The sequence below is a fragment of the Epinephelus lanceolatus genome, chromosome 19 (assembly GCF_041903045.1).
Source record: "Epinephelus lanceolatus isolate andai-2023 chromosome 19, ASM4190304v1, whole genome shotgun sequence".
In the NCBI taxonomy this organism is placed as follows: Eukaryota; Metazoa; Chordata; class Actinopteri; order Perciformes; family Serranidae; genus Epinephelus; species Epinephelus lanceolatus.
Genome location: NC_135752.1, coordinates 6282787 through 6343734, shown reverse-complemented (window position 1 = coordinate 6343734; position 60948 = coordinate 6282787). Strand labels below are relative to the sequence as shown.

The 60948-nt window shown below is 40.1% G+C and overlaps 4 protein-coding genes across 6 annotated transcripts; all 4 read left to right on the top strand.

Annotated features, from left to right (window-relative positions):
• The first annotated feature begins 641 nt into the window (after nucleotides 1–641).
• LOC117269197 (uncharacterized) lies at nucleotides 642–5442 on the top strand. The gene is made up of 2 exons (XM_033646065.2): nucleotides 642–1039; nucleotides 1723–5442. The coding sequence occupies exons 1-2, from the start codon at nucleotides 915–917 to the stop codon at nucleotides 3968–3970; spliced, it is 2373 nt and encodes a 790-aa protein (XP_033501956.1). The 5' UTR covers nucleotides 642–914; the 3' UTR covers nucleotides 3971–5442.
• Nucleotides 5443–6559: 1117 nt separating this feature from the next.
• dtwd2 (DTW motif tRNA-uridine aminocarboxypropyltransferase 2) lies at nucleotides 6560–13789 on the top strand. 2 transcript variants are annotated; one of them, XR_013488117.1, is made up of 6 exons: nucleotides 6560–6950; nucleotides 7198–7288; nucleotides 9338–9432; nucleotides 9530–9728; nucleotides 10981–11264; nucleotides 11774–11913. XR_013488117.1 is itself a non-coding variant. In XM_033646243.2 (6 exons), exons 1-6 carry the CDS (start codon nucleotides 6787–6789, stop codon nucleotides 11951–11953), a joined length of 858 nt encoding a protein of 285 aa, XP_033502134.1. In that variant the 5' UTR covers nucleotides 6568–6786; the 3' UTR covers nucleotides 11954–13789. The 2 variants fall into 2 exon arrangements, 1 of the variants encoding a protein (XP_033502134.1); XM_033646243.2 differs by having other exon boundaries at nucleotides 6568–6950; nucleotides 10981–11109; nucleotides 11774–13789.
• A 399-nt stretch (nucleotides 13790–14188) lies between these two features.
• On the top strand, nucleotides 14189–32053 carry LOC117269566 (cytotoxic granule associated RNA binding protein TIA1-like). Of its 2 annotated transcripts, none has more exons than XM_033646669.2 (12): nucleotides 14189–14395; nucleotides 15800–15896; nucleotides 17659–17757; nucleotides 20378–20432; nucleotides 23628–23715; nucleotides 25306–25381; nucleotides 25540–25645; nucleotides 27148–27246; nucleotides 27340–27424; nucleotides 27538–27676; nucleotides 27818–27969; nucleotides 30050–32053. In XM_033646669.2, the coding sequence occupies exons 1-12, from the start codon at nucleotides 14370–14372 to the stop codon at nucleotides 30186–30188; spliced, it is 1161 nt and encodes a 386-aa protein (XP_033502560.1). In that variant the 5' UTR covers nucleotides 14189–14369; the 3' UTR covers nucleotides 30189–32053. The 2 variants fall into 2 exon arrangements, with proteins under 2 accessions (XP_033502560.1, XP_033502559.1); XM_033646668.2 differs by having other exon boundaries at nucleotides 27815–27969.
• Nucleotides 32054–34048: 1995 nt separating this feature from the next.
• Nucleotides 34049–45999, top strand: c19h2orf42 (chromosome 19 C2orf42 homolog). The gene is made up of 9 exons (XM_033646072.2): nucleotides 34049–34163; nucleotides 35336–36517; nucleotides 38937–39056; nucleotides 39208–39318; nucleotides 39685–39789; nucleotides 41729–41836; nucleotides 43582–43682; nucleotides 44448–44610; nucleotides 44683–45999. Exons 2-9 carry the CDS (start codon nucleotides 35386–35388, stop codon nucleotides 44913–44915), a joined length of 2073 nt encoding a protein of 690 aa, XP_033501963.1. The 5' UTR covers nucleotides 34049–34163; nucleotides 35336–35385; the 3' UTR covers nucleotides 44916–45999.
• The last annotated feature ends 14949 nt before the right edge of the window (nucleotides 46000–60948 follow it).

The window sequence follows — 60948 nt, the reverse complement described above, 5'->3', positions numbered from 1 at the left end:
TACTGAATGATAATGTTCAGCGTTAGTTTGTTAGATGAGCTGAATATGCAAAAACATTGGTAGCAGAAATTGCATGTTTAGCCCATTTATCAGATCTATTGGGCAAGTATATGATTCACAGAAGGTGTGCCAGACTAGTTTACACATGAGGACAGTGTTTGCCCAGAAACAACCTGTTGACTATAACTAAAACCCTCCCCAACTCCTCCAGTCTTTGATTTCCCATGTAGTATCCCTGTCATGCTGTGAGACAGACATAAACAGGTGTGGGGTCGACATTTTCATAGAGGTGTGGATCAAGAGTTGAGAAAAGAGGATTTTTAAATATGTTATGCTCATTTCTGTTTAACATTAAATTAGCACATAAGCCCATTGAAGTGTGTTGGGGAGCTATTGAAGTGTGTTATTTATTTTATTTATTTATGCATTTTGCTTTCCTAATCAGTTCACAGTCAACTGCTAAAGCTTAATATGGGATTTGTTTGAGCCCTTATTGGCTGTGCACAACTAAAAACCAAACTGAACACTTCCAACCTGCTTGACAGTCTTATAGACAGACTCATGACATCGGATATCCTCTAAATATTATATTTAGATCTGGCAGGAAAAGAAAAACCAAGGCACTTACTTTTTTACACTTCAAATTAGTCCCAGGCTACAACTAATTAACCCAGATAAACCTATTTATTGTATATGCCAAATGCAAGGGTTCAGCCAGTGTGAACAGATGACAGCTTAACCTCCCGACATGTTGCAAATGCTTCAGATGAAACACTGGAAGACCAGTTTTCTATTTCAAGATAACTGCTGAGCTTGAAGACTCGACTGGAGCACGCTTGGCTTAAAATGTGATCAACAGAGCAGCGCTGAGTTGTGGTGAGAGGCGCAAGCAAATTCATCAGGATATAACAACAATGGATACTCTGACAGAAGATGTGTCGAGGTCAGATGTGGACGCTGAGATGACTGCGCTGACAACTGAAGATATCACTGAACAAAACCCAGAGGCCAGTGATGAGGTGGAGGACCTCAGAAACAGGTATAGATCAGTAATTTTTAATATTGTGCTGATATCGTTGCAGCTAGGAGTCAAAGTTTTCTGTAAAGGTTTGCTTTATAGTTTCATTTTTGACAATCACAAGTTGCTCAGAGGGAAAAGTTTATTTCACAGAAAGAAATTGGATCCATTGCCGTATGAAATGGTATGAAATTCCAGTAGTGCCATAAACCTGTGTGTGTGATTGGCTGAGTGTTTGAGTGCATGTAAATCCACTCAGTTGCCAGTTTATTAGGTACACCTTGCTACGACTAATGCAGTCAAATAAAACAATAAGTTCCCCCTTCATGAAGGTTAAAAATGTGTTAGCAAGGTGTTGATTAAACTTTATTTTTATTTTAGAGGATGTAGTTTGTAGTTCTGCTGAACTGTATTACATTATATAGAGGGTAAAGAAAGGTGCTTGTTATTTAGCCTGTAGAGTATGACAAAAGTTATAGAAACATTTGCCAATACTTTGACATTCAATCAGTAAGTAAAAAGAAAAAATGAAAACCAGAGGGGAGAATTGGAACATGTTGTGTCCAGGGTGTGAAGGAAGTGTATGAGTAAGAATAAGTATATAAAACTGTTCTTGCATGAGGCCCAATGAAAAAGCCATGGGACAGACATCAACATAAACGCTGTTTGTTTATCTCACTGCCATATTGTCTCTCTGCCTTTAGTCTACGCGAGGCTGTCCACGATGACAATGTCCGGCCTAAGATGCAGTGCCTGATGATGGACTCCTCCTTCTCCATGGTAACTATGCAAGGCGAGGACAGCGGGATCGCATGGGAGACGACCCCTAGCCGCTGCACCACGCCATGGGCATCTGAAGTTGGAAACCCAGCTGTGGATCTCAGCTCTTTGGTTGCAGCGCGACCTGCAACACCTGGGTCTGTTCCAGCTGGAAAGATAATCTTTGTCATGGATGAGGAGCTGATTTCAAGACGGAAGAAACCTAAGGAGAGGGTAAATCAGAAGAGCAAGATGGACAAACAGCGAGAAGTCCTTACAGAAAATTATGAGAACATCTCAGGAAGGCCAGAGTTGGTAGAAGTGTCACAGCCAAATGTGAAAACTGAAGAAGGAAATGAAGATGAAGCAAGTGATCCTCCGGTAGATAAAAAACTGTTCAGTTTAGTGTGTGAGGGCTCTGAAATCCTTAACATTGTTGTTCCTCCGAAACTGGATACTGTGGATGAAGAGGAGAGCAAAGAAATGGTGGACAATCTTTCCTATCTGGAAGAGAGCCTTGTTCCTAAAGCCAGTGTAGACACTCATGATATCGAGATGGAGGTTGCAGCATCAGACGCAGCAAGAGGTGACCAGGTCGTGCCCTCGTCTTTTGTAGGTACAAATATAATGGATCCACCAGGGGCTCCAGTGGCCAGACCTCCAGGCAGAGGAGCTGCTGGCAATGTGGACTACTTTGAGGCATTCACCTTGATTGATGCTCAAGCTCCAGGAAGTCCTGCTGTGATCGCACAGGGACAGGTGGAGCAAGAGGCAGAGGTTGCAACTCAGATCCAAGACGCCAAGAAACCTGCGCAGTCAAAAGACAACACCACCACAACTGTGGACACTGACAAGTCAGACACAATCAGCCTAGAAGAAATCACCAGTGAGCTTCTAGATGAGGTCTTCTACGCTGGTACAGACAACTATGTCATTAAAAGTCTAGACAAAGAGGATGAACATGGTGTGCTCCCGAAGCACCCTTCAAAACCAAGCGGATCGACTTTGTTTGGAAGCCAAGAGGACATCCTGACTCCAATCTTTCTACCTGAAGGACCTCCCAAAATTATTGATCAAATTTTGCTGGAGGAGCCCAAAGCCATGGCTTTCCTTTACACAGACCTGTACGAGGAAGCGATCGGCAGTCGGAAAAAAGAAGAGGACACAGAAAGTATGACGTCTGAGAAGTCTTTTCACAGCAGGCATTCAGACCGAGAGGCCAGGGGATATCTAGAGAAATACGTCCTTATAGATGAGACTCCTGCGTTGGAAGTGGAGCCATCTGATAAAGGGAAATGCCCAGAGGAAGGTCCTCGGGTATTATCCCAAGGTTTGTATGATCTTGTCGAGTTGCTGACCAAGCATGAAAAAGGTGAGATGCCAAATTCAGAAGAGGAAATCACAGACTTCTTCAGGTCCAGTGGCAATTCTTCTCCATGTGATGTAGAACCTTTCCCTCGATCACTGGAAGAGGATGAAACCCAATCAACTACAAAGAGTAAAGACAAGACAAACAAAAATGTCACCATAAAGGTAGAAAAAGAGGCTAAAATCCCAGTCGATCCACTGAGCGTATCAAGCTTTGAGATTCTCTCAGGGGAACCAGACTGGGGAAGTATAGATGATCATCTTGAATCTCTGGACGAGAAAGATGTCAGTACAGATCAGAAACTGTGGAGACAAGATTCAGAAATCGAAAAGCCAGTAGCTCCCCCGCGGAGAAAGGCAACTTCTCCTCTTAAGGCATGTCTGGACCTAACACCACTGACTCCAGTTGAGGTCATTATGCAGGAAAAAGAAGAGGCTGGTGGAAAGGAGCAGAGGGAAGAGGAGAAAGAAACTGCATCACCGGCAGAGACTGCAGACGAGGGAGATGGAGAGGAAACGATGCAGCTTTCCAGTGTTGCACTATTGGAAAATGCCTTGGCTGAAGTGGAATCCCCACAAACTGAGAGTGTAGCGGATAATGAAATAGCTGTTGAAAACACAGAACCCACTGCAGCTGAGGAGAAAGACGTTAAAATGGTAGAAGAAGAGAAAACAAGTGAGACTGAAGCAGCTACAAAACAAACTGAACCAGAGGAAGTAGGTATTAAGTCATCAGAAATGGCCGAAACAGAGGTTCATCCAGAGAAGCAAGATGATAGTTCAACTGAACCAGCTAAAGGCAAAGGACAGTGTGTAATACTTTAACTGCGCTACAGTGTTTTCAATAAGTTTATTGTCAAATGGTTTGTTGATTTTTCTTCAATCAAGGTTTTTAAAATCACAGTAGAATTAGCCCACAATCAACTGGGGTACACTCTTGAAATGTTGTACTTTAAAAGTGCTAAATATAATGAACAAAAATCTGAATGTTTTGTTTTTGGACCCATTTTTTACAGGTTTGGGTCTAAGATCTAAGACTTTTTTCATGCACTCAATAGATAGATTTCATTATTCATTACATCATTACTACACAGGTGTGTGTGCCTCTCCAAAATGTGCAGCTTGATCCCACAACACAATGCCTGAACTGAATGTTAATTGCACTACCACAAGCTGCCTCCAATGCCATTTCTGTGAATTTGGCAGTACATCCACCTGGCCTCACAACGGCAGACCACATGTAACTGCATGAGCTCAGGACCTTTACATCCAGTGTCTTCACCTACAAGATTGTCTGAGACCAGCCACTCGAACAGCTGATGCAACAAGTGGTTCACAAAGTCAAGTATTCTGCACAAACTGTCAGCATCTGTTTCAGGGAAACTCATCTGCAGGCTCATTGTCTTCACCAGGGTCTTGACCTGATAGCAGTCATCATAACTGACTTGTTTAGTGAGGTTGGGTGAATGTACTGCCAAATTCACAGAAAAAACACCGGAGATGTCTTATAGTAGTGAAATGAACACTGACTTGCATGCCAATGGCACGCTCCCTCAAAACTTGGGACATTTGTGGCATTGTGTTGTGTGATCAAACGGCACATTGTAGAGTGGCCTTTAATTTTGACCTTCTCAAGGAACACCTGTGTAGTAATGATACTGTTTGATCAGCATCTTGATATGCCACACCTGTCAGGTATATAGACTATCTTGGAGAAAAGGAGAAGTGCTCACTAACATGGATTTTAATAGGTTTGCAACCAAATTTGACAGATGCAACTATTGAGTACATTAAAGAAGTCGTAGAGCTAATGTTGCAGTGTTGCATTTAATTTTTGTACAGTGTAGTTTGTAGTTTTTATCATTTGTGTCCATTTGTACCTGGCTGTACTATTACATGAAGTCATTTTTTTTGTTTGAAACAGTCACACATTGATGCAATATCCAGAGGAGGATATTTTACTTTTTTTTTCCAGAGTAATCGAATCTCTGCAGTGTGGACGGGTTGCGGTAATGCATGAATCATAGCGTGTTTGAAGAGAGAGGTTTGGGTCACGAGTGTGAATAAAAAGGGTGAGAGTGCATGTGTCGGTGTTGGTGTGACGTTAGTATGAATCTTTAGCTATAAATAAGCCTCTCTGGCTGTTAACCTGACACCTCGTCTCAGCTAGGAGTCCATGTACCCTCTTGTAAACAGTCGTGCAAAACGTGCCAATGTGTGCATATTCTTCGTTTGGTTCTTGGTGTTTTCCAAAACCACAATAACCACAATATATGCTAAATTAAAACATTTTAACTGTATGTATTTGCTCCTACACTATCCACACCAACACAAGGCAAAACACTAATTTGTGACTGTGTCTAGACGCCTTTTAGCCAGTCAAAATGAGCTGTTTTTGGACAGGGCAGCGCAGTATTTACCAGATACTGCTGCCTCTAGGCCTGAATCCAACGGGTCCCATCTGGAGCTCAGCAGTGATCCCTGTTGTGCCTGCTGACCTTGAAGAGGAAACTCCCAGTTATACAGTGCATACGTGCAAAAGCAAATGTGTATACCAGAAAACAACATCTAAAGAGAGGTAAGCTTAAGAGGACATCTGTTCTGAATCGCACCTGATCGCACCTTACTTTCACAGTTGGTGAGAATTTAGATGAAAACTAGGATTGAGATATTTTAAAACAACACACACCACACACAACACTGAAGAGAGGAATCACTCTACACTGGTTTAATCTCACTGTGCCAACATTTTAGTCAATATGGAAACAATAACACATAACTTGAGGCTCCAGAGGGGGAAAAAATCCTGAGAAGGTGGAGCCCTGCTATTTCAGTCATGATATAGCAGACTATTCTTTGACATTTGTGGACAGTGTATATCGTAATAATTGGACTATTTGTAGGTTAGTCTTGATTGCACTGTGCTAATTGTTAACAAAACAATAAACAATTACTTAAAAAAGATGTAAAAGTGCAGTTTCAGATTGCTATCGTTATTATTATTATTACTATTATTATTATGGTTGTTATTTTGACCACTTATTATCAGTTTAAACGGGCTTTGGCGACATCCAGTGTTATAAATCACCACTTTCATATCTTTTAAACTTTTTAAATTCCTTTATTTCCCTCCACGTCGACAGGTGGCAGCTGTGAGTCAGTAGCCTACCATTAAGGTTATAGAAGTACAGTAGATAGAGTGGATATGCCAATTTATGTAGCTAAGAAACGTATATATTTGGCCAATTTCCCCGACTAAATTAAGTAAACAATTATCAAAATTAAAACACTAACAAAATATGTTGGGGTGTTTGTTTTCTTGATATATATTTTAAAGCTGACTGACGTTTATAGCTAGTTACCTAATATATTCCTGTGGCTGTGAACGTAGCCTTGGATGCTACTACTATAATAATCGATTCGGGATGGTGAGAGCTAACGTCATATTATATAAAGAGAGTGCAATAAAATTAATTAAAAGAACTAAGTCGCGCCTCGAGAGGATATTAACTTTTTTTTAATTAAAACTATTAGCTAGCAAACCGGTTCTCCGTCTTACTAGTTGCTGTATTTCTATGCTAAGAGTTCCTCCTCGGCGCTGTGTTTGAGTACTTGGGATAAGTTAGCTTTCTGCTAACGCAATGGACAATGTCTCCAGTTTTTGCCCGTCAGTCTCTTCCGAAGAAAATGGACCAGACATCGGTGACAACTCATCGACGGAAGCCGGATTAATCGACGGTTTTGGCGACCTGGCTGCCCTCCCGGTCGAGGTTGGCGAGAGAAGACCGACGTGTTTACGGTGCCGGTGAGGTGAATTAAAGTGAAGCTAATGCTAGCTAGCTAACAAGTTAGAGTGGTTGGACCAGACAGGACAGATATCCTTCTCCTCTTCCCCTTCTCCTTCTCAAGTAACTTGCATGTTTTAATGAGGGAAAGGATTAATATCGTTACAACAAAAGCTCAAGACCAGCTGAAATAAAGAGATGGGGGCAATGGGCTGGGAAATAACTTGGCAATCACAGCCTCACATCTTCAACTTTCCTCCCATGTAGTCGCCCGCAGAAGGTGTGTCTCTGTCCCTTTCTCCCACCACAACCCCTGGAGGTCTCCACATGTCTGTATGTAGTGCAGCATCCTGCAGAGGTGAGTTATTACATGTCAAATATAACATGCATGTTCAATACTAGAGACTGCATCACGCTATTAATGTCTACCTTTGAGGGTTAGGTACATAGGTTCACATATGTCTCCAATGAAACAGTTTTTGTTGCTGCAGTCATAAACACATAGATATCCCTTAGCTGTACTTGACATATATACATACAGAGCTATGCCTCTTCTCATACATAGCTATAATCCTTACAGTAAAGCTGTTTGTGTTTGGCATTGTGTGCATATTTTAAAATTGCACCTTATTGATATCTGATATGATTTATTTTATATTTGCTGTGCAACAATTTCCATAAGGATAAATAACGTTCTGCTTTATATTATCTCTTATTTTATCATCCTTGTGTAATTTTAATGTCAGTAATGCAGTAATGCAGGACCAAATCCACAGATCTTGATACTTATGAATGTTTTCTCAAGTTTACTTGAAATCTGTATGAGGTTTCATCAGTCTGATTTAAACAATCAAGTGCATAATTTCCAAAGGTACATTCTTTTTAGGACTAAATTTTCTCCACTGCAACTCAGCATAGAAACACATGAGAGGGAGTTATATACCATAAAGTTTGAAAGATACACACCTCATTTTATTTAGATAGACCTCTAGAGCCCTACATAAGCTGTCCAAATGATTGACAGAAATCTGCAGACAGTGCCCAGGACTCTATTTTGGAGAATGAATATATAAATTATACAATTTGATTAAAAGGTGATGTACAGTATGTAATATTATCTGTCCAATATAAAGCTCCTATGTATATGTATAAGCTAAGACAGCAAAGGACAGTGTTCATGAGCCCAAAATGTATTTTTTGGTGACTATATTTCAGTCTTGGTGCACCCCAAAATAAATACACATATTTACCCACTTACCTGTAGTGCTAGTCTTCAGTGTAGATTGTTTTGGTGTGAGTTACTGAGTGGTAGAGATATCAGCCATAGAGATGTCTGCCTTCTTTCTCCAGTGTAATGGAACTAGATGGCACTCAGCTTGTGGTGCTCAAAGTGCCAGCAAAAATACATTTGTCAAACTCAACAGCAATGTCTCTCTCCAGAAATCATGACCTGGTTATGCAAGATTATCCACAGACCTTGTTGTGAGCAGTTTCACGTAGGAACTATTTTAATGATTTAACTTTCTGGACCACAAGCCTCTCGTCCATGAGTAGATGTACGCTTCCTTCTGCACAGTGACATGATTGCTGGGTGTATTTCAGTAGAAAGAAAATAGTTCCTACATGAAACTGCTCACAACAAGTTCTGTAGATTATCTTAAGAAACAGGTCATGATTTTTCAAATGTATTTTTTGGCACTTCTAGCACCACAGGCCAAGTGCCATCTTGTTCCATTATATTCCAGAGAGGGCAGACATTGCTACTTCTGATATCTCTAACACTCAGTAGCTCACACCAAAACAATCTAGACTGATGAATAAAACTGAAGGTAAAAGGAAAAATATGTATTTTTTGATTCAGGGGTGAACTGTCCTTTTAAAGGTATTGACATGCAATATTTATTTTATTTTTGTGGTTAGAGATTTAAATATAGTCTAATTTCAATTTCCATTCAATGTAATACATTCTAGTGTTCTTAGATAGGTACATATATACATGCTTTATTAATCCCAGTGGAAAATTTCACTATTAAAGCATCTTGGCAGTCGAGGATAATGGGCAAAAAAACCTATACAATATTTATCAGTACTTGTTGACAATAGCTTAAATGAATGAGATGATTTTTACTGCACACATACACAGTACATGTGTAATGCTGTGATGTGGACATAATGCAATCATCATTGTTTTGTCAGGCTTTTGGAAAGCATAAGGATCAAATTTGGTTATGAATGTATTTAATTCTGGTTGGAGAATGCAAGCGTTTGTGTGTCCTCAAACCAAATATTAAATGAGCTGCAATCCACTATGCACCTTTAAAAAAGAAAGAAACTCCAACATGCCAGTTAATGACAATTATTCAGCTCATGGTTATGATGAGCAATTCTAACGTGGAGTGTGTTTTAGGAGAGCAGAGTGCTTCGTACAGTGCCTCTACTTGCTGCATGTTTGCCACAAGGAAAATGCAACGTCATAGTGGGAAGGAGATTCAATGAGGAAAAGTAAGCAGTATTTCTTGTTAGCACACTGATTTCACATCAAAGCAACACCACTGGCACATAATTATCTAATATATTTGTCTCCCATCTTTTCTCTCAGGCACCCAGAGCTGGCTGCTGTGTGTCGGGACAGCAGGACACTGATCCTCTACCCAGGTCCCAAATCCCAGAACCTGGAGGAGTTGGTGCAATACCAGGAAGTGGGCACAGTGAAACACAATGTGATCATCATAGACGGCACCTGGAGCCAGGCGAAAAACATGTTCCTCAAAAACAGCCTGTTCCACCTGCCCAAACAGGTGTGTTTAATTGTGATGTCACATTAAAGAGGGTGAGGTTAGGTGTTGAGAGAAAAGGAAGTTCATTTTGACAGAGTTAACGAACCTTCCATGGTGTCATTAAGGCCAGTTACAGCTTTGCTGTGGAAGATTTTTATGTTAAAATGATCTTCGTATATCAGCTTAAATCTCAGAGTCTTGCTGGAATAGAGACGAGTGCCCTGTCCACTTGAGACGGTATAAATTCTCCCATTACACCCACTGGTGGGAAAGCTGCTGCACCCACATGAAATGACTAATTTGAACTCAAAGCTAAATAAAAAAAAGTCTCTTAAATGTGGGCAAGTGAACACTGTGGACTTTCTCAACATTTCTTCTCTTCCCCCTTGTTCTCTGAGTGTTTTGTGTTCTGGCTAAATGCAATGAGAGACAAACTGGATTGTTTAAAACAAAGCACTGTGTGCAGTTCACTACTGTTGATTTCTCTTCCTTTGCTTCAATGTTGCTTTCGTCGCTCTATTTTAAATGTACATATTATTATAATCTTTAAGATTTCAGACCTGGTTGGTTCTACGACATCTGATTACAGTGGGTAACAAAAAGTGTAAATTAATATTGAAGGTCCCAGAATTTCAACGCTTTTGAGACGATTTTTTTGTCAGAAATACAACAGGGGATCAACTTGTGTGTCTCTTTACAGTGCAGCCAAACAATGTCTGATTGTTTTAATCAAATCAGTTAAGTTTTCTGCACTACAGCAGGGCACAGTCAAAAAAGTTGGTTAACTTACTGAGAAGTCGGGGGTTTGCAGACTGTCACTTGTGGCTCGTAAACTGTGACTGCTACTCCTTTTTCTATTACCCCCTACAGTATTTAATGTTTCACAATAAAAGCCACTCTGTATTTTGCCAGTTTAATGCTTTTAATGTGAAGCAGAGTTGGAAATGTTTGGTCTGCATTAGCAGTACCCTAATACGACTCTGATATGGCTGAACAATGAGGCTAATGGCAATTAGATACAATTAAAAACAGTAAAGCTGGATTAATGAAGCCCTCAATCCTGTGTGTGTGTGGAGGATTTGAATGCAGCATAGTAATGGCTGCCACTTACAATGAAAACCACTTTATAGAGGGGTAATGCTGACCAAAAATCTTATAAAAACTGTGAAAAAAATTGTGAGGATTATAACCATATTCCATAAAATCCAGATGGCAGTTTTATGTCAACAGAGAGAGGATACCACCACTGATCGCCCTTGCTTTGGTTTACCAGGTGCAGCTCAAGAGGACTCTGTCCAGTCAGTATGTGATCCGCACACAACCCTCCAACATCTGTTTGTCCACGCTGGAATGTGCTGCTGTTGCCCTGTCCATCCTGGAGAGGAATGATGACATCCAAGAGGTGATGTGGAGACATAATTATGATTATTGTATGATTTGTGTCCATGCACTGTGCTCTCTGTTCCACAGACGTGAACGTTAAAGTTGCACCAACTGATTTTTTTGGCCGGTTTATGGATAGTGTATTATGACCTTTTCAGCTGATATGGCAAACATGTGAGTAAACGGTTGCTTATTTACACATCCAGCAGTAACAGAGCAACATTAGCATTCATTTGAAGTCATGTTTGTGTCCACCTGATGAATGTAGTTCCGGTATTCACTCTTATTTTAACTCTGTTTTTGGTCTCTACCAACCCCTGGTATGTTAAATAACTGTTTTTACTGACTGACATTAAGGTAAAGCAATTAAAATATTCTAAATATAGAGTACACTTAAACTGATCATGATTTTTTTAGATGGCTAAAATACGTTTTGTTGCTGACTCATCCACACCAGGAGTTTGCTGAGCTTTCATGTCGAAATTTGGTCTGCTTCTCCAAACAGGGGACATGCTGACAGACGTCTATTGTATGTGATAAACTGTCTATGGATAACTACCCCACGCAAAATGCATACAGTACATACAGTAGATGTCTACTGGACCACACACAGATTGCGATGTAAAAAAAAAAGAATCATGTATTTTTCATCACTCTGCCTTTTTTTTCATTTGTGTGTCCAGGTTCTGCTGAGGCCCCTGAAAGCCCTGTGCTCCTTCCAGCTGCAGCATGGCGCTCAGATTCATCACAGCAAGGAGCATCTACTGAAGAATGGCATGTATGACAAACCTATGCCCAAGAACAAACGCAAGATAAAGAGGATGGAGAAACTTGTCACAGACCACAACATCTGCCCAAGATGAGGGAGCGACTGAGCAGAGAAGCTTGACTCGTCTCTGTTTACACTGCTGTCTCATACGCTGCACAGGACTGTATCATCCGGGCAGCATGTAGCAGCATCAGGGTACAGACACACAAACCACTGGACTTTTTTGGGATTTTGTTTTTTAGATAATTTAGGGTAAATGTAATTTATGTATTTGTCATTAATTTAAAATAAATTAATGACAAATCAGAGTTGTAGTTTAAATGTCCTGGTGCGACAATAAATTCAGGTTCCATTGTTTTAAAGACAGTTGACATTTTTCTTCTCTGTGTTTTATAAACACTCTGTTGGTTCTATTCTGATTGATTTTACACATCTGGAAGGGCTAATGTTTTTAGCAAAATCTTCATTCAGATATGTTACAAAATAAAAATACCTCTAAAACGTGATATTCCATGAAACTACCAGACACACAAAAAAGCATGAAAAAGGATACACTTGAAAATTGTATTGTTCTGTGTGTGAGGTAAGCATTGTTGACAACATGAGCACTTTCCAATTCACAGTAAGGTAAAATTTAGCTGTAATTTTTTGATACTTGTCTGTATTTGAGTTAGAGGCTTATAGATTTTTTTTATTATCAGAAGAAATTTGAGTTATCCGACTGCTAATAAGATTATACAACAAAATATACATGGATAATAAATCTTTTTTCTGATCTCATTTCAGGTCTCTTGTAAGAGTACAATTTGCATTTTGCAAATGCTCAGTCCTGAATCAAACAAGTTATATCTATAAAAATGTGCAATAATGTTATAACTGAAACTTGTGAATTGAAAACCATGCAGGTAAAGTGTTTTTTATTTGCAGACATGATGAATGAATCAAGCAGTTTAGTGCCACTTTTCAACTTGCTCATGTCTTTAAGGATCAAATTACAGACTGAATCAATAAAATGTACACAGGTTACCTCTTATAAAGAATAATTAAAAGCTGTTTCAGCCTCTCAGCTATCAAGTTCCTCGAATGGAATTCTGGAACTCTGACGATACAAATGGGCCCATATTGAGTAGCAAAGATACATTTCAAACACGAGATGGTTCTTTCAAGTAATGTTTTTTTAATTGTTTTTCAGTGCATAAAAAACAACGTATGTACTACGAGGCAACAGTGAATCCTCAAAAGGAGTCAAATTGGCAATGTTTGTGCATATAATAAATACATAACACTTAGACGTATGGTACAGGCAGTGCTGGACCTAGCACCTTTGGGGGGCCAACGCAAGTTTCCTCTGGTGTCGCCCCCTCCCTCCCTATATATAGTAAGAAAGAGAGAGAAAATAGTAGGCCTATGTGTCTTCTCTTCACCATATGTTGATGTTTTGTTTTTTTTTTTGTTTTGTTTTTATTTGGTCAAAAAAAAAAAGTTGTGGCACCATAGGTAGTACCCTATATCACCTGTATTAAGATCCACCACTGAATACAGGTATGAGCTACCTATTACAGTAAAAGTGCTTGTGTATGCAGGTCTTGTATGGTTATCTGACAGCTGATGAAATGCATCATATGGGTAAAAGAATTTCAGTTCCTGGGCCTCATTGATTCGTATAAGATATTTATTAAATTTGGATTTCATCATTCACAATTTATGTATCATCCAGGCCTGTGTGTATAACTCGCGTGATAAACACAGAGGACACTGATGTTTTGTAATTTCTTTAGCTGAAACAGAATCAGTAGAAAACTGCACTTTAAAATGTAACTATCATTCTTTTTTTCATGGTGGCTTTTGTGTTCAGTTAAATGTTCAGTTTGCTTAATAAAATGTTGAAAATAATTTTCTAAATTTTTAATTCAATAAACAATTTGTTGTATTTTGGTGTACTGAAAGCAGCAGTAAGACAAACCTCAGTAACAGTTAATATCTGTTTATCGCAGGTAATATTGCTGTCGCGATATTCAACAACGTTCTCGCATATCCTGTATTTTCCTGATAAATAGGCTACTAGAGGGGATGTAGGGCCACGGTGCAGAGGAGACAAAGACTGCTGTGATAAAGTACATGAACAAGAAAATAACAGGAGGTAATAAGAGAAAAGACAATAAAATCAGCTCACTTATCTGTCTTTAGAGCTTTTTATGGGTGTACGGCTTAATGGCCTGTAAGTATTGCCAATATTCTTTATGGAAAACAGAAAAAGAGGCTGACATTATTTTATAACATGCCTTGATGTTGCCGTTGGCTGAACTGCTGCGCATGCGAGTTTAGCGTCGGCCCCGGTTGCTCCGCCATCTTTGTCGGCTGCCCATTGTTCACTCTGGAGCTAACAGCGACTGTTTATCAGTTCATACTGCGCAGTAAAATAACCTGACAGTGTCACAGGCAGCTGCCCGCGACAGTCGTGGATTTGCTCTCAGGGTTGCGACTTGTTCTCGGCCAGCAAGTTAAACAGAATGGACGATGACCAACCCAAAACCCTGTAAGTGTGTGCGTGTGTCTGCGTTACAGTTAGCTAACCGGTTGTATCCGTCACGTAGCTAAGTTAGCATTCAGAAACAGCGTATTATCCACAGCGCACTCCACTCTCAAAACGTTAAGATTTGGACCTCAAGCTTAATTAAAAAATCCAACACTTGTATGCGAGTTAAATTTAGTACGACCCAATGATATCTTAAGACTTCGTAATGATCTAACATGATAAATTCGCCGCGGCCGTCAACGCTAGCTAGCTAACTAACGTTAAACATTAATTCCAGAAAAGGCTCAAATTAACGCGTCGGTTCACACTGCTCACCAAGTAAAATTAAAGTGTTCCTTAAATAAATGCAGTTTGGTGTGTGTTGTGTTTGCCGAATAAAGTAGTGACTTGCACATACAAGCCTCGTGTATCTGAGGCTGCTCTACATTGCAAGTAAATCTGACGATGAGCTGGAGAACATTGAAATGCCTGCTTTTCATATGGAGTTTGGTGTGCCATCACTTCCACAACGTATTTTAGCGAGGGGATCATTACAACACAGGCCTAGGAGCATATTTATGTGGATAGTTTTGTTACCGGTGACCTTAATTAGCCAATACTGATGTTAATTTGGATTTGTAAAGCGGTTATTTTTATTTCCTGGGTAGGATCAAGTTAAATCTATTTGTGTAAACCCAGCAGTGTTGTAAGACAATGGCAGGAGCCGAGATTTCAATGGCTGTCCTTAGTTGCACTCCATGTTTGGATTATTAAATGCAGACTACAGAATTATTTGCCATCAACAGCCTTGAGATTTTATTGTCTTGAGGTATTTGACTTTACTTAAATCTTCAGGTCGAGCGAAAATCTAATTATTGCTGGTATCTGTGTGTGTGTGTGTGTGTGTGTGTGTGTGTGTGTGTGTGTGTGTGTGTGTGGTTCTGGCATTTACACATACACCACTGTCTTAAAAGGATTCTTACAATGCTTTTGTTGGTGAATGTTGGAACCAAAAAACACGATAGGAAATGGAAGCAGCTTAACACTACTGTAATCAGGCAGGCAAAGCCAGTAATTGTTTAGAGGCAAACTCAGGTAAACTGATACAAACACAACATTTTGACAAATGAGGTGAGCTATTCTTAACTTTTCAAACAAAACACAAGAGAAGCAAACACCTCTATATCTAGTCATCTAGGTATGTGTGTAAACAAAAACAATCTACCAGCGCTGCATAAGTCTACCTCAGGATCGAGTTAATGTGCTGTTTACCTCCCAGACTTGATTTTCATATAATTATCACCATGTAATAGCTGGAGGTAAAGCTTGCCCTTTCTCCAGCGCCCACACAAGTTGTCAAATCACCATCACAAATGACATCACAAAACAGTAAAAACTGCTGTCTGTGTCTTCTGTCCATTGTAGGTATGTGGGGAATCTGTCCCGGGACGTGACAGAGGCACTCATTTTGGAGTTGTTTGGCCAGATTGGACCCTGCAAGAGCTGTAAAATGATAGTAGATGTGAGTTAATTTGTAATATTTTTCCCTCTTTGTTGCTGTTTGCCCTCTTGCCTGGAAAGATACTGGGGCTGCAACAGGCCCCTTTTGGCAGTACACTCCAAGGACGACTGTTGTAGTGTATGAGAGTTCATACATCAACACTTGGCTTCCCGACCTTGTGATCTGGTTAATTCACTTGCTCATCTCCTCATCCTATTGATTCGCAACTATTTTCCAGTGGTTAGTAGTGTTGTGGCCTCCCATTTTAAGACTTGTATAATAGCCACAGTGACTTTTAAGTCCAGCTGAAATTAAATTGCATATTTGTTGTGTATGTTTTCCTTTGCTCTGCTTTTAAGAGACACACCAACATGCAGAAACAGTGTGCCCATTGCCCACACTCTGGTCTCACAGTTAGCCTACAGTTAGCCTTGGTGGCTCTGCACAGCTCACTACCCGGGTCTGTTGGGAGCGAGCTAGTGACACTGCTCATTCGCAATTACTGTTGGTAATGCCATCCTGCCACCAGGTTGGCATGTTGCAGAAACATGCTGGCCACCTTGCAGTCTCCTCCCAGGCTCCAGTGAGCAAGCAGCTTCATTTTGAGCTGCAAACCCCCTTGAGCATAATTGTAATGGTGTTTATCGCTGAATGAGTGTTCCGGCTAGCTAGCTCCCACCTGACCCAGGTGGTGCGCATTGCAGTTAACTGAGGAGAAGCAGAATTAACCTCCAGACCAATATGTGTAACCAGTCAGAAATATTCTCAGTAGTTAACCAGGTGACCTCCCTAGTTATCACATTTTTCCTTTTTGCTTTGTGGAAAAAAAAGAAAGAATGAATCTTCAGAGCAAGCTGTGTACAATTAACATTAAACTTGCCTGTCATAGAACGACGAGGTTGAGGATGAACCATTTACGCATTAAGCATAAAAAGCAAAATGGTGGAGACAGATAACTTCACCTCATTTGCTAGCAGTGTTAGCCTATGAGGTTGTGAAGCCACCAGGGCAGAGAACAGATAACGAGATGTGTTGGTGGTGTCTGCACAGTGCAGAAAGGTAACCCTAACCCCTTCCTGCATCTTTGCTTGGGTGTTTATTTCAAATCCTATTTTTATGTTAGACTTTATTTTACACACAGTACAGGAATATCCTAACTAGTTTAATTTGAATACTTGAATATAGAAATCACTTAAAAGCCCATATTTAATATTTTTTTTGTTTCATGATAGTGCCCCCTAGTTTTTTATTAATTTGTCTGCATAGATGGAGACCTTATTTCGATACAGCTAATCAAGTCTTGCATAAAACAGTGATGTCAACACTGAACAACAACCCACATTAGCTTTCCTGCTAAAGTCTCCATTTTATCTAACTTACAGACATGAAATGAACACCCGTCTTGTTCTGCCCCTCACTGAGCCTAACTTTACTTTGAAGGCCAGACAACTAATAAACTCGTCAGCTGCAGCACATTAAGCAGCACGTAAACATTCCTGCAAATGTCACTTCTGTCTGGTTAGATGCTGCTGTGGTCCCTACTTTTTAATACCTCAACAACACACTGTCTGCCCATCACATGTAGGCAACAGCGCAAGTTTGCTTACTTTGTCTGTTGTTCTCTGCGGTGTAACACAGACACCAACAGTCCCTCCAGCCAGCTGAGACAAAAAGGAGCATTTCTCATATTTCCCCCAAGACCTTTTTCTTTCTTTATTTAATAAAAAAAAAAAAAAAAGGTCAAATACATTTTATTAATATTTGTGTTTCTTGTCCACTCCAGACAGCAGGTCATGATCCTTACTGCTTTGTGGAGTTCTATGAGCATAGACATGCCACTGCCACAATCGCAGCCATGAATGGTCGGAAAATACTGGGTAAGGTAAGCTATCATATCTCCTGGGTGAGTCAACAGTGGCGAGGCTGGGTGGGTAGGGTTGAAATGAAGTGGCTGGGAAAACCTGTTTCTTTTCATCTCACTACCCTCTTCCTGCTCCACTTCAACTTAATTTGTTTTATTCCCCGGTGCACATTAATCTTCTGTGCACAGTCTGAAATGACCGGGGTGGGAACACTAGACACTGATCTCTGTCATGTTACTGCTGTGAACAGTCAGAATCCTAAAAACAAAGAGTAACAGTGAGAGCTTTCGGTTTTGTCTGTAATTGTTTCCTTGGTTTCTTGCTTTCTCATGGTTTCAAACACAAGTCTGAAGATACTTCATCAGTGATTGCTATGGATTCAAAACTTGAAATTAAGGATACAAAGTACTCAATCAGTAAATTACTAAATGTTATGGCGTATTCTGCCTCTTTGTGTTTTCCCGTCACAGTTGTCGGTTTAGAAGGCTACAGTTATTTCTTAAATTCAGTGAAGGTCTTTACAAAACATTCAGACTGATGCACTTTATTAAATATTTACACCATTTGTGATTTGATTTAGACCCATGTTTATGTTTTGCACAAGCACTGAAGTCATTAATATTTAGTAACATTTATTTTTGCGATATCTGATATGTGCAACAATATAATTGAAGTTAATGCATACACAAAAAAGCTCTCTGTTTTTGCAGTGTTTTGCATTTTTAAAAAATCAACTCAAGCCATTGTTCATTGGACTGCAATGCCTGATTGTGTTCATTATTAATTAATCTTTTGGCGTATAAAATAGGGAAAAATCCCAAGTTGCCATATTCAGGGGTCTTGTTTAGTATGACCAGCATGACCAGTAACATTTAGTCTACCATTATATTAAACTATGTTAGCCAGCAAATATCCACACCGGAGAAGCTGGATCCAGCATTTTTTTGGTATTCATACTTAAAGGAATACTTCAACCACTTCACCATACTTCCTGTTGTTTAATGTGGTCCCCAAGCAATCAGTTAATCAATATGTTTGCCCTTTTCCAAGGAGGAAATATTTGTGTTTTCTTCACAAATTCAAGGTAACACAGCATGACTAATTGATATACAGATAGTCATTCTGTAGGTGAAGTACTCCTTTAACATTACATTTGACCACTTAGGTTATGAAAACACTTAAACACGCTATAATTAATTGGCTTTCCACATGTTGCGTGTTGTTGGTGTTAGGGTCAGTTGTCACCACACTGTTAATGACAAATCCTGAACAATATTAGATTTTTTTTTACAGGTTATATCATTATGACTCATTTCCACTGCATGGTTTAGCTTGACTCAACTTACTTTTGGTACCATGTACTTTCTCTGTTTTGTTTTCCACTGCGGATAGTACCCCCTCACTGTAGGTGGGATTCTCACCTAATTGCTATGGTGATGCTCCGTAAAACTGCTGTGACCTCATCTTCAACTTGACACTAGCTGGATCCTTTCACTGGCAACCAAACAGAGGAACGTCTGCATTTAGTCAGTTGTATGACGTAGTATATGGTGCAATTTTCTTTCAGGCTGACATTGAAAATAATTGTGGCTGCTTTTGACGATAGCGTGACAATTTAAAATGGCTGGTTGTGCAGGATGTCCTGTGTTGAGCAAAGGATTTCTGACCAATCATTGGTCTGCAGTGTTTTAACTCCACCTTTAGTATCGTCCAGCTTGCATGGAACCTTGACGGAGGTAGTTCCAAAAAAAGAACCAGGAACTATCCACAACATTTGCGAAAGGAAATCCAGAGAGGGGCTAATCGAGTTGATTAGAGTTGTGTGATACCATGTAGTGGAAATGCGGCAATGGATTACATCACAGACACACCTATTCAACTGATAACATCCATTGTGTATTTACAAGGTGTAAACAAACTGCTGTTTTTATTGTCACCTTATGCACCATGCTCTCTCTGTTTTGATTAAGATTTTTTAAGTGAGTTTGCCATCTGTTGATTGATTGATTTAACATGGCCCCGCTGTGTAATCATGCTACATGTAACATTCTTTGATCTACTTTGATTGATGCTCTTCTGTCCCCCTACATCTTTACTGCTATGTGTTCTTTTGCAAAGTTATTTCCACATAGAATCCACATAAGATCAACTTCAAGAGAAATACATTCAGTTGAAAATATTTTATCCTCAACAGGTATTGAAGGACCATTTGAGGAGTATAACAAGTTCGTAAAAATCACTTGTTTGTAAGTCCCTTGTTATTTGGACCTTACTTCCTACAGTTTTACTCCAAATTTTTACTAGACTGAGACTGAAATGTTCCTGATTATGAAGGTGAAATCTTGATATCCCTTTATATTCTCCACTGTATTTCACTGTTTTATTAATTAATGCAAAGGTATGTAAAATTAGATAATAACAATGGATAAAGCAATTTGTAGTGGTGGTTTAAGAACCCACGTGTGGCATACAGAGACCACCTTCTTAAAACAAGTTCTCAATCGCAAAATATAAAAGTAAAACTGGTGTGTGACAAAACCTCTAATCAAAGAAAAAGCACCTTCCTCTATTCTGCACATGTGCTTCACTACTCACCTTTTCTCCTCTTCCCCTCGCTCTCGGCATCTGTCTCTCTTGCAGGAGGTCAAGGTCAACTGGGCCACGACACCAACCAGCCAAAAGAAAGACACAAGCAGTAAGTAGTTTGTCAAGATAACACATTTCCTTCCTGGGAAAAGGTTTCATCTGTCATCATTCAAGGGGATTTGATGTAGAAATGCCATCATTCTCTCATCATACCATATACAGAGGAAAGAAATTGCTTTCTTACTTTCTTTTCTCACAATACATAAAAAAGTACCACTATATTCTTTCAAATAACAATAACAATAAGACGTATCTTTCCTCTCTTGCAAGGAGCACCTGTAACATAAATAATTTCCCCTCGGGGATCAATAAAGTATTTCTGATTCTGATTTAAGTGACAAGTTTCGAATGCATTGTACACCGAGAAAGACTGCTACATACAGTACAGGCCAAAAGTTTGGACACACCTTCTCATTCAATGCGTTTTCTTTATTTTCATGACTATTTACATTGTAGATTCTCACTGAAGGCATCAAAACTATGAATGAACACATGTGGAGTTATGTACTTAACAAAAAAAGGTGAAATAACTGAAAACATGTTTTATATTCTAGTTTCTTCAAAATAGCCACCCTTTGCTCTGATTACTGCTTTGCAAACTCTTGGCATTCTCTCGATGAGCTTCAAGAGGTAGTCACCTGAAATGGTTTTCCAACAGTCTTGAAGGAGTTCCCAGAGGTGTTTAGCACTTGTTGGCCCCTTTGCCTTCACTCTGCGGTCCAGCTCACCCCAAACCAGGTCATCTGCCGCAGCACTCCATCACTCTCCTTCTTGGTCAAATAGCCCTTACACAGCCTGGAGGTGTGTTTGGGGTCATTGTCCTGTTGAAAAATAAATGATGGTCCAACTAAACGCAAACCGGATGGGATGGCATGTCGCTGCAGGATGCTGTGGTAGCCATGCTGGTTCAGTGTGCCTTCAATTTTGAATAAATCCCCAACAGTGTCACCAGCAAAACACCCCCACACCATCACACCTCCTCCTCCATGCTTCACAGTGGGAACCAGGCATGTGGAATCCATCCGTTCACCTTTTCTGCATCTCACAAAGACACGGCGGTTGGAACCAAAGATCTCAAATTTGGACTCATCAGACCAAAGCACAGATTTCCACTGGTCTAATGTCCATTCCTTGTGTTTCTTGGCCCAAACAAATCTCTTCTGCTTGTTGCCTCTCCTTAGCAGTGGTTTCCTAGCAGCTATTTGACCATGAAGGCCTGATTTGCGCAGTCTCCTCTTAACAGTTGTTCTAGAGATGGGTCTGCTGCTAGAACTCTGTGTGGCATTCATCTGGTCTCTGATCTGAGCTGCTGTTAACTTGCGATTTCTGAGGCTGGTGACTCGGATGAACTTATCCTCAGAAGCAGAGGTGACTCTTGGTCTTCCTTTCCTGGGTCGGTCCTCATGTGTGCCAGTTTCGTTGTAGCGCTTGATGGTTTTTGCGACTCCACTTGGGGACACATTTAAAGTTTCTGCAATTTTCCGGACTGACTGACCTTCATTTCTTAAAGTAATGATGGCCACTCGTTTTTCTTTAGTTAGCTGATTGGTTCTTGCCATAATATGAATTTTAACAGTTGTCCAATAGGGCTGTCGGCTGTGTATTAACCTGACTTCTGCACAACACAACTGATGGTCCCAACCCCATTGATAAAGCAAGAAATTCCACTAATTAACCCTGATAAGGCACACCTGTGAAGTGGAAACCATTTCAGGTGACTACCTCTTGAAGCTCATGGAGAGAATGCCAAGAGTGTGCAAAGCAGTAATCAGAGCAAAGGGTGGCTATTTTGAAGAAACTAGAATATAAAACATGTTTTCAGTTATTTCACCTTTTTTTGTTAAGTACATAACTCCACATGTGTTCATTCATAGTTTTGATGCCTTCAGTGAGAATCTACAATGTAAATAGTCATGAAAATAAAGAAAACGCATTGAATGAGAAGGTGTGTCCAATCTTTTGGCCTGTACTGTACCTACAGCTTTCTCCATGTAACTACCTAATCTAATACCTTATTTCCACTGCATGCTTTGAGTGGACCTGACTCAACTCACTTTTGGTAGTAGGTCAGTTTCTCTATTTTGTTTTCCACTGCGGATAGTACCCCCTAAGTGGAGACTGGATTCTCCATTGATTAGAGCCGCACATTACTGTGCAGTGGAAATGTGGCATAACTGTATCACATGTGAACAGCCAGCGCGATCTTTGTGCATCGCTCATATTTACTAAATCTGTTTTTATCTTACTAAATAAAGTGTTTTGTGGTTTTTGGTAATGTTCATTCAACATTTAGAACAGATACAATTTAAAGAAATAAAATTTAAAAGAACAGAAGTGTTAGTATAATCAGTCAGTCAATTTATTTGTCACATGAAATCAAAAGCCTACAAAACCGCTAACAGCTGAAGTGAGTAACATTGATCATCTCATTATAGTGCAGTGTTCTGCTGGAAAACCTTGGGTCCTGGCATTCATGTATGCCACTTGACACCCACCACACACCCAATCACCGCTACAGACCAAGTGCACCCCCTCATGGCATCAGCACTCCCTGATGGCAGTGGCCCCGCCAGCAGAACAATGTGCCATGCCACATCGCACCTGGCCCTCAAATTAGCCAGATCCAAATCTGCTTGAGCATCCGTGGGACGTGCCAATACAGCACCTCGCAACCCATAGGACTCAAAGGATCCGTTGCCAACGCCCTGGTGCCAGACACCACAGGACATCCCCAGAGGTCCTGTGTCCATATCTGGACAGGTCAGAGCCAAGTCTGATCCAAGGAGGCCTGACCCTGGATTGGGGTACCTCTGGGGTACTGGCACTGCCCACAAATGCTAGGTCAGATTGGGATCTGTGGAATTTGGACTAGGTTGATGCCTTGAGCTCTTTGTCATGTTCCTCGGGTCATTCCTGAACATTTTTTGTGGTTTAGCATGGTGCATTGCATGCTGGGGGGCACTGCCATCAGGGATGGGCACTGCCATCAGGGATTGCCGCTGCCATGACGGGGTGTGCTTGGTCTGCAGTGGCGTTTGAGTGGGTGGCACATATTAAGTGGCATCTACATTAGTAACACTACTGAAGGTTTCCAAGGAGAGCATTGCATTGTAACAAGATGATCATTGTTAGTTCCTTCACCTGTCGGTGGTTTTAATGTTTTGGCTGATTGGTGTATATCACACCAGCTTTATGGTTGCTGTGTTCAATTGTTTTTCTGTCATCCACGTTGTGTTTTTTTTAGGTCACTTCCATGTTTTTGTTGGAGATCTAAGTCCTGAAATCACCACAGATGACATAAAAGCAGCTTTTGCTCCATTTGGGAAAATATCGTAAGTATATTCTCATCATCATTATCAGTCTGAGTAATTCTATATTTAATTATATTATGTTTTATTTGATTCTGTATTGCCCATTGAGATCACACAGGCTGCATCATTAGTGTCTTTTTAATCCCTTTTTAAAACTTTATTTTGTAGTAAAGTGTATATGAATATTTAATATGTTGCTGGGTTTTATCACCCCGGTGTTTTATGATCCTTGTGTTGGTTTTATCTGCTGTTTTGCTGTAAAACAGTTTATAACCTTGTTAAATATAGTTCTATACAGATCACTTTTATTATTACATGCTGTTATTTTTTAAAATGTTAACAAATCCCAGGATTTGTGTCCCCAATATTGTCTTAAGCTGTCAGCCCTAAGCCCACTGGTTTCTGCTGAAGGCATAAACAGATCACAAGTATACAGCTTTAAACCTTGAAAGGCTCAGTAATTTAATTAAAACTGCTGGACGCTGTAGTTTTCAACTCCTGCTACTCTAATAATAGTAAATAGTACATTTATTGAGGACTATTTTCAGCAGTCCATTAATTGGACATTTGGAGCGCCAGTGTGAATTTTGGGAAGCAGGACAGTGTATGTGGGATTGAGTCAAAATAAACTACAGTGTGTATGTGTGTGTTCATGGTAATAAAGAACATGTCATGAAAACATACTAAAAGTTATCATAACAAATGCCACAATGCAGTATATGTGTACACCAAACCCAACTTAAAACTGATCTAGTTAGTCCCACAGCCTGGGGTGGCCTTTTGTTATTGATTTTAATTAGGGTGAAATGTTTTGCTACTTACTTTTGCATTGCTGAGCACCTTGCATTTTTATAGGGGTGCCCTGAATGCCCCGAGTTTTTTTTACTTTTATCCAATTGGGGTGAGTCTTCGGTGATGGTGATGTCAAGCGATAGCATATGGTTTGTGTTAAGCTAACGTTAGCTCATTTTCAGTGTCGCCCTAGGCAAGCTGCAAGACATATCTGAGCAAATTGTTGCCTCAGCTGCTTTTTTATGTTTTTATCAACCATAATTAGGCCCGACATTTAACAGCAGATTGTCAAACTGTCCCTGACTCATCCTAAAATAAGCCTTAAACTGAACATAATCCTGGCGAAGCTTCTGGATCAGCTGATGATACTCCATGGGCTTTCTCCTCTTCTGAGGGTCTCATATACTGGACCTCCGTTTTTCTGTGACCAGTGTACTATTTAGGAACAGCCTGTCAATCAGAGCCAGTGAAGGGTCCTCTGCCTGTCCATTGTTAATGCTGATTTAAGGTACAGATCGGTGAGTTTACATCACAGCAAAAAAGCAGATAAGATAAGGACAGGTAATTCAGTGGCTGCCTAGCAACAATAATAATAAAAAAAAAAATAAAAAGACACAGCAAGCTACAAAAAGCACACTCTGATTTAAGCAGGCTTCCAAAAAAAAAAGGCGGTGCGTCTCTGCAAAATACACTTTGTCTGATTGGGGCTTTAAACAGCAACTTAATGAAACCTTATTATTGAGTTATATTGTTAATTCTGTCATGAATTTAATAAAATCGTGAACTGAATTTGTTGACTGACTGTGTATTTGTCCACAGGGACTGTCGAGTGGTGAAAGACATGGCCACAGGTAAATCTAAAGGCTATGGCTTTGTCTCCTTCTTCAACAAATGGGTAAGTTTGCCAGTAATGCCTATGTGTTAGAGGACTGAGAAAACATTAGCAGGTTCTGATTGCTGACTCAGTTGAAGCTCAGGGTTTACATATAGTGGGATGTTTTGTGTTTGGTGTTGGTGACTCAGGAGTTTGCATGTTTCTGCCTGTATAATCAGGATGCAGAGAACGCCATACAGCAGATGGGAGGACAGTGGTTGGGAGGAAGGCAGATCAGGACCAACTGGGCCACAAGGAAGCCTGCTCCTAAAAATACAAATGAGAGTAAGTTCATAGAGATTAGAGGCCAATGCTACCTTGCTTTGCAAAGGCTTTCCATGACACCTACGATATTTCCTGGGGCACCTGATAACATAAAAGGACAGAAGTTTGTTACCTTCTACAATTGAGAATCTCACACGACCAAAAAACACTTAAAGGGCCCTATTTAGATGGTCTAAAGCGGACGGCAGAGGGCGCATAATCCATGTCGCAAGTGTCATTGCTATTTAGATGCAGGCGCAGTTGTCATTTTCACGCCCTGCACCCTCGTCGTCTAACTAGCAAATGAACTTGCGCTTCTCTGGGTGTGTTGGTCTAAAAATGAGGAGTGGTCAGGCGCAGTCATGGCACGTTGCTAGTTAGATGACGTAAAAAGCAAATGCACCAGTGACCAACAAAAACCTGGTCTAAAGTCAACACCGCAGTATTTCGCTGTTAAACAAGTTAGTAATATACGTCTCTAGGCGGGTGCACAACACATGTGCACTCTGCTCAGACACACACGGAGCAGCCACACATATGCAAAAGATAACAAATAAAAATATGATTACAATGTGAAAGGTTATTATTGTTCACATTAAAATATTTATCAGAAACCCATCTTAATGGTCAGTCATTAATCAGAATGATCTAATCGCAGTAATAATGATCATCATAATCTATAATAATGACAAATGAAATTGTGAAATTATCTGACCAATCAATCATTTTTTTGATTGAAAACCAAAGCCCACACATTGCATTGAGTGTAGAGAGGACACACATGCAAATAAGAGGCAGAACACAGCTCTAGGAAACATGTGAAAACAATTAACAAACGTGGGTGGGGGAGAAAATGCTGAACAGGTCCTAGCTGCAGGATCAGCACCTTGGGGAGCTCCACGGCAGTCCTGACCGCTGTGCTCTGTTATATGATGAAAACAGGTTTGGATAATATTCCACAGATATTTAGTTAGATCTTTCTTGTATTAGTGATCCCACGCCTGCTTTACCTCGGGGAGCTTGGGTGCCTGTCTGCTGTCCCCGTAGATCTGGTTCTGACGGGCCTTCACCTCCTGCACAAGGAGATCCGTCTCCTCAGCTGTAAAATGCTCACTCTTTGCAGTTGTTAGGTCCGCCATCTAACTAGCTCTCCGCCATGGGCTCCAATTGCGCCTCTTTTAAAGGGAATGAGAGGTGACACTCTGATTGGCTTATTGAATGATACGCCCAAAACACACCCATGACTAATTCACAGAGTAAGTCCAACCCTTTTAGACTCTCCGCCATGGCGCGCAGTCTAAAAACGCACTGTCTAACTTGCAAGTGACTGGGACACGCCCATGCGCCACACGCCTGGCGCTTCGCGTTTTAGACCATCTAAATAGGGCCCAATAAGTCAAACCTTAGATGCAAAAAGAATTAAACCTATGTATTTGTTTTTTAATTCAGCACACATGTATTATAAGAGAAACATTTTTGAGAGAAGACAACAAATTAAATAAACTGCCCTAACTTTTCTTTAGCAACCAGTACCAAGCAGCTGTCTTTTGATGAGGTGGTCAACCAGTCCAGCCCCAGCAACTGCACCGTCTATTGCGGAGGAGTCACCACAGGTCTCACAGGTGAGTCGCAGTTTGTCAGTAAGATTAAGTTGCAGGTTTAGAGGCACTACTTGCACATGGAATATCAACTCTTCATTTTATCTTTGTTTTTAGAGCAAATTATGAGACAGACCTTCTCACCTTTTGGCCAAATAATGGAAATTCGTGTTTTCCCGGACAAAGGCTACTCATTCGTGAGGTAAGCTCTCTTTCAGATTGACCTGTCAGACATTTATTGGATGCATTGAAGGTTTAACTCTTAAATGGTTTTAAGACTTGATACTCAACAGTCTACCTCTTTTCTGTGTGCAGATTCAACTCTCATGAAGCAGCAGCTCATGCCATTGTGTCTGTCAATGGTACATCCATAGAGGGCTATGTTGTTAAGTGTTACTGGGGCAAAGAAACGACAGACATGGTTAGCCCCATACAGCAGGTACAGATGCCTCAGGTAAGCACCAAGATTATCCCCAACACAACTTTATAATCATCACCCAGACATTAAATTAAGTCCCTGCTGGCCTGCTACAGTCTTTAACTGTGGTGCAACATGATACTCTGCCTCTTAAAATATTATTCTGTATGTCAGCAGAACACAGTGAGCTTCGCAGCGCAGCCCTACTCTCAGTGGGGTCAGTGGTACGGCAACACAGCTGCACAGCAGATTGGTCAGTATGTACCCAATGGATGGCAGGTGCCGAGCTATGGAGTCTATGGACAGACCTGGGATCAGCAGGGCTACAAGTGAGTACCAGAAATGACTCGGGGGTCAAGGGAGCAGCTTGAGAGTGAAGGTACTTTCCCCTCCCTGAACCTGTTTGCCTCAGTTCTGCCAGTTGCTGTTACCACGGCAATACTAAATGGGCCTTGTGGGGTTGTATCATGCTTTAATTATGTTCCCCATAGTTGCCATGTTTACGTTGTCTCACTGGCTTTGTGATATAAGCAATAGTGTTGAGTTTACTATCTGAACATGGGACTATTTTGTGCGCCCGACGTATTCATTTACAATATTTATTTACGATGGTGAGCAGAAGTTTACAGTGGAAATGGCTTTGCTAGGTTTGTGTTAGTGTAAAAGGTGACAATAACTGAACCTTTTTTCAGCAAGTTTCAAGTCCACTCTTGACAATCTACTACCGTCAGAAACTCACAGCTTTAAAGGCTGCAGACATAGCTGAAGTGTAATTCCAGCTTTTTTCAAATGTCCATTGATGGAGGAATTATTCAGATCTTTTACTTGGGTAATAGCAGCAATATTTCAGTGTAAAAATACTATTAAAAGTCCTGCATTTAAAATCTTAAGTAAATTATTAGCATAAAAATGGCCCATTTCAGAATCACATATTTTATCACTGGATTATTCTCATTGATAATACATTAATGTGTTCGTCAGTTTAATGTTGCAGCTGATAACAGTGGAGAAAAATTTAATCACTCTATATACTGCTGATGAGCTTGATCTATAATAACATATCATAATTAATCAGTTGATTTATACTTTGTATTCAGTTTGAATTTCAGGGTGTAGGTCCTTGAAACATCTTAAAATGTCTTAAATTCAATTTTACAATAATTAGGCCTCAATGTTGAATTGTCTTTTATTTCAGTTTATGAGGTCTTAACTGCCCCACACATCTAATTTTATTTCTCCAACTTTGAATTTCTTTTTGTCAAAACGAGTCAAGTTCTCCTCCTTTTACTTGATACTTTCACTCAACCTGTTGGCAAAATGTAGAGAAAACTGACACTTCAACCTCTAACCACATTCCTACATAAAACCTCCCTCTGCATTGGACCACATGACATTTATACTTACCTGCAATGTAAGTTTGTCCAAAAAGTTTAGAATTTGGTAAAGAGGGGGAAAAAAAATAAATAAATAAATAAAAAATAAAATATATATATATATATATCTTGAGAAGATCTTAAAAATCATTACATTTTGGGGAGACCTCCAGCTTGACTGGTCCCAGCTTGCGGTCCTTTGCTTTGTGTCATTTCCCTTTCTCTCCACTCCCTTTCTCATGCCTTCCTGTAATAAAGGCAAAAAGCCCGAAAATTGTAATAATAATTTAAAAAACAACAACATTGAATTTAAATGTCATACATGATACTTGTAGACACCCTGAATTTGAAAAGTAACTAAATACTGTATATCAAATAAATACTGTGGATAAAAAAATACAGTAATTGCCATCAAAGTATAAAGAAGCTTAACATGGAAATACTCAAGTAAAGTACAAGTATATCAAAACTGCACTTTAGTGCAGTACTTGAATAAATGTATTAAGTTGCTCTCCACCACTGCAAATGTCTCATATCAGGATAAAGTCCAAATGCAAGCTAATAACTTTCACTGATGCTTAGCCACATATTTGCGTCGATATTGGGCTGGTCAAATCTGTCCTAAATCTATCTTGGTATTTCTAGACTACATGCAGATCAGCCTCAGTTCAGTCCAGAGGGTGGCAGTAATTCACCTGAGGCTGTTTGATAATGGCCAGAAATGCCAGAAGAAGTGTCCAGTTTTACAGCTTAGGAAGTTAGCTTAAAAACTATTCACAAACATGGAAGAATTTTATTGATAAACTTTGATTGCAACAGGTTGAAACTGCCACACATATTAAATGCGCAATCATGGAAAACCTGGAGAAGTCTTGGAATTTTGTTGTGTAATGACATTGTTACAGTAATCTTCCGTGGATGATCTTCTGCGTAGTGTATGTAAAATCTGTGAATTTATTTTCTTTAGCTGATGAAGTAATGTACCTCTAATGTGTGTCAGCATTTGTGTGACTATTGTTTCTTTATGCTGTTACAGTCATTTACATGCTGGTGCCGGTTGGACAGGTGTGGGCGCTGTGAGCAACGGGGGCATGGTGGAGCCCGGGCAGGGAGTCAACGGGACGGTGCTAACCAACCAGGCTGGCATGAGCACTGCTGGCTACCACACCCACTGATCACTGATCACAGTAGCCCTCTCTAAAGCGTCTGAGGCCACAAGGATGATACTCTGCTGGGGAAAGGAGTGCATTAGATGTGCTCTCTCTGCCACCACACAAAGTAATTCTGTTAGAGAGGCTGGTACGCCATTTTATCAACCTTTACCAGCCCATAACTTCACCCACTGCCCAAATCTGCAAGTGTAAAGAAAACAATCCACTCCAGAACACTTAAACACTGTTAATACAGCTAGTTGCTAACGCACCTTAGCATTCCTGGGCCCATTTTATTGTTTGGCGTATTTTTGTAATGCCTGCAGATAACTGGCCAAAATGTAAATTATACAACCGTGTCAAGATATTTCTAGCACAGCCACATTTTAGTTTAAAAGAAAGATCAGCTTATTATAGTGAAACACAGTTTGTTTTCAGCCCATCAGAGCCAAAGAGCAAGGGCAGAATTTTATACCAATGTTTAACAATCATACAGGGAGAAGAGAACTTTGACACAGGAAGCACTCAGTAGTCCATAGTAATGCAGTGTTTTAAGTAGGGGGTGTGGTTTTTATTTCGTCCTCAGTTGGAACCTCCCACTCTCACTGCTGGTCTGTCCACCTGTTACTGAAGTGAAAAACAAGTCCAAGCAAGTTCTCAGGGTGTTGGCAAGTCATTCTGTGAAATGTAGGAAATCACTGAGTAGAACAAGTAGGCAGGTTGAGGGACAGTGGAAACCACAAAACAAGTCAAATTCAGCGCTCCTACACTTTCATCTCCCGAGACGGACTGAACAGACTGAAGAGAATCCAGTCTGCGGATGAGAAATGTTTGTGTGTGCTTGCGTGTGTGCATGAACTGATGCTTTTACACACAAGAACAATGTCCAGTTCATCTTCCCCTGAAACAGAAAGGACTACGCCATCTTTTTTTGTTGTTGTTGTTGTTGCAGAAAATAGTGTCATTTTCTTTCTTCTTTTCTGTTTTGTTTGGAGCAACTTTAAAATGCTGACATTGTATAAAGAGCTTATGCCTTTTTTGTGTTTCATTTCGGGACTGTCTTATAAAGAAATGTTGCAGTGACACCATCGAAATCATGAGACACATGAGACCGTTTGTTTGTTTGTAGAACATTAAGTGGCTGTCAACTGTCAACTTTATTTTTTAAATTAGATTTTCAATATCTCAAATAAACCAATTGCAGGGATTACTGCCACTCTTATCTTACTTATAGGCAGACAAATATTGCACAAATACTTAAGGTTATCTTTTCACAAAATTTGAAATACTAGGGTTTTTTTTTTTATGTTTTTGCATTCCACTTTCTTTTGTCTGTTTTTATGTAAATAACCAAACAGTCTGTTCAATTGTACTGAATCTGTATAAAGACATCATGTTGATCAAGGAAGCGAGCTTACTCCTGGTTCGGATAATGGACTCCAGAAACAGCTGTTTGACAGTAGCATCCCTGTCCAGTGCTGGTCTGTGTACAGTATAGACAGTGCAACATTTGATTCTTCCAGAGGCTCAGACAACAAGCTGCATTGCCATGCAATGCAAAAGCCTTTCGATTGACAAGTAATACATCATTTAAGTTATTCTGTCTTAAACCTAAATAACAATTGTTTTTATAGCTTCAGAAAGAACCTTATAAGGATCAGATTTTTGCACTGTGGCCACCATCATTTTTAATATAGTTGAAAAATCCATTGTGTTGCCTTATTATTATCAGTGAGTTACTTTTTAATTTAACCAAAAAATCATCCAAGAGTAGGCGGTGCCTAAGAATGTTTCAACCTATGTTTTGGCAAGGGAAGTTCTGTTAATGCTTCAGTAACATGGTTTGAGTTTTTGCTTTGTCCCATTAAAATGCTGATGCTTAAAACAGCTCCCAGTTACACTGTTTGCATCTTATCTTTAAACCCAGGTGGAAGGTGTCATGCAGAGAATGGAGGGCTGGACAAAAATGCATCTGTTGTGGTTGACTTTTACTTACAGCACATCACTGTAGAGGCAGAAGTGTCCCAGGCATGCAAAATATATTCACAATGTGTAGACTTTGTTTTTAATTTTGACTGCCATGTGTATTTTTAATTTTGAGGTGAACTGTCCCTTGAATAATAAACCTGGTATTTCATTTACAGTATTGAGTATAGGGCGGCAACTAGCCTGTATTTTCGTTGATTAATCTGCTAATTGTATAGATCAACCAATCAGTTCAGTCTGGATGTTTTTGTTTTGTCTGGCCAAAAGTCCAAAACTTAAAAATATTCAGTTGTATAAAATGCATGACAAAAAAAGGCAGCAAATCTTCACATTTGAGAAACTGAACCAAAGAGCTTTAACATTATTTTGCTTTTTAGTTTAACACTTGATGAACACTGTTTGCTGATTCCAGGATATTTATCCTCATTTTTAAATTTGAAAGAAGATTTAAAAGAAATTGAGGATTCAGTACTCCACCTGAATTTTCTGATCAACAGGAAGATTATTTGATAATAGATCAGTGGTTTTCATCACTCAAAGAATTGTGAGGATGTGCTGCTTTTCTCTTTTATGTCACTGTAAATGGAATATCTTGACTGTTGGCCAGACAAAGGAAGCTGCTCTGTGCTCAGGGAAACCATTAACAATATTTATTATATTATATAGGCTTATCAGTTCAAAAAAAAAAAAAAGAACTCGATATGGAAATAATTGTTGCAGCCTTAAATAGCAAGGCAGGTGTATATGCCAAAATGGGTAATGGCCTCTGACCCTCAAGTTACAATTAGGTAACAGTAATTACAATAACTGCAACTGTTAGTCGATGCTGAATGTACCACTGAAATACAGTGTATTTGACATTATATGGGCCTTTTTAGCCAATCTTGCAATCTTGAAGCCACATGATGAGAAGGGCCTTTTTTAGGTTTAACTAAATAAATCTGTGCTTAATCAGTTACATACATGCACAGACAGTGGGAGAAACTGGAGGGTCAGAAGGGGCCTAGTTAAGCCTTAGGGGCCCCTTGCTTTATGAGTTTATAAACAGTTGTTGATTTACATTTAAACTAAACAACTGAGTTGATATAAAGTCCATGAGTTGATTACCAAGAAATAATCACTACTCACCTACTTAGGTTATTCATTGTGTGTGGGGTTTTTTCACCAGTCATTTGTAACCTACTACCATTATCTGGTTCCATGTTCTCCAATTTGAGTATTTACTGCATTTTATGTGGTTTATATCACTGTAAACTGATTATTTGAGGGTTTTTGATTGTAGGCTCAGAAAAAACAAGACATTTGACCACATTCATAGGCTGTTTTTCTCAGTTTTCAGACAATTTTGTAGACTACAAAATTGATTAATCAAAAACATGTAATATGTAAAAGAACATAATCTCAGATTAATGTGTTTGCAGGTTAACATTCTCTGTACCCATTAATCAGAGTCACAAATACTTCATTGATCCCTGGGTGGGAATTGGGATACATTACAGTAACTCTAATATAAAGCACAGAGAATTATAATAAAGTATAAAAAGCAAGTATGTAAAACATAAAAAGAAAATTATGTGCAGTATGCTACAATGTTTAACACCAGTATGTAAAATATTAAAAAAATGTTTAGTATGTGTAATATGTAAAGGTTGTAAAAATATAAAAATACGAGCATAATGCAACACTAATGATACTTTAAATACAGTGGGAGTGGATACATTATAATGTGAGATTCACTGAGTGTTTCTAAAAGCTGAGGTCAACAAAAAAACACCTGAAAAGTAACATTAAGTCAAGCGTTCCCCGCCAATATAAATGGACTACACCTTCCATGATTCAGCGCTCCCAGAGAGGCCGCCCCCCCTTTTTTGCCCCACGTGACGGTCTCCGACCAATGGGGAGTGTCGTTACAGGCGCAATGCGGTTGTCGGGATGTAAGGAGGAATGGCGACGGTCGAGACGGTTTTGGAGGCCAGAGTGGAGCTGATCTGACCAAACAGAAGCCAAACACAGGTAGTTTAAACATTTGTTTCAAAAAACACACACGCAGTAAATCCGTGTGATACCTGGGGGTGTGTTACAGCGACCTAGAGCAGCATTTTAACATATTCGTAGTACATTTAAAGCATAAAGTAATTTAACTTATAGTGTAGTCAAATTGTCAGCAAAACTTAAGAAAGCAATATGATTTTTAAGTTAAGTATTGCAATTTTAAAATTTTATTAAAAAAGCGAGATTTTGTCTTAGTCACTTTACACACAATGTGTGATACAATTATGTCACTTTATACTACTGCCATAGTAATATTACACTGCACTGGCTTAACCTGGTTTTTGATTGTTTACAACCTGTTTACATGTCAGAATTTATATTTACATTTTTTGTATTTCCGTAGGCTATACACTGCCATTTAAAAGTTTGGAATCACCTGTTATACTGATGTTTTTTTCTTTCCTTTGATAATGTTTTTTTTTTTAGCAGGTATAAAAACAGCATAATTCAGATACCAAATGATTTATTTACATTTGGAGTAGTTTTGCCCCAAAAGAAGAATTAAATGGTTCAAACCTCCATTTAGTTGATGTCCTCAAACTGTTTTATGACAGTGGAGAATACTGTTGGAACTTGGATTTTGATTTTGTTTTCTAGTTTAGAAAAGTCCAAGTGTTCCTCGATCATTATTGATCCTCAGTGGTGCAACTGGGCTCTCAATATTGAGCTAAGATTTGTCAGACCGTGTTATGGTCCATAGTAAACAGGAACCAGTTTCTATTTAAGTTTGTTCACCTTTTGATGTTCAGCTTTCAGTTTCTTTCATGAGTGACTGCTGATTCCTTCTCTTCTTATTCAACTGTTGCTCAGAGGGCTCTTTGTCTCTCTCTGCCCTTTCATTTGACAGTCTGGCTGAACCACTGTACAATGTTTTTTTCTCCATGTACAAAACAAACCCTTCACATAAAATATCATCTCTTTGTAAAGAGGACCATCTACAACCTAAAAGCATGAAAGACCATCCAGAAATATATAATAGTCATTTCAGACATCAATCAAGCTTTTGTGGCAGGAGATAACAAACTTTTGATTGGTTATATAGTTCACGTTTTCTTGTAATCTCCACAGAAATGTATGTTGTGATGAATGTATGAAGCTAAATGTATGTGTTTCTTTTTCCCCTCTCTGTCCAGTTTGAATCTCTTCACGTCTGACTAAACTGTTAGTGATAAAGAGTCCCAAAATGGAAACTGAAGTAACAGTGTCCTCCTCATCGAGTGTGGTCTCAACCTCCGCTCCTCAGACGTCCACTGCTCAGGCCAACCTGGCTGCAAAGCAGAGAGACAACAGGAAGACGTCCACAACTCCCGCCTTCCTCTCCAATCTGGGGAGGGCCACATTGCGGGGCATTCGTAAGTGTCCACAGTGCGGGGTCTACAACGGCACCCGTGGGCTCAGCTGCAAGAACAAAGCATGTGGGATTTCCCTCCGAAATGCGTCTTCGGCAGCGGGCAGGAGCAGCAAGAAATGTGCGGTGGAGGTGGTAAAAGTGATAATAGACAGTGAGGAGAGAGCAGGGAAAGAGCGCGAGGGTGGAGGAGAAGTCCTGGGCAGCAGCTCAGGTGGAGGAGTGCAGGTGTTTTCAGTGTGTCATAGAGGAAGAGGAGCCACAGTGACACAGTTGGGCTTTGTTGAACTTGTTCCCACTGATACTGCTATAGCAACAGGTGACGGTGCCACCCTGCTGACACGCATCAATCTGGGCCGCTGCTTTTTGCCATCCTGCAGGCAGGGTCAAAGGTCAAATCAGGGGGAGACAGAACCAGCAGTGGTCAGTTCAAAACAGTCCTCAGACAGCCTCTGCATCCACATCAAGCAAGCAATAGAGTGTAGGAGCTGTGCAACGCCACTGACCTTAAAGAGCTCCATCCTTGAGGGTTTGCAGGCCTCCATTCAAGCCAGGGAAGAGCTGTGGAGGCTGGCCACAGAGTCTCCAGGCCCACTGGTGCAGCGTGTCGCAAAAGATACCCTGGTAGTGAAGTGCCACACAGATTCCCAGCATCCTCTGGGGCTGCTGCATCTCACTGTAGGTGCAGGCGGACTGTCTGAGGTTTCAAAGAGCGAGAGAAGGGGAGAAAAGCAGCAGCAGCAGCAGCAGAAAGATGCAGTCTTCCACTGTGCCTGTCAGGTTAGCAGTAGCAGGAGAAGTAAGCCTGGTGTTGATGGAGCAGGTGGATCCACCAACTCTCATCCTCCACCTCCCAGCTCGGTCACGTCACAGCCATGCCTTCACTTTTACGCCTGTGTGTGTGCCTTTGCAAGCGATGAGAAGCTGGCATCAGAGTTTGCTGCTTTTATCAGCTACACCCCCAGTGGTACAGTAACCGAGTCTGTTTTCTTCTGTCAGTTTAAAGGAATAGTTTGATATTTTGCTTTCTTGCCAAGAGGATAAGAACCTCCACTGGTTGCCTGACAACATTATGGTGATGACTGGACTTCAGCCATAAAATTATCCACAACCACATCTTGTAATTTTTACACTTCAGTTTTCAGTATATAGTTGTATTGAAAACAAAACGCAAAAACATTTTCAGACTTTTCTCTCTCATTTTTGCCCTCCTAAAGAAACTGCTTTCTCACCCAGACCACTTTCAGACAAAACATAAAACTGGCACATGCACTTAGTTGCCAATTTTTTAGGTACACCTAGCTAGACATAGATCAATCAATCAATCAATCAATCAATTTATAATTTGTCACCTGAAATCATATATATATATTTTCAGTGAAATGTAATCTTTCAGTTCCTTTGGTTTTTGTGTGACAGGGTTTTCATTCAGGATCCTTGTGGCCTTAGTGTAGAAGCTCTGAGCCTCTCAGTGCTGGCCTGGTGTAACCAGTACCTTCTTCCTGACCTCGGCAGGGGAAAAAGGCCAGTATCCAGTTGACTGAGACCTTTGATGATTCTGCTGGCCTTATTTTTGCAGTGCCTGGTGTAAACATCCTTTATGCACAGTAGAGCTGCACCTGTAATGTGTTCATCTGAACGAACCACTCTTTGCAGGGCATTACTGTCCTGTTCTGTGCTGTTTCCATACCAGGCAGTGAGGAAGCTCTCTATGGTGCAAGTAGAGTAGAAATTCCTCAGTATTTTAGGGGATTCCCGGTGTTTCCTCAGGCGTCTACTATAAAAGGTCTCTGCCTTGCCTTTTTCACCACTGGGTAAGTATGCAGTACCCAGGTCAGGTACTTGGTAATGTGGACACCAAAGTGCTTGAAGCTTTCAACCCTCTCCACTGAGGACCTGTTAATATAAAAGGGGGGTGTAGTGCCATTCCTACTTCTTCCAGAAGTCCACTACCATCTTAGTTTTGGTGACATTCAGGAGTAGGTTGCTGTCCGGACACCGGTCGGTCAGGTCCTCTTAGTCTAATATAACAGTCCTGGATAAATCCTACCTTTATTAAGGTTGTAATGTTCAGGTTTTTTGTGTAAACTGTTTAAGAGAGAGCACCACAAACTACATCCCACAAAAATGACCATACAGTTGATTCAGTGCCTCTCTTAAACTGTTTAAACAAAACCTGAACACTGTAACCCTTGTGAAGATAGGACTTATTGCAGCACTCCTGTATTGAACTGCATTAGTAATGACTAGGAACAGTGGTGTAGTGGAGGGTATACACAGGTATATGGAGTATACCCACCTCTTTTTCTGACCTACCTATAAGCCAAAAAGACATTGAAATATAAAGGAGAGTATACCCACTTCCCCCTCTGTAATCTACCCAGTAGTATACCTGCCTCATCAACTACCCCTACATTGCTTGCTAGGAAGGTGCACCGAATGAACTGGCAGCTGAATGTATTTACATTTAATCCACCTTCAAAGGATCCTCGCTCTGATCTCAAGGTCCCAAATCCGAATTACAGCAATCATAAAAAAGAAAAAAACAACAACCTGAGCAAAGATTTATAACATCAGTGACCTCTACCCTGAGATATCCCACAGGAAGACTCTAGTCGTAAAACTTTAAAAAAAAACTTTTGAACAGTTGATTAGCTATTTGATGAAAAAATCCATTGTGCACTATTCTTTTCATCTCTTAATCATTCCTGTGCTTATTTTACTTTCAAACCAAGCAGCAGCCTCTGGTACTGAAAATGAAGCCAATGACAAAGTGCCAAAAACTGCAGTTCCTCTAGTGGCCACTTGAGGGTGGCTCCAAAAGTGAGTCAGTGTCCATAGACCTCCATGTAAAAATGCTCAACTTTACAGAAAAAATAAACATGTTTACAGCCTGGTACAAAAACAGTTTTGGTCTCTGTAGCTTATTTCCCCTCATGGCAGCTGTACGGGGGTGAATTTTATATAACTCAGCCTTTTAATGATTATTAAAACTTAAAGTTGTGCATAATTAAGGGCAGGTCACTTTGAGTGACAGGCTATAAGCGCGGTGTCACCACAGCCTATAAGTCAGCTCCACCCTCTCATCTCAATATGGTTACTTCTTGCTTCAAAAGTCCAAGATAGTGATAGCCAAAATGGTACTCGAGGCACAAACCAATGGGTAACGTCACGGTAGCTGTGTCTATTATTTATACAGTCTATGCTTCAAGCAGAGCCAGTCTAACTGTTTTCTCTGTTTCCAGTCTTCATGCTAAGCTAAGCTTCTGGTTCTACTCTCACCAAAGAAGCAAGTTTTCTTCAGAATATCAAACTATTCCTTTAATGTATTCTTTGGTTTTGTTTGACCTGTTGCTAATACCATCTTTCCCCCTTTTTTTCTTTAGGTGTGCAGCAAAACGCCTGCTGTAGAGCAGTTAGTCCCAGTGAGAAGCCTCTGCAACAGGCCGAACCTGTCAACTCTCTTCATAAATCAAAGAAACTTCGCCTGGATGAATCTCTCTCTGGTGGTTTCATCTTAATACCTTCTGAAATATCACTTATCATTAATGCAGGATGATTCCCCAAAGTGTGTTTGTCTGAATCTTCCACTGTCCTCCCTTCTCTTTCTGTCTTTATCCTTCTCAACCTGTCCTTAAATTTCTTGCCTCCATGTAGCCCCCTCAGTGGTCTCTGTCTCTGGGGTGGGGAAGGAGGGAGTGTCAGCCTCCGGCCTGAGGAAAGCTGGTCAGAGGAAAGCCCCTGGTGCTGGTGGGCTGAAGGCTCCAGGTGCTGCCTGTCTGCCCTCCCCTCCCTGCCTTTTCATCTTTCTGCTGCCTAAATCTGTCTGTTAAAGAGCTTTACAACGTCTTAGACATCTGTCTCTATCTTTATCATCCCTCTGTCTAATCCTGCAGCACTAATCCTGATCCACTGTTGAAAAGAACAGGGTTGCACTGTAGTGGACATAGAGCATATTTTAACATTCAATTTGCAAACAGTTCTAGGCCTTTTTAATTAAACTTGACAGGCCAAAGATTTACAGATGTTTAACAACTAAATATCTGTTAGGAGGATGGTCCACCCTGATACTAAAAAGATAATGAATGAGTGTTTGTTGTGCTTGATCTTCTAATCTGAGTGTTCATGTCTCAGGGAGTACGCATGTTGTGGATGAGCGCATAGTGACGATGGGCTTCCAACAGTGGCTGGCCAGCGTCACAGAGAGGATCCACCAGACAATGCACTACCAGTTTGATGGTAAAGCTGAAGTTTGTTAAGCACACTGTGTGTTGATTAATTATTTCACTGCATATACAGTATGCACTTGGGGTTCCACATGTTGCTTTTATGTGTTGTTGTCAAAAATTAGGTGAGAGAATTGATCCCACTCTCATATCAGTACATTAAATATGAAGTTGCAGCCAGCAGCTGGTTAGCTTAGCATAAAGACTGGGGACAGGGGAAACAGCTAGCCTGGCTCTGTCTAAACAAAATCCACCTACCAACACTTCTAAAGCTCACTTAATGCAACATATCTTGTTTGTTTAACATGTACAAAAACCAAAGTGTAAAATAACAGGTCGTAGTTTTCAGAGTAAATGTGAGCCAAATTATTTCTTGGCCAGGTGAAGTCACCACCCCACGGAGGTGAGCTTAGCTAAGCTAAATGTCTCTGTGTTACCAGTAGGGATGTACCCAAATATCCAAATATGGGGAAGCACAAATAATGTGATAGTTACAGATAGTTCTGTTATCACTATATTCTGCCCCCACTGAGTGAGTGCACAGTGGGCAGCAGGCTGACAGCTGACTATTCCTGGCTATCACTCTCGCATCAAGGCCGAGGAGGTGTCATGTTAGTGAATAGTGAAACAAAAGCCTGGTGTGGCAGCTGGATGTCTTTCAAACCCCTGTAAATTATACATCAAAATGAAGCTTACAACCTGTAGTTTTTAGCTGCATATGTTAAATGTCCCCCATTTAAAAAAAACCCAGTCCGAAAATTGAAACACCCCCTCGATGTTTTACCTCATACTTTAGAAAAAATTAATCCATTCAAGATGAAACATTGCGTAGGTATCAGCCATAAGTTTCATGGAATTTTGACTTAGTGTCCACTATCACCAAGCACCGAGTACCAAGTATTTCATGTTTTTTTGAAACAGATGGATATAAAAAGAGCTGGAAAATAATTGTGGCATTAAGAAATAGAAGTCCCCTGAAATAAATAAAAGTAGTCCATTGAAAAACATCCTCAAAAAACAAACAAACAAACAAACAGACAAATATATTTTACACCATTATTAAATCATTTTGATGCTTTGAAGGCACAACAATTTCATAGCTAGTGAATATTAGGTTAGAAAATACATTTGCCGGATTCAGTGTGACCTCTGGTATGAACCCCACTCACTCCCAGTGTTCTTTCAGAATACAGATACAGATAATGAAGTCTTTGGATACCTTTAGTTTCCAGATGGAAACACTGGCCAAACCTATAAAAATATAGTCATCAAAACGGACATGATCCTTTGACTGAAATAAAATCTGAGAATATGGCATACTATGTAATGGCATATTGGCTTTATTCCTAGTTAATCACCTTATTAGGACTTTATGAATTGATAGTAATCCATTAGTAACAACAGTTGTGGGCTTCTCGGTAGTAAAAAGAAAATATTTGGCAGGTTTATATGTAATGTCAAGTTATTAACCAAATTTGATGGATGACTGTAGAAGGAAAGCCCTTCATTAATGATTTCATAACATTTATAAATGTCATTAATGAAAGGTTCTTCCACTACAGTAGTTTTTCAGATATTGAGGAATAATGTTTTATAGATTCATATTGGGTTTTCATAAGTTTGTGTTCTGGCCATATGACGCTACAGCCAAGCCAAAGCTAATCTAGCCAGTTTCTGGCTGTAGCCTTATATTAACCACACAGACTAGATGGGTATCAATCTTCTCATCTAACTGTGTGGAAAAAAAAGAGAATTCACATATTTCCCAAAATGACTATTTTTATAATGCATAATAAGGAATAAAAAGGATTTTTCACAGTCTGGCAACCCGTAAGTCTTAATCACTCCACACTGAACTATAAACTCCCTCAAACATGTTAATCTGATGACCAGCTTTGGTTGTTTGTTGCATGCAGTAAAAGAAGTTGTTGGTGTTGATGTTTTTCTATCAGGGAAACCACAACCTCTGGTCTACCACATCCCACAGGAGTTCTTCAACGCTCTGCAGCATCGTCTGTCGCTGGGCTCTAAGAAGAGGAGACTGCCAAACTTCACAACAGGTGGATCATTTACTTAATTATATTAATTATTTATTAGACATCATTAATTGGTGATTCTCTTCACACTTGTGTTCCTGGAAATCTGGAGCTACCAGTGTTTGTACTGCAATACACCCAGATATCTCAGGTAAACACTGCCACATTTGGTGGAAAGTCCATTTATTCAAATACAGTTTTGTGGTACTTGTACTTGACTCAAGTATTTCCAAGTTATGCTACTTCACACTTCCTACTCCAATACAGTTCACAGGGAAATGTTTTACTTTTTACTCTTCTATATTAATATGACAACTGTAGTTATTTTGCAGATTAAAATTGTACATAAAAAACAAATGATAATCTTACGAAGTAGAGTGCAATGTTAATGATTAAACCATTGGCTCCCAACCTCTATTGACTTGGGACCTTTTACAACTAAGCAGTATGTGTAGTTTTGGCCTCTTGTTACATTTCAGAAATTGTTAGAAGTTTCACATTGTTTCATTTAAATAAATATTTGAGGCCCCAAGAGGAAAAAATGTCCAATATTTCACAAAACAGCAAAGATTAGAGAACATTACAAAAAATGAATAGACATTTGCGTAGCAGAACTCTCCAACCCTCATTAATCATCTCAGATTTATCTCATGACCCTTTGGAGGTATTAAAACACTGCACTAAACCACCTAACTATATGTAAAGTAGTTAAACAGTAGCTCCACCTCAACCAGCTACAGTAGTAATGCATCAGTGTTAACACCTAAAAATGTCAGATATAATATTATCAGCCACAGGGGCTGATCTTTAGCAGAACAAATCATTTTACTTTGAGATTTTAAGTACATGTGTTGACAATACTAGGGCCATATTCACAAACATTCTGAGAACACTCAGAGAGCTCCTAACTCAGTCTAAAATTGTTTTGTAAGGAGTCCTAGCTTAGGAGTGATTTAGGAGAGCTCTCAGAGCAACTCTGATCAAAGAAGGGACAAAAACTTTTACCTAAGTGAGGAGGTGTGGGTGATCCTGTTGCGAGGTATGATGTATTCTTTTAACAAATGTGATTGGTTGTCACAGACACGCCCAGTGCGAAAACCCAGTGGAAATGAAATGAACTACTGACTGTGAAAGCTTTGTCACTGTTTGTGTGGTCACTCTGCCGATGGAAGGTTGAGATAGACATAAGTCATCACTGCTGCACTGTTGCATTTTTCAAAATATGTTGGTATTGTTCACTCTAGTGTTATGTTAGTGTTAGGTGGGAAATGTGTGTGTATCCCTAATGAGATCAACCACACATATCATTCCTGCACAATCTTATTTGTTGCATTTCATTTACTCACTGTCATCCAGTGTTTGGAAAATGTTTTTCCGACCTCTTAAGCCTCTTAAAAATCCTCCCACCCACTCCTAACAGTTTTTCACCTTAGGGGTTCTTTTAAGGTCTAAGATGCTCTGTGAATAACTTATATCTTAACACGGTCCTAGTCTTAACTTTAAGGAGAAATTCAAAGAAAACGGCACAGTTCTAAGAATTTTCTTAGAAGTTTGTCATTAGGAGCAACTCTTAGTACTAGGGAGCTTTGTGAATACGGCCCCTAGAGTTTTGAATCGAGGTCCTTTATATGTAATGGAGTACTTTTACATTGTTATGTTAGATTTTTAAGGATCTGATTGAATTGTTCTGCCTCTAAACAAACCACAAACATGAACAAGACTGAAATGAACATGAACAGACTCTCTCTCTTTGTTTGTGTGGACGCCAGCATTTGTGAGAAATGATGGACTTCCTCTCGGCTCTTTCTCCAAGTACACCTGGCACATCACTAACCTCATGCAGGTCAAACGCATCTTCGACACCTCAGAGGTAAAAACACTCTGTTCTTCCCTATTTTTGTCTGCCTTGCTTTCATTGTTTCAGGATGTTTTTTTCAGTAAATCTCTCTGAACATTGTCCTCTCGGGGGCCGTGTCCACCAAAGGGTTTCATTCTGAGGCCAGTGTATTTTTTTAATGCTTTGCAATGGGAGTGCCGTGGATTTACACTGTGCTACAAACAGCAGCAATGCTTATTGGGTGTTTTATTTTTTCAGAGTGCTGAGAGTTGAAAAATATTTAACTTTGGGTAAAAACACTGTGTTCATCATTGTCACTTCAGCCGTTCATTCACAGTGAAGAAGGGTCAAACACCGTGAGGACAAACATTTTCCATGTATGAGTGTTGGACAACAACAATGAAGGAGAAATTTATTTTACTGTATATATATTAATATGTTTCCTCTAATGAACCCACACAGACTGGCAGGGCCATCCTGTCTCTCTGCATGCTTCAGCCATTCCGTCATGCAGAGCAAGTACTCTACCTTGTGCCAACATGTTTACTTACGCGGATATTCCGTATCATAGCAACCAGACGCAACCAAAGTGTCTCAGCTGAAAAAATGCTGCACATACAAAGCGCTCTCAAATGTTCCCAGTTGGGTATTTCTTGAGGAGGGCCTTGCGTTTTCAGCTTGGAAAAAATGCCTTTGTGGACACGGGGCCCTACAGTTCAGTTGCCAAAAAGCAAAAAGATATGGATTGATTCACTAAACTCCTCTTTATCTGTCTCCACCTCACTGTTTGTCCACCAGTTGCCTCTGGAGGTCTCTCAGAGTTTTGTAAAGAACATAGATGGCTCTTACTCACGTTTTCGCTGCCCTGATCCTCCGCCTGAACCAGACCTACACGAGGGATACAGGACAGATCGGCCACAGGCTATAAAACCGATGGAGCTCCGCACTTTCCTTAAAGTTGGTGAGTGACTTATTTGCAGCTGCAATAGCACCAAGAAGTCAGCTGTATATTTACTCCGCGGTATCTTTGCAGGGCCAGCAGATCAGAAGGAGGCCAGTCCGTTTGTGATCGAGTGGATCCCAGACGTTCTTCCTCGCTGTCAGATGGGAGAGCTCAGGATCAGCTTTGAATTTGGCCACCAGCAGAGCGGCCAGCCCGAGAATTGTGACAAAATGAGTGCAGTGGATAAAGGAGGCCGTAACAAGTCAGACTCAACTCAATCCAAACAAACGAAGGCTGTTGAAATCCTTCAGGTGGTTGTCTGATAGCTCTCTGGTCTCCTTATTATACACTGACAATAATAAATTGGAACTTCCTCTCTGGGGCAGTTTATCGTACATACAGTATTTGACTTACCAATATATCAATGTTATATTAGGCAATTTATAAATACTCAATTGCCATGTGAATTACACAGTGTGATACTGATCAACAGTAGTTTTAGACAATCTTGTTTGTAGTGAAGCACTTATCATAATGCCTTTTCCTCAAAATATTCATAACATCAAACTTACAAAAAACAAAAGAGAAGTATATTTTTGGAAAAATATTTAATGTTTTTAGACATAGCACCTAAACATTTTTACTCAAGACAGATCATACAACCAGTAAAACAGAAAAAACAGTCGGCTAGTGACACAAAATAAGAACTTTAAATCATTTTTTAAAAGCATTTTTAAAGTGGAAACAGATGACTTTCCAATTTTACCCTCCCCTATCATTTGCAAGTGGCGTTATTGTCGGCACCACTGTTGCGAAGAAAACTGGATGGCTTTCTATTTTCCACACAGCCTCGCAACTACCAGCAACACATGACGCACCGCATTTTGTTTTCAGCAGTTATTGTGGTTGTTCCACTGTCCGCTACTTCCACCACTGGGGATAGTTATTGCATAAAACTTACATGATAGTCTTTGGTAACTGATAGCTACCAATAGCTTCTGGAGAAAATAAAAATGCCTTTTTCCTCCCGTCTCGGTTGCACAATGGTTGACGCACTTCCTTTGTGCCGTAAATCGGGTCTTCACTTTCCTAAGAGATTGTACCTGGTGACAGACAGAATTGCGAAGTGACAACAAGGCTCACAGGGAACCAATCTAAACTTAGATGGTGTCATTATTGAATACCCTTACACTGTGCAATAACAACATTTCCTTTACAATGATAAGATAATGTCTATTTCCACTTTAAAAACGGGTAAATGTGCTGGTTCCTATGGGAAATGACACATTCTGTAGATCCTATTTCCTGAAGGTGTGAAAACATCTATGTGTGTTAAAAAGAAGGATTTTTGTCCTGATTGTTTTTCTATATTAACATAAAGAAAATAAAACACATTTAATTGACAAAGTTTCTCTTTATTGGCAAAAATAAATAACCCTCTCGTGAATGGATTAATCGATTTCCTTCTGAGGATGACATTTTTGTTTTGTAGCAAAATTTCTCTTAGGAAAAGTTAGTAAAACTATTGAATGGATCGCCATGACATTTGGTACAGACATTCCCATCCCCCATCAGGATGAATTGTAATAATAGTAGTAGTAGTAGTAGTGATAGTGCAAAATTAACTATTAATCTAGGACCATCATCAGTTCAAAATTTCAGTTTGTCCAATACTTTGGTTTATGGTCATTTAACTTCCAAATTAATTACATTCTCATCGAAATCACCCATACTTTAAACTCCTAATTAGCACATGCTAGCATGCTGAACAAAAATGGTGAACATGGTCAACAGTAGAAATTAATATAATTCTTGATTGCTTGAATGCATGACTTAAAATGTGTTACTTTATGTTTAATTATTTCACAATTTCAGGCCAGTAGCTGGATATAAAGCTTGAAATTCTGTTTTAACTGTGCTTGGCTTAGTGCTGTGGTTGTGATACACTCAAGTGCCCAGAGTGTGGGACAAGGAGGACACGAATACTAAAAACTGATTGGCTGTTGTCCCACTACAAACTGATCAACTGGTAGTTGTCAGCCATTAGTATTTCTTTTTAAGTGGAAAATAACCCTGCATTCATGTGGTGTTGGAATAATCGGAAAAACGGGTCCCCCACTGGGAAATTTCATGTGAACGCTCCCTCAGGTTGGAGCAACAACAGGAAAATCGCAAAAATTTTGGTACAGGAGTTGCTGAGTTGACTGTTTAGAAATCTGTTTATTGACATTAATCTGGTGAAGCAATATTTTAGAATTTTTGGGAGATGTACTGGTGCAGCAACACGTCTGGGACAAAATTGTTTGGTAATATAAAGCTTCAAACTGTTAACAAAGTGTTGTTTAAATGCTCTGAGCAGTAAAATACAACACATCTTCTTTATAGTGTCTGTGTTGTTTCCACGTTAGCATTTAAAGCTCACAAATGCACCAAAGTCGGAATAGCGACTTCACAATTTTTGAAATGGCACCCTTCAAGAACCACGTGAATGCAGCAACAGTAAACTGCAGTCACCATGAACCATGTGGATTATCTTGTACAGCATGACTGTAAAAGTCTGTCTTCTGAAGAAAAGCCTGAGATTAAAGGCCTCTGTACTCACCAGCCGTCGAGCATTGTTATAAACCAAACCTGTTACATAAATAAATAAAAATCAGATTAAAGGTGGAGTGGTTTTCCGAGGAAAAATGCTCAGCGGTAGCCTGTCAGAGAAGTTTTATTGGGAGGATGGACAAAAACAGACTTTCAGGATTTCAAGCATCTTTCTGAGAGGATTACCAAATATGAAAATAGCAGAACAGCGTGGTAAAATCAGAATTGACAAGTGGAGCAGGAGAACACGTATGTGCCCAGTCAATTGTCAAATAAGACATTATGTTAAACTGTAAAATGGTTTAAACTTCTGGTTTTGCATCTGTTATTTCTAATTGAAAATGCCACTGTAACATTTGCTACTGAAAATTAGTGTTAGCATTTATCTCAAAGCATTGCCACTGAGCTGCTGTAGACTCTGCAACCAAAGTCACATTGGTGTGCAGTGGCCTTTAGTCTTGTTTACAGTTAGAAACAATAGATGTACAAAATGCTGAATAATTAGTTTAAGATATTACAGTGCATGTATTTCAGATTCAGCTTTCTTTTTAGTTGCACACAATGTACTTGCAGAATATTTTACAGAGAGGCAAAAATAGACAAACAGTTAAAAACAAGGACAACAAAGTCAAACAAAGCAAGGTAAAGCTAAAAAAGGGGCTAATATGTTCATGTCAAAAATAAGTGTAGGCTATATACAGTTGCATGCAAAAGTTTGGGCACCCTTGGTCAAAATTTGGTTTACTGTGTATGGATAAGTAAGTAGAAGATGAACTGATTTCCGAAAGGCATGAAGTTAAAGATGACCTATTTCTTAAATATTTTAAACAAGATTGCTTCTTAATTACAACCTTTCACAGTTTCAAAATAACAAAAAAAGGAAAAGGGCCTGAAGCAAAAGTCAGTATTTAGTAGCACCACCTTTGGCAACTATCACAGCTTCTAAACACTTTTTGTATCCAGCAAAGAGGCTTTCAGTTCTTGTTTTGGGGATTTTCAGCCATTCTTCATTGTAAAAGGTTTTTTAGCTCTGTGAGATTCTTGCATGCACTGCTCTTTTGAGGTCTTTCAACAGATGTTAAATGATTAGGTCGGGGGACTGTGAGGGCCATGGTAAAACCTTCAGCTTGTGCCTCTTGAGGTAGTCCATTGTGGATTTCGAGGTGTCTTTAGGATCATTGTCCTGTTGTAGAAGCCATCCTCTCTTCATCTTCAGCTTTTTTACAGATGGTGTGATGTTTGCTTACAGAATTTGCTGGAATTTAATTGAATCCATTCTTCCCTCTACCTGTGAAATGTTCCCCGTGCCACTGGCTGCAACACAAGCCCAAAGCATGATAGATCCACCTCTGTGTTTAACAATTGGACAGGTGTTCTTTTCATGAAATTCTGCACCATTTTTTTTCTCCAAATATACCTTTGCTGATTGCATCCAAAAAGTTTTGTGTTAACTTCATCAGTCCACAGGACTTGTTTCCAAAAAGCATTAGGCTTGTTTAGATGTTCCTTTGCAAACTTCTGATGCAAAATTTTGTGGTGAGGACACAGGAAAGGTTTTCCTCTGATGACTCTTCCATAAAGGTCATATTTGTGCAGATGTCGCTGCACAGTAGAACAGTGCACCACCACTCCAGAGTCTGCTAAATCTTTCTGCAGGTCTTTTGGAGTCAAACAGGGGTTTTAATTTGCCTTTCTGGAAATCCTATGAGCAGCTCCCTCGGAGAGTTTCCTTGATCCTCCAGACCTCAACATGATCCTCTACAGTTTCTCTTAACTGCCATTTCTTAATTACATTACGAAATGAGGAAACACCTACCTGAAAACTCTTTGTTTTCTTCCTATAGCTTCCTCCTGGTTTGTGGGCATCAATTATTTTAGTTTTCAGAGTGCTAGGCAGCTGTTTAGAGGAGCCCATGGCTGCTGATTGTTGAAAGTTTTCAGTTGTCAGAATATTTATCAAGCTTTGAAATTTGCATCACCTGGCCTTTCCTTATAATGACTGTGAACATGCCAGAGCCTTAACAAGCTAATTAAGGCCTGAGACCCTGGTGAGAGTTGTTTGAGAGGTCAAATCTCTTGGGTTGCCCAGACTTTTGCATGATGCTTCTTTTCTTTTTCTCCATAAAAATTGTATACTGCGCAGTATCTTAGCTGTTCCTAGGACTGCACTCTGCTGGACAGAGACCTCAGATGTTGTACTGGGAATCTGCTGGAGCCATTCTCACAGTTTGTGGGCCACAGCCCAGAGTGCTCCAGTTACCACTGGCATCACTGTTGCCTTTATTCCCCACATCTTTTCTAGCTCCTCTTTCAGCCCTTGGTATTTTTCAAGCCTCTTGTGTTCCTTCTTTCTGATGTTACTGTCACTCGGGATTGCTACATCTATCGCCACTGTCTTCTTCTGTTGTTTGACGATCAATACGGTGTCTGGTTGGTTAGCCATCACCAGTTTGTCAGTCTGGAGCTGGAAGTCCCACAGGATCTTGGCTCGGTCATTCTCAAACACCTTAGGAGGTGTCTTTCATTCTGACCTTGGGACTTCCAGCCCATACTCAGTGCAGATGTTCCTGTACACTATGCCAGCCACTTGGATATGGAGCTCCATGTACGGTGTTCCTGACTGCATTTGCTATGCATGTGCTGGACTGTCTCAGGAGCCTCTTTGCACAGCCTGCACCCAGGGTCCACTCTGGTTTGGTAGGCCCAGCTTCTATTGATCTCGAACTAGATTGTGCTTCTGTGCTGTCTTTCAGTTCAGCCTTTTCCAGCCATGATAGGATTTCTTGATGTCAGCCACTTCTTCAATCTGTTGGTGGTACATGCCGTGCAGGGGCTTGTCCTTCCATGATGGTTCATCCTCCTCTTCTGCATTCTCGGGTTTCTGGTGCCTGAGGTATTCACTTAGCAGCTCATCTTTGGGGGCCATCTCCCTGAAATATTCCTGGATCTTGGTTGTTTTGTCCTGGACAGTGGCGAACCGGCATCCATACCCACTCTTTGTCATGAGTTGGCTGTAGGGGTTCAGACCAATGCAGAACAGTATCAAGGACAGTGCATCACCTTGGTAAATGCAGCACTTGATGATAACTTGTGCAATTGGCTTTGAATTGGCCTCCAGAGTTGTTTTCCACACCCCCAGTGGGATCTTGATGAAGGCTCTTAGTGTCCTGTTGATGTTGTACATTTCCAAGCATTCCAGTATCCACGTGTGTGGCATTAGGTCGTAGGCTTTTTTGTAGTCGATCCAGGCTGTGCACAGGTTGGTCTGCCTGGTCTTGCAGTCTTGGGTGACTGCTCTATTGACCAGTAGCTGGTGCTTGGCTCCCCTGGTATTACTGCTGATTCCTTTCTTGGCCTTGCTCATGTATTTGGCCATGTGCCTATTCAGCTTACCTGCTATGATGCCTGACAGGAGCTTCCATGTTGTACAGAGGCAGGTTATTGGCCGATAGTTGGATGGGACTGTGCCCTTCTGGGGATCCTTGATGATCAGAATTGTCTGTCCTTGGTACAGCCACTGTGGATGGATCCCATCCATCAGCAGCTGGTTCATTTGTGCTGCCAAGGCCTGGTGCTGGCCTGGTGCTGTCCAGCTCTCCAGACACTCTTTCTTGGATGTCTGCTGTTGTAATGGTAACTGGATCCACTAGCCACTGAGAATCGGTGTTATGTCATGCTTCCTTCTCCCATATACTCTTTCAGTACTGTTCAGTTTCAGCCCTGGGTGGATCTATTCTCGTGTTGTTATCTTGCCAGTGAGAGTACACTTTGGATGGTTCCGTGGAGAACATCCTATTTATTCTCCTGGCTTCTGTTTCTGCTATGTATTTCTTCAGGCGGATAGCCAGAGCTGTGAGCCTTTGCTTGGCAGTCTCCAGTGCCTCAGGTATACAGACAGTTTGTTGTACTTCATGGGGATCCCTTTCTTCCCCACACCATTCTGTAGCTCTGAGAGTTGATTAACTCCTCTCTGTGTTGCCTTGATCTTGGCCTCCAGCCTCCTTCTCTATGGGGATAATGCTCTTTGTGGCTCATGGTGTTCTACTTGTAGCCAAGAATCTCTAGGACCACTGTTGTTGTGGTGTATATCAGCTGATTGGTCTCAGTAATGGTCCTAGTGGGGGTAGTTGGTAGTGTTACATTCACATCATCTAGCAGACTTTCAGAAGGTACTTTGTCGCTTAGCCTTGGTAATCGGCTTCGGGGGTGCTGGGTTTCCAGCTTGTCCATGATTTTCAATCTCAGGTCATTCCCCCTTGCTGATGACACCCCCACTTTGATCTGTTGTCTTGGCTCCCCCTTGCTATAGCATGTTTGTTATACCTCACCAATCTCTCGTTGCAATAGCAGTTGCCATTTGTGGATGTTGGAACACTGGACAAGGAGTAGTTTCTTTGTCAGCCTAGATGTTGGGTTTCGAAGCATCCATATATCCCACAACCTTTGAATGTAGCCCCTAGGGTAACAGAGGTTTTAACTGAAAAATATATGGGCTAAAAATGATGATGGTGTGGTTTTTGCTGGGATCCTTTACCTTTGGAATATGATAGTAGGCCACCACAATGCTTCATTTATAATGGTATGTTTTGACCCATTTTATTTTCATCAAAAAATTGCAGTTCCTGTGATTTGGATATTGCACTTGGCTATATTGCAATATTGATAGGCTGCTATTACGCTGAATCGTTAATCCCTACTGCAAAGGAATAAATATTGAATGGGTTAAGTACCAGATCACTTTTTATACATTAAGTAGATGGTTATGTACAATATAAATATCTACATAGCAGACAGTATACACAGCAAGCAGGATACATAGCTGAATGACACATACATTAAAGCACAGTGTGTATTTTAAACTGTAAATGTATCATTTGTATGTAAGTGAATGTTTAGTGTTACAGGTAGAGTTATTGACACTTTATGACTTATGCTACCTTTTCATCAGGGTGCTGACCTGTAGAGAGAAACTGTTCTTGTGTCTGGTTGTTTTCACATACAGTGCTCTGTAGGGCCTACCAGAGGGGAGACGTTTGAGCAGGTTGTGTCCAGGGTGTAAAGGGTGTGCAGTGCTGTTTGCTGCCTGTTTACTGACTCTGGAAATGTAATGGTCCAAGCAAAGTAACTGTGGAGAAAGTCAAGTTCAGCTGCTCCACAGAAACATATGTGATTTATTGTCAGTGCTGAATGTTGCTGGCACTTCTTGTGGAAAGGAGTTGTTGATGGATGTACACATTTTGACCAGCAGATGGAGACATAAGCCTGCTCTTTTCCCAACAGGGGATTAGATTAAAGCTTTTCAAGCAAACACAAGTAGAGAAGAGGTGGAATACATGAGGGGGTTATTCAGACTGCCTTACTTTGAGAAAATCAGTGTAACCAGTGTGTTGTGTTCTGTTTCTGTGTTAGAAAATCAACAAATATAGAAGAAAATCAGTGTTTAACTGCATTTCGTAATTTGGCTGGATCTGTCTTCCTCCCTTCTGGGCATCACAAAGCAGGAATTACACACTCGCTGTGCGATATATCACTGGAAACATCACACATGCTTCCAAAATGTGTCCAAATGTTCATGAATTAATTAAGATTACAAGTTAATACCATGAGAACATCACGCCAAATGATATGCACTCCTCAGAATAGCAGCTTGCACACTGTGTATCTACATCAGGGGTGTAGGCGTACAAGAACACTGCCAGCCCCCGGCCTCGTTCCTCCCTCACAGGCCCCCAGGACATGAGTGTTGAGTACAGCCTCTGCCTGCACAGGGGGCCCGGCTGCCAGACAGCTCTGAGCCACGCATTTAGCTGTTTATGTAGTCTGTCAGTCACAGAGACGCATCAATCCTCTCCTGGAAGGAATAGCAAGCACATTGTGACAGAGAGACTTCCTCAGTCGCCTCAAAGATGTGTTACAGACAGAGATAGAAAGGGCCTGAGAGGGAGGGGGGCTGTGAGTAAAAGGGAAGGAATAAATGGTGTTCAGAAAGCAGAAAAGTTCGATTTTTTTTTAAACACTAAAGGATTGGTAATATCAGAAAGGCATACAATAGGATTAATTTGCATGTTTTTGCAAAATATTTGATTCTGGAAACCGAGATGCTAACTGCTAACAGTAGTAGTAATCAGTCATAATAGTTCCCTTAGCTTCTCTCTATTTTCTCTCCTCCATGGCATGGCATCAAAAATACATACCTTTTCTCTTATCGGTAGTGCTGTTATCAGTCTGTGTTGCCAAGTGTTGAGATGTCTGCCTTTTGTCCAATATAATGTAACCAGATGGCACTCAGCTTGATGTGCTCAAAGCGCTAAAAAAATAAATTTGAAAAACTTAACAGCAATGTCTCTTCTCAGAAATCATGACCAGGTTACTCAAGATAATCCACAGACCTTGTTGTGAGCAGTTTCATGTAGGAAATATTTTCATTTCACTGAAAGACACCCCACCAACCATGTCAATGGGCAAAAGGAAGTGCACATATAGCTCACCTAGCATCGCTGAGCTAACAATGTCACAGCTCAGTCGAGGAAGATTCCATTTATGTTTACATCCTGCTTTGTCATGAGCATGAGCCCCTTGTCCATGAGTAGATGCACATTTCCTCATTTTGGTCTCTCTGCTCTCTCTCTGCTGTCACAGGCCGGCTGTTTACAGTCCTGTAACGTTATACCCACCACTGACATTCCACATTACAGTCAGTATGAGGTTAATAGACAGATGAGCGTCTGTATTTTTGACGGTATTGAAAGTCACACTGTCTGGATTTCTAAACACCCTGGTATACCCTAATCCTGTTATACCACCCAAGCATAATCATTCCTTTTACAAATTAGTACTCAACATAAAGTAGGCTGAGGCTGATGGCAATAATGTCTGTAGTTTTGTAGGTTAAGTATTGGACAAATAAAAATTTGGACCTAATGATGGTGCTAAATGAAAGTCAATGAATCAAACCAAAGTTGTTCAAAGTAATGCATTCTGAGAGGGGACATAATAGTGTAAACCAAAATGTCATAGCATTCCGTCCAATAGTTGTTGAGACATTTCATAAAAGCCAAAAAATGTCAACCTCATGATGGTGCTAGAGGAAAAGTCAGTTGATCACAAAAGTCAATGGGCTCCATCATCTGGGAATGTCTGCACAAAATTTCCTGGCAACCCATATTAATATAGGCTGAGAAAATTTAGTCTGAACCAAAGTAATGGACTAACAGACATACATTGCCATCCCTAGAGCCATTATGACTAAAAAGAGTTTGGCAAAATTTAGGTTTAAGCAGTTCTTACAACCACATGTCAAGAGGAATGTGACAAAGTTCATGGCCAAGTCAACTCTGTCAGTCTCTCTTATTGTATGATTGAGTGAGTGGAAACTGCCAAGATACAGCCGACCATAACTGCATGTCTGTCAACACCAGGCAACAGACACACACTGAGCCGACAGCTCTTTTCTAGCTCTGTCACTCCACATTATCTACGCACAAAATGTTCTCCAAGATCATACAAACTGCATTTACTGACACACAGGTTGTGATCTAACAGTACCTTTTTCCTGTCTTTCGTAATAGCATATTTTGGGGTTGAGAGCAGGTTACATCATTTGGAAACGACTCATCACAGATGTTTTATTTCAGCCATGACACACTTCTTCCTCCCAGATTCACCTCACATTAATCAGAACTAGTCTATGAATCAGTACTATAGTCCTTGTTCATTAATCTACTCTTTGCCCACCACTTTGATCATATTTTAATGTTATGTTGGTTTTAGGATAATGAACATTACTGCTATTGTGCACATTAATGTTATTAGTTACACATTAGTGTTATTATTATTATTGTCAATAAATTAGTTACTCAAGTTACTAAAGATTTCGGATGCATTGCACAATGAGCAGTTACTTTACAGTGACCTTCTAGCATTTTTAGCTCATTGTTTTTAGCTTATCTTAGTTTAGTGTCTTAACATGCAAACATTTGCAAACATTAGTGTGAAACACAAAGCACAGCTGAGGCTGATGGGAATGTCATACATTTTTAAGGCATTTGGTCAGCTAGATGCTAGATTAAAAATCAGGGGATCACCAAAGCCATTAGGATTCATCCCCTGGGGATTATGAATGTCTGAACCAAATTTCATGGCAATCCATTAAAATACTACCAGTCTAGACCAAAGTGGTGGATCGACCAGTATTTGGCTAAAAACATTCAGATGTATTGATTGTGTATCGAAGGCCAAAGTACATTAAGGTTAAAGGCAATAAAGTGCAAACACATCGATTGTAGCATTTCTCTTTGTCATACAGAATAAGCTTTTGTTATAGTCTCTTTCTTGAAACACATCTGTTTTACAAATTAAAAGCATTCTCATGGACAACAGAACTGTTTTAAAAATGTTTTCAACATAAAAATATAATTTTAAAAAGCGTTCAGGATGACTTAAGTAAACACAAGTTTTTCAGTTCTTCAGCAGACTGAAACAAGGTAATTCAGACCAACAAGGTCCCAAAAAAGAAAATGCTAAATATCTACTGTCTGCCTGCATGGTGGATTCCTCTTCATACATCTAAACACTGTTTGGACAGTTATTGCAACTTACATTGATGTTATACTGTAAATGTAGACAGTACTCTAAAATCCTACAAAGTACAAATCCATTCTTACTTTCACTTTGTTGCAGTGTCCTCAGAGATAGTCCGTCATATCCTGAGTCAACTGTGTAATAATAATAAGGTCAGAAAGGTTACTACAATCTGCACGCAATAAGTTGATACCGTGCTTTGTGTCTTTGAGCAGAAACTAAAACATTAAAAGGGGGAAAACCTTGTGGAAACACCGATCATCAGTTACAGAGGTCAGCGTTTTCTGAGCCAAATGAATACAGCAAAACACATTATCTGAGCCTGCCTGGGAGAGTCACACATATCAGATATGCATACTCAGTGCCCCTGCACTCAACAGCACACGCACAAATCTAACGTGGTGCCCTTCGGTGTAAGACAAGGGGGAAATAGACCTGCCAACAAGTTGTCTACCTGCCAACTGGAAGAGGTAGAGGCAAACTGACAGGACCTGTCAACACATCTGTGATGACTGACGACAAACCCAGACATGCAACATTTCTACATCACTGATACAAACTCCACTCAGCCTCAACAGAAAGTCATTAACTCACAACTGAGGCAGGACCAGACAGAGAAAGTGATCAGGAGAAGAGGTCATAATGAGCCGACAGACCCCTTAACCAACGACCTCTGAACCCTGCCTGTCAATCCTCGAGTTAACCAACCTAATCCAACGTCAATCCCCTGACAATCCATATCTCTATTCCTGACTGTCTGTCGTGATTGCCTCTGACTGCACAGCAACCCAATTGATAACCACATATTAGGAGGGTTCAATCACCCCTAAATGATGGATGACTTTGTGGAGTCAGTCGATTTTGTCTTGCATTAAGTCAATGTGTTGTGTATCAGATACAGACCCTCAGACCATGTAGTAGGGCTGGGACGATATCTTCTAATTTGATACTATCACGATTCTTTGATGCTGATTCAATGTGCATTGCAATTTTTAAAGTATTGCAATTGAGTGTAACAAATAAATGAGATTCTGGTTTATCTTTTTAACACTAGACTATGGGAAAAAAGTTAAATCATACACTTGTAGAGACTGTATATCACAAGACATATTCCCAAAAACAGTGCACATCTCATGTCAGCCAGTCTTTCTGACTGTTTAGCAGCATCAAAAACTGCATAGAAAAGTAGTGAATAAACTGTTTTTATAGTCTTATTTTTAACAATGGTATTCAAGAAAAGCACTTTATAACCTTGCTCTGTGAAAGGTCCTATATTGAATAAACTTGACTTATTTTCTTACTGATTAAAATGAATATGTACAATAATGAATAAAAAATATGTACTTTTGGAAGTAACTTTAAATTGCTGCATTTAGCTTTTCCTGCTCATCAATGCTCACTCAGTGCAGTGTCAACCTTACATTGGCAACTGTCACAGTATCACCGCTGACTGTCACTTTTTTGATATTTGATTTTGCTAAAATCTTAATCCTGTGCTGCGTGCAGTGCACTGATTTGCTCAGCTCCTCGCTCTCTTTTTCTGTTTATCAAACCACAAATGAGACAAGAGTTAGCTGGCTAGCCACCCCTCAGTCCCTCTGCTTCGCCCCGCTGCAAGGGGACTACTTGTTGTATGCAGGAGAGTGGGCAGTCCTGGAGTTCACAGCAGGCAGAGTTTAATCTGTGTGACAGCAGCAACAGAAAGTTTGATTATCCAGTGGGAAGTTTGTACTGGACTGACTGAATTTGAACTGCTATTCGAGCAGCTGAAAGTCCAAGTCCTCAGACTGTCCACCATTGTCTGCTTTTTTGCTTTGGCTTTGTTTTTCTTGAAATGGCTATGACATCACTTTACTCATTGACTACCACACAAAAAGCAGCAACCTATTTATACCTTCAAATTTGAATTATATTGATTCAGTCATTAAAAAAAATTTACAAAATTGTAAATAGAAACATTGTGAGAGTTAAGTCAATCATTTTTTTTCCTAACAAGTAGAGCTGATTAGTATATGTTAGAGGTGGGAATCACCAGAGGATCCACAATATGATATTATCACAATACTTAAGTTATGATACAACATTATTACAATTTTAAATATGTAACAATATGCTGAGTATTAGGATGAAATATATTGCGATATCTTGCGATTCATTACCTTTTCTCAACTGTAAATAATGTCCTCAAAGGAAAACTTTGTCAACATCTGTTTTATCTAATAAGATAAAGTTTTCAGTCTGTTCATCTCACTTCAGCCATTTGTTTGCAGCAGCAAAATGTATATAGTGAAAAAGCATTTGATTATATTATTCTAGTAGGCTACCTAAAGTTTAATTTGTATTTGTAATATGAATAATTCATAATATAATTAAAAAACAAAAACAATACTTGGCACTGAGTGAAGGTGCTAGATTGCCACACAAAAATATCGCAATACTATTCTGTATCATTTTTTTTCTACCACCCTCAGTACATGTAAGAAGGAATCATTGACAATGAATCTTCAAACTCACCTGATTACTGAATCACCATGGTCACAACGACCAAATCAGTAGGTTTTTGCAGTGGAGCTCCTCAACGGTGACTGAGTGCACCATAAGCTCAGTGTAGGTAACTTCCTGATTTAAGCTTACTGGAAGACTGTGAGAACAACAGAAACAAAAAATGTGATATCTTCGAAATAACTGGCTGCTGATTCATCAAACAGTGCTGCTTAGGCCCAGTTTTGTCCTAGAATTAACAGCTTGAACTTGCAACTGACTGATCTTACTACTGAACTGAAAATGTCTCAGTCAGTAATGAGCAATGATTGAGGTGGTATGAACAGTGACATGTTTACTTACTGATTAATGGTGATGCAATTACTTAGCTTTGAAAAGAAAACAAACTATATCCCAATCTGTAATATTTTCTTTTTAATATTAGCTAAACAGTAGTGAATGGAATCACGCATTAATCTGCATTTTCTTTCACAGATTTTCTGAAAATTCTGTTAGAATTTGCACGACATTTGAACAGAGACCCTACTAGTGACTATGAGTCTTTGAACTGAATGAAAAATTTGGAAAGAAAAGTGATTCATAATTTCTACCCCTACATCAGTATTTGGATGATTCCCATTTTGTGCAACTCAACTGCCATATAACACTTTGTCTTGCCATTTTGTATCATGTAAATGGCACTGCTGTTTTTTCTCATACATGCATCCCCTCTGCACATGTTAACTTCCTTTCCTCTGTCTTCCTTCTTCCTGATTGTTGAGCTGAGCGGAGTCATCATCAGATCCATCAGTGCAGAGTCATTGCCTGAGGAAACACGGGCCAATTATGGCCATAAATAATAATGGGAGAGCGCATCTGGCACGATGACTGATGGGCCTCTCTCACAGCTCATTTACATGGCTTTTGTGTGGCCATCAGCAGCTCCGCTCTAATGTAATGCTCAGCAAATGAGCCTTTCACTGAATATTGTACGATTCAAGGGTGGAACAGTGGCACTGGGATGGCACTCATCACCACAAACATGGATCTGAAACAGTGAGGGAGTGAGGAAAAAGAGGCGTAGAATTCGGATACATTTGCAAGAAGATTGAGGTTTATTGTCCCTCTACGTGTTGCCATACACACACAGACTTCCTGTCTTGTGTCTTGTCTGTGTATGTGTGTGTTAGAGAAAGAGACGTCCATCCATCAGCATCAATTACCACGACATGGAGGGAGATTGATTGTGTCTGTGTGGTCAGGTAACAAACCAACCACCTCCCACACTCGAACACACTCTGCAGATACCTTACATGTACCTGTCAGACACCTGCCCACTTACCCTGTCTCCTATAATGCCATCCATGTCATTTTATAATGAGCTAAGTGAAAAATGATAGAGTTAGTTCACAACAGAGATTTGGTGGTCAGTTTTTAATTTCTCAACGTAGGTGTCGACACTGTTCAGGGAATCCTTAATCTGTCCTTTAGGTCGGCGGCAGCCTCGAGCCAGAGAACAAAAGGCTGCAGCATGCTGACGTGTGTCCCGGGAGCTGATAAGCCTGGTTGTTAATGGTGTTAGGGTAGATTTCATTACCCCCTCCAGACTGCTCTCATTAAATAAACATCCTCCTGTCACATCCCTCACCCTGTGAGAAGAGGAGTAACCGAGGCAGGAGGGGTGAAGAGGAGAGGAGGTATGAGTAAGACAGACAATAAAGTGGAATGTTAATGAAAAACTTGTCAATCAAAATTTGGGTTGATGTTCTTGCAGACTAGCTTGCGGTGCTGTTTTGCTAGTGGTGTGGCTGTAGGGATGGCAGTGTCAGTCTGTTGGTCCACCACTTTGGTCCAGACTGAAATATCTCAACTATTGAATAGATTGCTATGAAATTTGTTTCTTACATTTATGGTCCTCAGAGGATGAATCCTTCTGACTTTGGTGATCCACTGATTTTTCATCCAGCAAAATGAAAATGAAGCATTTTGACAACTGTTGGGTTTTTTTCCCTTCCAAAACCAAAATCCTTAAACCCTGAAAAGTGTAGATTTAGCTAGCTAGCTAGCTAGCACTGAAGGTATAAATACACATAGTGCTTTTGCTTTGTAATGATTGTAGGAGTTAATAAAGACCTACATTGCTTGACATGAACAGTGCAGGTAAACAGGGTATCTTTGCCATTATTTAACTAGCTGTGTGTCATCACAGTGTGTGCAGATGAATGGTGTTTGCTTTCCTCGAAGCTCACTGCTCATCTGTCAGTGGAGGTCCAGGCACTGGTAATACAGGGGGAAGTCAAACACTGCTGATCTGCACACACTGCGATGATACAGAACTTTTGAAAATTGGCAAGGTGATGTGGTAGTTCACTTTTACACTGTGATCTGTGAGCTTTCTCAATAGCTTCTATCATTATCTCTTAAACATGTATTTGGTGCTGAGTGAGTTTGACATCCTGGATTTATCTGTCAAACATATACTGTAGACCCCTCTATCTGTTGGCCTTTGGTCAGTGTGGGGCCAAGCATCTGTCCCCCTAGTCTTTGCGGTGTGTCCCTGATCGTCGGCCCTTGTCGGCCTTTGTTTGCCCTTGTTAGCTTCTTTTTCAGCTGATTCAGTATGTTGAATTGGCGTCAGAGACAGCATAGCCAATTGGTGAATGAAATCACTCTGATTTCAGCTCAGTGCACGAGAAGAGAAAC

Bases quoted from the DNA above. Each gene is read 5' to 3' on its own strand.
- dtwd2 (XM_033646243.2), top strand. From the start codon at position 6,787: ATGGACAATGTCTCCAGTTTTTGCCCGTCAGTCTCTTCCGAAGAAAAT. The intron at 7,289-9,337 runs GTGAGTTATTAC...AGTGTGTTTTAG, and splicing joins TAGTGCAGCATCCTGCAGAG to GAGAGCAGAGTGCTTCGTAC. The intron at 9,729-10,980 runs GTGTGTTTAATT...TTGGTTTACCAG, and splicing joins TGTTCCACCTGCCCAAACAG to GTGCAGCTCAAGAGGACTCT.
- c19h2orf42 (XM_033646072.2), top strand. From the start codon at position 35,386: ATGGAAACTGAAGTAACAGTGTCCTCCTCATCGAGTGTGGTCTCAACC. The intron at 41,837-43,581 runs GTGGATCATTTA...TGTGGACGCCAG, and splicing joins ACTGCCAAACTTCACAACAG to CATTTGTGAGAAATGATGGA. The intron at 44,611-44,682 runs GTGAGTGACTTA...GTATCTTTGCAG, and splicing joins CCGCACTTTCCTTAAAGTTG to GGCCAGCAGATCAGAAGGAG.
- LOC117269197 (XM_033646065.2), top strand. From the start codon at position 915: ATGGATACTCTGACAGAAGATGTGTCGAGGTCAGATGTGGACGCTGAG. The intron at 1,040-1,722 runs GTATAGATCAGT...CTCTGCCTTTAG, and splicing joins GTGGAGGACCTCAGAAACAG to TCTACGCGAGGCTGTCCACG.
- LOC117269566 (XM_033646668.2), top strand. From the start codon at position 14,370: ATGGACGATGACCAACCCAAAACCCT. The intron at 14,396-15,799 runs GTAAGTGTGTGC...TGTCCATTGTAG, and splicing joins GATGACCAACCCAAAACCCT to GTATGTGGGGAATCTGTCCC. The intron at 23,716-25,305 runs GTAAGTATATTC...ATTTGTCCACAG, and splicing joins GCTCCATTTGGGAAAATATC to GGACTGTCGAGTGGTGAAAG.